Source organism: Schistocerca gregaria, chromosome 2, assembly GCF_023897955.1.
Source record: "Schistocerca gregaria isolate iqSchGreg1 chromosome 2, iqSchGreg1.2, whole genome shotgun sequence".
In the NCBI taxonomy this organism is placed as follows: domain Eukaryota; kingdom Metazoa; phylum Arthropoda; class Insecta; order Orthoptera; family Acrididae; genus Schistocerca; species Schistocerca gregaria.
Window position 1 is genome coordinate 500,139,740 of NC_064921.1, and position 60,948 is coordinate 500,200,687.

Below are 60,948 nucleotides of genomic sequence, written 5' to 3' on the forward strand. Positions count from 1 at the left end.
AGGTGTAACAAAGACAAGAGACAACGTTGTAACCTCTATGGGACAAACTCGGTTGACAACAATGTTCTTAAAATGGCCTGGCATGCCCAGAGTTGGGGTGAGTTAGAAGGTCAGCTTCGCTGCAGACCTCAGCAACCAACATCACTACCTCCTCTAGTTTTGGGTCTTGAGGAACAATGGACTACCATTTCTGTACAGACATTCAGACGACTCATTGAAAGTGTCTCCATCAGACTTCAAGTCGTCATAAAGTCGAAGGGAGGACACACGCCACATTAATATCGACTAATAGGTGTGTGGATATTTTTATCGAATAGTTCATTATTCCTGGCCACATAGATCGGCTCAACATATTCGCTATTATGGAAGCTAGAGCCAGTTTCCTGTGTCTGGGAGAAAGCCTGGCGATGATGTTCCAGTCTATCCCTAATATTTGTAAATGAGCTGCAGTCAAGGGTTACTAGACTGACTTTCCCGAGATGGTAAGTGTTCTCCAGCACCAATGAGAAAGAAGTTTCTGCAAGTGCTGGAAGAAAACAGTACTTCACAGAATCATACCGTTAGTGTGAGCAGGTAATAGCCAACTGAAATGCCGAGTGGCCCTCAAGGATCAATAAAGTTTTTCATCCGTTCCGTAAAGCTTTAAAAGAGTGCAGGAGTATGTTTCCCACTCCCAGTCGTGGCACCGTTCGTAATCTTCCAGTTCTCTAAGCGAGTGTTGTGTTTAATTATTGCATACAGTCAGTATGAAAAGGCCTCAAACGGTAGAAGAATGTAGAGCCTGAGACGGACTGAACGGAGCGGACTTGGTGAGTTGTAACTGAAGCCAGTAAAATACATTTTCTTTCATCGAAATTTTATTGGGGTTTGTGTTTGTGTAACTTTATCCTTTTTGACTTTAAACTGTTGCCCTGGACCCTCTCTGAATGTAATTAGATTGTCATGAGGCATTTATTAGTCATATGGGAGTAGAGTCAATTTTAACGCTGCCTGGTGGGTTGTTGAGTGATTTCTGGCTGCAGCCATGACTGGGACTTTATGCCATGCTACGGCTGAACTAAGGATGGATGACAGGTACTTTTCAAGACGTGTGCTATATTGGAACTGTATATTATTCATTTGTGGATCAATATCTTGAAGTGGAAACATTAATTTGGTTTCCAGACATTTAACACCTAGCAAACTAATAGTTTGTACCTGTGTATATACACAGGTGTGATCAAATGAAGCGTGCATTTGAGCTATTACTTCTATAAAAATTAACTAAATATGTAATTATTACATTTGTAACTTCCTAAATCACATTATTGTAGAACACTATAGCAAAAAAACATTGGAAATGTCATGGGTTTATTGTTTATGGCATACAGTCGTTAAATATTTAGATATTTAAAGACAACACAATGTGGAGAAGGCTTATGCGATGATGGATATGGAAGAAGGAAGAGTCTGAAATATTGGATACTTAAACAAAAGAGAAATTAAATCTGTGCAATCACTATGAAATTTGGTGTACATTGCAAAATTAACTTTAAACGTTCAAAGTAGTTCAAACAATACCTCCCTCGAAAGTTAAATATGAGCACCATATATCAAACATTTGGGACGTGTGTTCCTTCTATCACTATCAGCAGTGATTTGAAGTAGCCGCCGATGGCTTCCAGCACAGTGAAATCAGGAGTAATACCTCTATACCTGTCCAAAATAAACCATCGGTCGAAGACTACCAGCAGCTGGACCAGGGAGCTACTGCCCCACGAATAGGCTGCCGTTACCACCACAATACAAATGGCTGCTTTTGGAGTGGAGCCGTCACTGGGAAGTCGATAGGCGAGCTTTTCCTCTATCTTCATCAGTGTGTCTGATGTAATTAATGCAACAGGTATTGGAAGCCTATGAAGACCTGAGTAGAAACAAGGCCCCGGGAGTAGACAACATTCCACTAGAATTACTGACGGCCTTGGGAGAGCCAGCCCTGACAAAACTCTACAATCTGGTGAGCAAGATGTACGAGACAGGCGAAATACCCTCAGACTTCAAGAAGAATATAATAATTCCAATCCCAAAGAAAGCAGGTGTTGACAAGTGTGAAAATTACCGAACTATCAGTTTAATAACTCACAGCTGCAAAATACTAACGCGAATTCTTTACAGACGAATGGAAAAACTGGTAGAAGCCGACCTCGGGGAAGATGAGTTTGGATTCCGTAGAAATATTGGAACACGTGAGACAATACTGACCTTACGACTTATCTTAGAAGAAAGATTAAGGAAAGGCAAATCTACGTTTCTAGCATTTGTAGACTTAGAGAAAGCTTTTGACAATGTTGACTGGAATACTCTCTTTCAAATTCTAAAGGTGGCAGGGGTAAAATACACGGAGCGAAAGACTATTAACAATTTTTACAGAAACCAGATGGCAGTTATAAGAGTCGAGGGGCATGAAAGGGAAGCAGTGGTTGTGAACGGAGTGAGACAGGGTTGTAGCCTGTCCCCGATGTTATTCAATCTGTATATTGACCAAGCAGAAAAGGAAACAAAAGAAAAGTTCGGAGTAGGTATTAAAATCCATGGAGAAGAAATAAAAACTTTGCGGTTCACCGATGACATTGTAATTATGTCAGAGACAGCAAAGGACCTGGTTCAAAAATGGATGAAATGGCTCTGAGCCCTATGAGACTTAACAGCTATGGTCATCAGTCCCCTAGAACTTGGGAACTACATAAACCTAACTAACCTAAGGACAGCACACAACACCCAGTCATCACGAGGCAGAGAAAATGGACCTGGAAGAGCAGTTGAGCGGAATGGACAATGTCTTGAAAGGAGGATATAAGATGAACATCAACAAAAGCAAAACGAGGATAATGGAATGCAGTCGAATTAAGTAGGGTGATGCTGAGGGAATTAGATTAGGAAATGAGACAATTAAAGTAGTAAAGGAGTTTTGCTATTTGGGGAGCAAAATAACTGATGATGGTCGAAGTAGAGAGCATATAAAATGTAGACTGGCAATGGCAAGGAAAGCGTTTCTGAAGAAGAGAAATTTGTTAACATCGAGTATAGATTTAAGTGTCAGGAAGTCGATTCTGAAAGTATTTGTGTGGAGTGTAGCCATATATGGAAGTGAAACATGGACGATAAATAGTTTGGACAAGAACAGAATAGAAGCTTTCAAAAATGGTGCTACAGAAGAATGCTGAAGATTAGATGGGTAGATCACATGGCTAATGAGGAGGTATTGAATAGAATTGGGGAGAAGAGGAGTTTGTGGCACAACTTGACAAGAAGAAGGGACCGGTTGGTAGGACATGTTCTAAGGCATCAAGAGACCACAAATTTAGCATTGGAGAGCAGTGTGGAGGGTGAAAATCGTAGAATCGTAGAGGTGAATACACTAAACAGATTCAGAAGGATGTAGGTTGCAGTAGGTACTGGGAGATGAAGAAGCTTGCACAGGATAGAGTAGCATGGAGAGTTGCATCAAACCAGTCTCAGGACTGAAGACAACAACAACATGAAATAATGACTCCATCTCGGTTGTTTCATGTTCCTTTAACATTCCATCAACCTCGACATTCGCCGCCTAGCAAGAAAATGTTCTTCAGAGGCACTACCGTTTTACTCCTGGAGTCACGGCATGGGGAACCTTTTAATATGCCTTCAGACCACGGTTGGTATAGACTGAGGGAACACTGACTGCACAACGGCACGCCACAGACATCCTGCATGCGTTACCTCTCATGTCTGAGCATTATGGTGCCATATTTCAACAGGAAAATGCTCTTTCACACGTGGTACATGTCTCCGAGATTGAACATCTGTGGGACCAGCTCGGACGTCAATTCGCTGTAGAGCCAGTATCCGGGATGTCAAGGACCAGTTACAGCGGTAGTAGACTAGCTTGTCTCAGAGGAGATATAACGGCTTTATGACACCCTTTTCATCCGAATCAAGGCATGCATCCAGGCCAGAGGGGTGGTTTTCATGCTGATAAGTGGGCCCATACTGCCAAATTCTTTGTAAATTTCACTCAGTTTTGTAAAAACTGAAATAGCATCACATAACCTCTCCATTTCGTGTCCTCTTCCCCTTGTGAACGCTCACCTTTTTGTCAGGCAGTGTATTTACTCCTCCATCTAGGTGAACCGACTAGTCATCTCTGAATATGAGATGTATCAGCATCTTGCTTGGAGCCGATGTGGTGTCTCAATGGTTAGACACTGGATTCGTATGCCGGAGGACGAGCGGTTCATATCCTCCTTCAGCCATCCAGATTAAGGCGAATGTCGGGATGGTTCCTTCGAAAGGACGCGGCCGATTTCCTTCTCCATCCTGCCCCAAGCAAAACTTTTGCTCCGTCTCTAATGAACTTGTAGTCGACTTATTTACGTCGTGTGAACTTGGATCCCAAACAGTGGTCTACTGGCTTTCGACTGCTTTGGAACATTGTGTAGTATATGGGCACAGTTAGGCTGGCCGCTGTGGCCGAGCGGTTCTAGGCGCTACAGTTTGGAACCGCGTGACCGCTACGATCGCAGGTTCGAATCCTGCCTCGGGCATGGACTTGTGTTGTGTCCATAGGTTAGTTAGGTTTAAGTAGTTCTAAGTTCTAGGGGACTGATGACCTCAGATGTTAAGTCCAATAGTGCTCAGGTGCTCAGAGCCATTTAGGTACAGTTAGAAGCGTTTCTTGAGATCCCACTTCAGAGACATCACTGGAATTGCTAATTCACAGTTAACTTTCCTAAGAGAATTCTGAGGGCTAACCGCAAAGTAGTCTCTCAAGTGTTCAATGTTCAATTCCGACACACTTGATTTTCCCAGTCTCATATCTTTACATAGACAGCTAATACTTTGAACCTCACTAGACTCGCATTCGGGAGGACGACGGTTCAATCCCGTCTCCAGCCATCCTGATTTAGGTTTTCCGTGATTTCCCTAAATCGTTTCAGGCAAATACCGGTATGGTTCCTTTGAAAGGGCACGGCCGATTTCCTTCCCAATCCTTTCCTAACCCGAGCTTGCGCTCCGTCTCTAATGACCTCGTTGTCGACGGGACGTTAAACACTAACCACCACCACCACCTACTTTGAACTGACGATAACATCTGAAGATGATATATCACTTCCGTAGTAACCAGCGAACGTAATATAGAACACGAAACAAACTGCAAAACGCAAAAGCCTGTCTGTTTGGAGCCGGCATCTTTGCTACAGGCACTTTCAAGCGGTAGGCTGAGGTAAGTTAAGAGGAATACTCACAACCACCCCCACAGCTAAGCTGACACCTTTGTTCTTTTTTCTAGTATTACATCATTACTGGGCGTCATATCAAAGGGTTGAGGGTAATAATAAAAATCCCAGTGTTTCTCCTGAAAGCCCCAGCACTACATCATTGCTCTCTAACCCACAAAAATACCCAAATTTTATACCCAAGCAACAATCACAAATGTTTATGTACCCTTCCCGATAGCTGTGCGTATGAAGCGCCGCTTCTGGACGAGGTAGGTGCACCGGCCGCGGATCGCATCCGACCAGTGGATTAACGACGAGAATATGTGTGTCGGCCAGCCCGGATGTGGTTTTTACGTCGTTTCCTACATCCAAATAGGTGAATTCTAGTCAGGTACCCAAGTCCTGCCTCAGTTACACGATTCGCAAACACTCAAGAAACTTTCGCTCACTTCACGTCTATAACACTACACACAGACAGTTGGGGTACGCTTATTCTATCCCGGGGGAGGGGGGAGGGGGTGGGGAGTGGTCGTAGTGGTGGTGGTGGTGGTGGTGGTGGTGGTGGTGGTGGTGAGGAGGGGGGGCGGGGCTAAGGGAGTGGAAGCAGGGAGGGCATCTGACCATTTCTTAAAATTAACTATGAGAAATACGTTAATAAGCAAGCTGATCCATCACTGACGTGGGACACAGGAACTAGAAATAGAAGAACGGCCAGTGTTTATGTGTTCATTCCATGAGATACGCCGCGAATGTTTAATATGTAACGGAGAGCATTGACACACACTCCGGAGAATCGAGGTTGCACGCTGTCATCTCTTCACAACTTTTCAGTTATAGTTTCCCCCCGACAAAACTAGCTTCAATGCCGGAATTCGAACCGGCTGCTCCCGCATCAAGAGGTCGCCCTTGCGAGCGCGTACCTGTGGGTATGAAGTCGCGCGTGGTTGCCAAGTACTGATCTGCATCCAGCGTCAGCAAGTGGTCCTTCAGCGCAGGCTCTCCAGCATCCTGCAACATGATGTTTTGCGGCTTTGACTCTGTAGTGCAATAATCAGGTTAAACCAATGGAACGAACTGACGTGGGTGGGAAAGGAGGCTCACCTATGCTGCACCAGTCTGTTATAATTTTCGGTAAGCGTAACACAGAGACAGGGCAATGAGAGTCGATGTGACTGAAGATGAGTCGTTGTTGGTTTGCATAGCAAATAAAGAGACTGAGCATTATAGCGAAATATGTAATCAGAGTTCCGCTACTACTAGATCGGTGTCCGAATACCAAAAACAGGGCAGCCAAAGCTGAATGTCGTTCTAGTCTGTGTCTGTTTGCTGAGTCGGCCCTATAAAGCCTCGACTGAGTAATTTTCGCCCTGCACCATTCGAATCGTTGCTGAACCGCCGACTGTTTTCTCTTTCTTTTCCTATTCTTTATTCCCTACAATAGGGCGCTGGCCAGGATAATTTTTACTTTATTACTATGGTGGTAAACACAGTACAATAAAAAATGATAAAAATGCATTTCAAACAAACATGGAAAATGCGTTTTTATTCAAAAGCAGGTATTGCAACTAATGTTAAAACACTTAATATAGAGATTATTTGCACAATATAACGTTTTAATTAGGTGATAGCTGTTAAATACGTGGAAAAATTCATGACAACCACCGTATGATTACATACTTTATCGTGACCAGTTTCAGTTTTAAAGCTTAATGACGTTGGCAGTATGTTGTGCGCTCTTATACTTACAATATTTTCCAAGTTCATTCAGTCCCACTGATGACAAGCTAATAAGGGGACCACATGTCAATCGGATTTTTGGGCACTTAAAATTCGCTTTCAGATCGCAGTCTAATTGTCAGCGGTCCCTCTCTACCTGAAAAAGGTGGCATCTGCGAACAACATAACCAGCTGAACCTTCCTTCCACTTCCTGGACTGTGATCATACCTCGAGTAACGATAATATCACGCAAATTGAGTCTGCTCCCAATGCTTGGGAATGTGCTGTAAACACGCTTTGCAGTGCTACTAGTGCTCAGTGAGACTTGCCATTCGTCTAACGTCCAGGCTCGTAAATGTCTTTTATCTGTAATATGCGATTCCGAGATCCCGAGTTCGAGTCTCTGTCCGGCACACAGTTTTAATCTGCCAGGAAGTTTCATATCAGCGCACACTCCGCTGCAGAGTGAAAATCTCATTCTGCGGTCATATTGTTCACGCCCCAACCAAATAGCGCTGCCCTGCAACGTATCTCGATATCCATCGGACATCTCCCGAGAATTTAAAGTTGTTTTGCGAGAGGCACCAGTGAGTCTCAGAGGTACGCTACGCTACACTGAATTCGTTGCAGTATTGTTTTGTACCTGCCTAACCTAAGGCGATGCGCCCAGACTCTGGTAGCGAACCCACAATGGTGTTGGCAGTAGCTTCGTGATGTGATGGCACCACACGCAAATCTAATTTATAATCAGCAGTGCCAGCACGGGCAGTCTTATGTACACTCCTGGAAATGGAAAAAAGAACACATTGACACCGGTGTGTCAGACCCACCATACTTGCTCCGGACACTGCGAGAGGGCTGTACAAGCAATGATCACACGCACGGCACAGCGGACACACCAGGAACCGCGGTGTTGGCCGTCGAATGGCGCTAGCTGCGCAGCATTTGTGCACCGCCGCCGTCAGTGTCAGCCAGTTTGCCGAGGCATACGGAGCTTCATCGCAGTCTTTAACACTGGTAGCATGCCGCGACAGCGTGGACGTGAACCGTATGTGCAGTTGACGGACTTTGAGCGAGGGCGTATAGTGGGCATGCGGGAGGCCGGGTGGACGTACCGCCGAATTGCTCAACACGTGGGGCGTGAGGTCTCCACAGTACATCGATGTTGTCGCCAGTGGTCGGCGGAAGGTGCACGTGCCCGTCGACCTGGGACCGGACCGCAGCGACGCACGGATGCACGCCAAGACCGTAGGATCCTACACAGTGCCGTAGGGGACCGCACCACCACTTCCCAGCAAATTAGGGACACTGTTGCTCCTGGGGTATCGGCGAGGACCATTCGCAACCGTCTCCATGAAGCTGGTCTACGGTTCCGCACACCGTTAGGCCGTCTTCCGCTCACACCCCAACATCGTGCAGCCCGCCTCCAGTGGTGTCGCGACAGGCGTGAATGGAGGGACGAATGGAGACGTGTCGTCTTCAGCGATGAGAGTCGCTTCTGCCTTGGTGCCAATGATGGTCGTATGCGTGTTTGGCGCTGTGCAGGTGAGCGCCACAATCAGGACTGCATACGACCGAGGCACACAGGGCCAACTCCCGGCATCATGGTGTGGGGAGCGATCTCCTACACTGGCCGTACACCTCTGGTGATCGTCGAGGGGACACTGAATAGTGCACGGTACATCCAAACCGTTATCGAACACATCGTTCTACCATTCCTAGACCGGCAAGGGAACTTGCTGTTCCAACAGGACAATGCACGTCCGCATGTATCCCGTGCCACCCAACGTGTTCTAGAAGGTGTAAGTCAACTACCCTGGCCAGCAAGATCTCCGGATCTGTCACCCATTGAGCATGTTTGGGATTGGATGAAGCGTCGTCTCACGCGGTCTGCACGTCCAGCACGAACGCTGGTCCAACTGAGGCGCCAGGTGGAAATGGCATGGCAAGCCGTTCCACAGGACTACATCCAGCATCTCTACGATCGTATCCATGGGAGAATAGCAGCCTGCATTGCTGCGAAAGGTGGATATACACTGTACTAGTGCCGACATTGTGCATGCTCTGTTGCCTGTGTCTATGTGCCTGTGGTTCTGTCAGTGTGATCATGTGATGTATTTGACCCCAGGAATGTGTCAATAAAGTTTCCCCTTCCTGGGACAATGAATTCACAGTGTTCTTATTTCAATTTCCAGGAGTGTATAATTTTGACCGCTTTCTGAATAACAGATTTTACGTGTTCTAGAAAGTTTCTTTGCTCGTCTAAAAGAATGCCTAAATATCTACAAACAGTGTCGCGTTTTACAGGTATCCGTCAAGCCTCACGGAAGGATTTCTGGTAGCAGAAAGTCTTCCTTTCAGAAGTATGTATGTGGTTTTATGAACAGCTATAATCAGTTTGTTGCTTTTGCACCAATGCTGCATCTGTGCAAGCGCAACGTTCTCCTTTTTCTCAAGTCTCGCCCTGGAGTCTGCAGACACTATAGGGTTGTGATCTGTGTATGCACCTTCTGCAGCATCTGCCCCTTCTAAATCATGTAATAGAGGTTCAACACTAAGAAAATGTCCAGAGCAGTGGACTACTTATGGAACCTTGAGGACAGCCCTTAGTAATTTTTCTGATTATGATGATGATGTTTAGTTTGTGGGGCGCTTAACTGCGTGGTCATGAGCGCCCGTACAATGTCCCAGTCTTTACACGGTCCAATTTTAGCCACATTCACGAATGAAGATAATGATGATGATAATGATGATGATGATGAAATGATGAGGACAACACAAACACCAAGTTCCCGGTCAGAGAAAACCCCCAACACGGCCGTGAATTGAATCCGAGACCCCGTGGTCCAGAGGCAGCAAAACCAGCCACTGGACCACGAGCTGCGGGCTTAGTAACCTTTTTGGTTACCTTGCTGTGCCCCGCAAGCCACTAGACGCTACATTAACTACAATACTCTACGAAGCTCTTCTACAGATATCTGGGGACCACGCTGAGCTCTCGAAGGTGTGCGAACAGCGCAAGCCACTAAAGATTGTCAAATGCACCTGCTACGTCAATCATGAGTGCGACTGCATACTTCGTCGTTGAATTTTCTACAATCTTAAGAACGCTATTAACCGCATCATCCCTTTACAGAATCCATTTGGGTTCAGACCCAAGAGCTCCGGGTGCGCCTGCAACCGATCACAGGCCTTGTGGACTACAGTCAACATGATAGCACACCGAATACCTGACAGGCAACTGCTTAACTTTCAGTCTATAAGATCAAGCGGAGTCTCTGAATAATGTCAATACGTCACAGGAAGCGTTTCCTGAGTTATAGATAACGATACGCACACATAAATTTAATTAAGAGGAACTTCAAATAGATACGTATATAAATAAGATAAAAAAGAAAAGAAAGAATGCTATGGCCATCCTCCACGGGTAACTGGAGACGAGGGGATTGAGAAGGTAGGCACATATCAGTGTGGGTGATGTAGAATAGTATTCTCTTGAAACTAGAGTTAATTCCTTTTATTTTGCATTTTTTCAAATGTTCTATTCTATTTCTACATTAATATTACCAATGGTTGCTGTTAACATGATTTGCAGCTACATACATAATATAAAACGTTGTATGTCACCATGATTATTGAATATGTACGACGTTTTCAGAGGTTCCAGATAACAGATCTAAAATTCATAGCAATAAATTGAATTGAAGCGGATTTTTGTAATTTTTTTATGTTTATGGTACGTGAAGTTCGCAGTCAGATGATAATATCCCAAGGCAGTTCAAAGCGGTTCTCGAAAATTCTCCAGCAAAGTGAATTTGAGGTTCTTGAGTGAATTTAATTCACTCGGCGGAAGGCAGTGTTCGACGGTCAGTGTGGCTCTATCGGTTTGCGTGAGATTGGTAAGCTCGCGATCGCTGGTTCGGGTCTTGCTTTGGACATTATTATTATTTTTTTTCTTTTTACCGTTCTGGTCGAATATCTACTTCATATAAATATAAAATTCATCAAATATACAATACTTAACGCATATATATTTATCATTTGTACAAAATTTGCATGTGAGTTTAGTGGAAAATATGAACGACAGAACATTAACATTCAGTAATATAATAAAATAAATACTAAAATCCTCTCAATAAAGCATATTGTAAGCAAGAACTTCATCTAGAAGTGTATGAACACTTTTTACTTAAAAACCAATATAATTTTCAAATGTTAAAGCCCTGCTCTCAATGAAATTTGTAATTTTAAATAAAATGTAAACAAATGTACGTTCTGGTTTTCAGATGCCTATGTAAGAGGCGTATAGTGCTGCAATTATTTGCACTCCTAATTTGTGCCTTACAGTCAGTCACTTGAACTGTGTACTTCAAATAATATTGATCCATGATGCATTTCACACGTCATGTACACGTAAACACGTGCATAAAGGTGCACTGTTATGCATTTCAACATCTAACAAGCGTAAGTGGAATGCTAAGTGTGTGGAGAGCCCTAGTTGCACAGGTGCTTTTCAGCTGTGTTGTTTTTATGCGTGCTACATCTGTTTTTATTTTTAACAAACCTGTGTGGAATGTGCAACATACTATCCACTGTAATGTCAACATGACATAAATGTTACAGCCATAACGGAACAGGATGCACAACAACAAGTTTTGTGAAGGTGTGAAAATGTAGAAATTCCATTTCTCCGTTTGCAATGGCAGATATAAATCATGACTGTACATGTACTTTATGTAAATTCATCACTTTACACAGATCATAAGATGACGCTAGTAACTGTTGAAACCGGTCATCCCGAATAAACAGTGTTGAATGTGACCTTGGCTATTAAAAGTTCCTTCAAAGCAAGTACAGATGGCTCCTTCTAGTCTCTAATTATGAGAAGTTTCTGATAGCATCTGTGGTGTCACCGCCAGACTCCACACTTGCTAGGTGGTAGCCTTTAAATCGGCCGCGGTCCGTTAGTATACGTCGAGACGCGCGTGTCACCACTATCAGTGATTGCAGACAGAGCGCCTCCACACGGCAGGTCTAGAGAGACTTCCTAGCACTCGGCCCCAGTTGTACTGCCGACTTTGCTAGCGGTGGTTCACTGACTTCTACGCTCTCATTTGCCGAGACGATAGTTAGCATAGCCTTCAGCTACGTTATTTGCTACGACCTAGCAAGGCGCCAGTATGCGTACTATTGATATTGTGAATCATGTACCATAAAGAGCGACGTTTTCCATGAATGGATTAAAGTTAAGTATTCCACCAGCTACGTCCGTTTTTCTCAATTCTAATTCCCTTGTCATGTTCCAGACCTCACGCCAGCCTGCGTGAGCGCAGACGCGTGCATTTCAGCCTCCTTTAACTATACTGTTGGCTCTCCTGCCAACCACAACAGCATCCACCCTACATTTTCTATCGGGGTAAGTCTCGATACCTGAGGAATCGATACTGTATATTCGATACCCTTATGGGTACGATACTTTCCTTTGATACCACTCACGAGGGAACTGTCGATACTTCTGGTTGGAAACCATGTTCTATCGTCGTAAATCTCGATATGTCGAGGAATCGATACTGGATACTCGATACCGTTTGAGTACGATACTTTCATTATGATTCCACTCATGAAGGAACTATCGATACTTCTGATTGGGCACCATGTTCTATTTGGGTAGGTCTCTATACCTCGAGAAATCGATACTGTATACTCGATACCGTTATGGGTTCGAAACTTTCCTTATGATACCAGTCATGAGGGAACTATCGATACTTCAGGTTGGACACGGTGTCCCCAGGCGCGGCAGCGGGTGACTCACGTGGCCCGCCAGATTGAAGGGCAGCGCGAGGCTCATGTCGAGCGGTGTGGGCGCGGTGGCGACGGCCGTCATGTCTACCCACAGCTCCGGCAGCACCGAGTCGCGCGGCAGCCGGTAGGAGACCTCGGCCAGCACGGCGCCGGGGAAGCCGCCCGCGCCGTCCCCGCTCACGTGGCTCAGCAGCACGCCGTCCTCCAGCATCTTCGCCTCCCACAGCGCCTGCGTAAAGCACGCCACGTGAACAAACTCACCAGCACACCTGAACGCCTCAAAACAGATCTTGCACCAGTTATATGTCAGCGAACGTGTATGGATTTACACCTACATCCGCATCCATACTCTGCAAAACACTGTAAAATAAATGGCAAAGGAATAAGTTTCCCTTAATTTACGTCTATGGTCACAAACTTTTTGTTATCAGATTACCGGTTTTGGTCTGTAATGACCATCATCAGATCTGTAACAAAAATGGGAAAACACATAAATACAGTCATAAACTGTATATAGGTTAAGAACAATACATAGACCATAATGAAAAGTAGTATTGACAAAATTTACATTTGTGCGCTTTAAAGGCATACCTGTTTCATAAAAACAAAGTCCTAATGTACTTCAGCCATAGTGGCATCGTCAAATGACAAATGCGGAATCAGCACCAGCATCGTCAGATACATACAAATAACATCACATGCACGACTCATGTTGTCAATAGTACTACTGTTTAAAAGAAGCGTACAGTAGCCACACGATGTTTGTGTTGTTAAGTTCACCAGATGTCGCTAATATCGGCATACACTAGTTTTCAATAATTAATTGAAACAGCGAAAATGAAGGGGGATACAATAGTTGAAGTCTGTAATAAGCTTATAACGTATAAAAGGCATTACAGTAATACAAAACAACAAAAAGAAGAACACAACAAAAGTAATATTGTTAAAAAGAGGAAGAGTTAAGAAACAGTGGTTGACATATGCTCTAGTGCCAATATTCTAAACAATGACATAAATATTAAACACCGTTGATAGTGCACCGGGTAATATTAAACAAGCACAAATGAAAGAAAACATGTGCTGCACATTCATTATGGTCTATGTATTGTTCTTAAGCTGTATACAGGTTGCTAGTGTATTTATGTCTTTTCCCATTTTTGCTGCAGATCTGATGATGGTCATTAAAGACCGAAACCGGTAATCTGTTAACAAAGCGTTCGTGACCATAGACGTAAATCAGAGGAAACTTATTACATATACGGGCCTCTGTTTTTTCGCGACGATGTCGCAGCTTGTGAAGGCAGAGAAATACACTCCTGGAAATGGAAAAAAGAACACATTGACACCGGTGTGTCAGACCCACCATACTTGCTCCGGAAACTGCGAGAGGGCTGTACAAGCAATGGTCACACGCACGGCACAGCGGACACACCAGGAACCGCGGTGTTGGCCGTCGAATGGCGCTAGCTGGGGCGTGAGGTCTCCACAGTACATCGATGTTGTCGCCAGTGGTCGGCGGAAGGTGCACGTGCCCGTCGACCTGGGACCGGACCGCAGCGACGGACGGATGCACGCCAAGACCGTAGGATCCTAGGCAGTGCCGTAGGGGACCGCACCGCCACTTCCCAGCAAATTAGGGACACTGTTGCTCCTGGGGTATCGGCGACGACCATTCGCAACCGTCTCCATGAAACTGGGCTACGGTCCCGCAAACCGTTAGGCCGTCTTCCGCTCACGCCCCAACATTATGCAGCCCGCCTCCAGTGGTGTCGCGACAGGCGTAAATGGAGGGACGAATGGAGACGTGTCGTCTTCAGCGATGAGAGTCGCTTCTGCCTTGGTGCCAATGATGGTCGTATGCGTGTTTGGCGACGTGCAGGTGAGCGCCACAATCAGGACTGCATACGACCGAGGCACACAGGGCCAACACCCGGCATCATGGTGTGGGGAGCGATCTCCTACACTGGCCGTACACCTCTGGTGATCGTCGAGGGGACACTGAATAGTGCACGGTACATCCAAACCGTCATCGAACCCATCGTTCTTCCATTCCTAGACCGGCTAGGGAACTTGCTGTTCCAACACGACAATGCACGTCCGCATGTATCCCATGCCACCCAACGTGCTCTAGAAGGTGTAAGTCAACTACCCTGGCCTGCAAGATCTCCGGATCTGTCCCCCATCGAGCATGTTTGGGACTGGATGAAGCGTCGTCTCACGCGGTCTGCACGTCCAGCACGAACGCTGGTCCAACTGAGGCGCCAGGTGGAAATGGCATAGCAAGCCGTTCCACAAGACTACATCCAGCATCTCTACGATCGTCTCCATGGGAGAATAGCAGCCTGCATTGCTGCGAAAGGTGGATATACACTGTACTAGTGCCGACATTGTGCATGCTCTGTTGCCTGTGTCTATGTGCCTGTGGTTCTGTCAGTGTGATCATGTGATGTATCTGACCCCAGGAATGTGACAATAAAGTTTTCCCTTCCTGGGACAATGAATTCACGGTGTTCTTATTTCAATTTCCAGGAGCGTAGTTTTGTCTATCAGGCTTCCAACTCAATTTCTTCATAATCTCTGTTCCACGTATTAAAAAACCTATGACCATTCGTGCTGCCGTTCTCTGCAAATATCTCTAAATGTGAATTGTAGCTTACCGCACCTTAGACCGTAAGGTCTGGGGCGGCACAAGACCGAAGACCACGGCGCACCGTTCCATCTTCCAAGTGATCCTCTGACAACACCCGTCGAGCCGTGCACATCGCTGCTGTGGCGAGACCAGAAGACGGGCTAGAGGTGTGCGTGCCCGTAGTCTCACTGCTAATAACCGGTTCGTAGCATTTAGTGTTGACACATATGGGCTCACAAGTCCTCTCACCTTTAGTGTGGTAGCTGTACAATCTGCCACTGCTGCCCTTACAATACGACGATCCTGGCGGGTGTCTGTGCTCTGTGAAAAACCTCGTCTACTGTTGTGAGAATGTTCACGTGACCACTGATACCAGCTTCGTTGCACAACTAACGCAGCACGTCCGACTTGTGTGGCAATTCTCCGGAAGGACCATTCCGTCACTCGGAAAGCCACAGTTTGACCCCTTTCAAACTCGCTCAGTTGGCTGCAAGGAAGCGCGAGTACGTCTCCGTGGCATGAGTGCCTCCTTACTTCACACTTCTGCACCACACTGAGCCCTCTCGCTGTGAGCATTACATATTAAAGGGTAGACACATATGACGCTCTGGTCGCTATGCCATTACGCTACGTCTTAGCGGACGACGTCAAAACCATTATCAGCACATCTACTATCCTCCAAGTGGCATACGCCGTATCAAGATCGTAGTCTTTCCAGCTGTACCAAGTTTTTGGCGGTCGTCTACTTTTAATATACCCTGCTGGTCCTATTTGGCACAGATATCACACACTTGAGCGATATTACAGCATGAGTCGCAAGCAGTCTCATTTGTAGACTGACTGCACTTCCCTAATATTCTACCAATTAAACGAAGTCTGCCATCTGCTTTACCTACGACAGACCCTATGTGATCAATCCATTTCTTATCAAAACGGCTCAGAGCATTATGGGACTTAATATCTGAGGTCGTCAGTCGCCTAGAACTTAGAACTACTTAAACCTAACTAACCTAAGGACATCACACACATCAATGCCCGAGGCAGGATTCGAACCTGCGACAGTAGCGGTCGCGCGGTTCCAGACTGGAGCGCCTAGAGCCGCTCGTCCACATCGGCCGACCCGTTTATTATACCTACAAAGTGTTACGTCTAGGTATTTCTACGAATTGGTCGATTCTAGTTGTGACTCATTAACAATGTAGTCATAGATTACTACGTTTTTTCATTTTATGAAATGCAACATTTGCATTTTTGAATATTTAAAGCAAGTTGCCGATCTTTGCACCATTCTTAAATCGTATCCAAGACCTGACTGAATATTTCTGCACCTTTTTTCAGACAGTGCCTTATGATATATAAGTTTATCATCTGTGAAAATCCTGAGGTTACTATTAATATTGTCTGCAAGATCATTAATATACAACATGAGCAAGTGTCTCAGCATACTTTCTTGGGGCACACCACAAGTTACGTCTGCCGATGACTCTACGTCCAAGATAACTTGCTGCGGCCGTGCGGTAGCGTTCTCGCTGCCCACGCCCGGGTTCCCGGGTTCGATTCCCGGCGGGGTCAGGGATTTTCTCTGCCTCGTGATGGCTGGGTGTTGTGTGACGTCCTTAGGTTAGTTAGGTTTAAGTAGTTCTAAGTTCTAGGGGACTGATGACCATAGATGTTAAGTCCCATAGTGCTCAGAGCCATTTTAACCATTTTTTTAACTTGCTGCATCCTACCTGTCAAAAAATCCTCTGTACAATCACAAAATCCGCTTTATACCCCGTACGATCGTATATTTAATAATAAGCGTAAATTTGGACTGCCTTGATCCATGGCTTTCAGTATGTCGTGTGAGTGTGACTTGAGACACCCATGATCGTTGTTTTCGGAATTCTTGATGATTGGCTTGGAGGATGTAATTCTGTTCGAGATACATCGTTGCGTTTGAGCTCAGAATGTGTTCTAAGATTCTACAACAAAGCATGTCAATGAAATTTGACATTAAATTTGTGGATCACTTCTGCTACCCTTCTTGTAGACGAATATGATCTGTGCGTTCTCCCAACTGCTAGACACGATTTTTAGTTTAAAGGATATATAGTAGATCGTATTTCAAAGAGGAGCTAACAAAGCTGTAAATTCGCTATAGAATTTGATAGTGATTCATCGCGCCCTGAAGTTTTGTTCAGTTGTAGCGGTTTCATCTCTTTCCGCACACAACTGACACGAATATCCATACTGTTCATCTTTGCAGTGGTGCGGAGTTAAATTGGGGCAGTACCTCTGGATTTTCATTTCTAAAGGAACATTTGAAAATTGAGACCACCGTTATTGCTTTTTCTTTGCTAACCTCAGTTTCAGTCCCTGTCTCCTCCATGAGTGTCTTGATATTAACTTGGGCACCATTTATAGATTTTGTAAATACGTGACTAGAATTCCTTAATGTTTCGTGGAAGATGGATTATATTCTGCTAGGGGAGTCACTGAAAGCTTCATGCGTTGCCGTATTGACAGATAAACGTGTTCCACCCAGCATGTTCCTCTATCCCTATGATTTATGAAGTAATTTCTCTTCCTTTAGAAATTTCTTTATATTGACTGTAGGCTTAGATTGTAGGTGTAGGGGGAATGCATTAACAAACTTATGAAAAAACATTACTTACAAATAAAGAAAGACAATAACCAAAACAAGGTCATGCTTTCCCAAAGTGCACACCTGTGAAATCAAGTACTCAGGTGAGTAGCGCTGAATACCGTGTTGGTCAGCATAGTTGCATCCTCTTTGGCATGTCTTCCACTGAGATCATCCAGTGTGCCAGGAGCTTCCCTGCAACGAGGGACTGGATGCTTCAGTTATCTCCAGACATGCTCGATCTGGTTCACGTCAATATATTGCGATGTTATAAAGTATATATATTATGGGTTTAAAAGACTGCTCAATCGCAATCGATGCCTATCTATACCCTCACGTCTGTACCCTGTCGCACAACGGATACGCCCAACACTCTGCCTACAGCACTTGGGACAATATCAGCAAGAACTAACAGAAATGCCGAAGTCGCCGCCGGGTTCCCAACCCGAAATAAGCAGAACTAAATCAGGATTAGATTGTTACTGATTACAGTTTTCATGCACCCCAGATAATACATTTTTTTACCGTTTCGGAAGCATTATTTATATCTCACCCTAATTATTAGCACTAAATTGGATAGGCCATGAACTTTTCCCGAATAGAGACGTCAGTGGAGGAAGGTAAACGATACACAACACGTCACCAATGTTGTGTACCACTGTAATGAAATATATCCACCATCTCGCGAGTGTCGAGGCAGAAGTCTTGGGCGATCTCTGCCCCAGAATGCCCAAGACGATGTGCTTTCGTGTTTAGTATCGTCTTCTTACCAGCCCGTACAATGAATGTGTGTACATGCCAATCAGGGGCCAGTAAACTCTTCCACGCTACTGCAATTGCCAATGTAATCTATATTAACTGTAATTCTGAAAAAGTGATTAATGCTTCCAGATGACTGTGGGAGGCCCACTGTTTATGCTTATGTTTCTTGAAATTAGGAAGCAGCTGTTTATTAAATGTACATACATAGTTTAAATGCAGGGTTATGATTCGTTGATTCAGTTTTTGGTGGGTTCTGTAGATGCACAAGACCGACTGAAACGATGGCTCCACTCCAGTGCGATCAAAAGCTTTGCTCGGTGTCAGTCTGAGACCGGCTGGGTCACATACAAAGAGCTTTCTCAACCTCTAAACCTTTTCTGTGAGCGTACCTGTCGGCCACCTACTTTCCACTTCTGAACCAGCACTCACACCGTTTCTGCGCGTAACCACAGCACCTAACATTAAAATTTTTGTCTCCTTAGATATATGCCCCGTTCCATTACAATGCACTGTGAACCATTCCTTTCAGTTTATTCCAGAACCCTGGAGAATGGTGATCATGAGGTGGGTGCATTCTTCTTTCACATATCATCTTGAAGAACGAACCTATCACCGAAATATTGACTGTGGAGCTGGAAAACAGGGAGGAGGATCCTGTCTCAACAACAAACAGCCCTCAAATCACCCTCGAGTAGCGAAGAAAGCCGGCCGCTGTGGGCGAGTGGTTCTAGGCGCATCAGTCCGGAGCCGCGCGATTGCTACGGCCGCAGGTTCGAATACTGCCTCGGGCATGGATTGTGTGATGTCCTTAGGTTATTTAGGTTTAAGTAGTTCTAAGTCTAGGGGACTGGTGACCTGAGATGTGAGGTTCCATAGTGCTCAGAGTGATTTTTGTAGCGAAGAAAGGTGTCCGACATTCATACAGGCCTAAGACACGACTGACTCTCGTTCCATCTGGACACATGGTACTACATACCTGGTAACTGCATAATTACTGGACTGTCTCTGCGTTCTTCGACGTCCACCAGCTGTCAGGTTCAAATGGCTCTGAGCACTATGGGACATAACTTCTGAGGTCATGAGTCCCCTAGAACTTAGAACTACTTAAACCTAACTAACCTAAGGACATCACACACATCCATACCCGAGGCAGGATTCTAACCCGCGACCGCAGCAGCTGCGTGGTTCTAGACTGAAGCACCTAGAACCGATCGGCCACCACGGTCGGCCCAGCTATCAGATAAACTCGTCAGAGAAAAGGACCCATTGTCATAAATCCAGGTTCCGATCAAGGTGGTGACTTACACACCTTCTGCTGGGGGGGTTTGTGCTGTTCTTCTTAACCCTAGATACCAAATTCATCATACAGAGATCGTTGCACACTGTCATTGTCGACGTATTCCTCTCAACTTCCTCCAAAAAGGCAGTGCGCAGTTCTGTCGCATTCTCGCGGGGTAGCTAAGAGCTGTAATTTGTAGGTAGTGGTACGCACCAGTCCATTGCCAGAATGGATGTCTCACGTGTAATTCATTATTGATTTAAATTCACTACTGTATGAATTACCGTCCAACAATTAATAAAATAATTAACACTTGTAATTAATAACATAAATGATTGCGAGGATCAAACCATCTGCTTAAACATGAATTTCTTCTCTTTCTGGTTGCTACTCTGCATGTAATTTTCTCTGTAGTTTAACTTGGTATGTGATGAGTCAGGCTGGGTGCAATGACACAGGTGAGTGACTTGGCCTTCGGACCGACCCCCTGCTAGTTTCCGCCCACCTTTCAGAGGAAACCGAAAGGGGATGAGACGAGCTGGCCGCTCAGAGTAAGTAGAGGCCGGCCAGCGTCCCAGCCACTGTCGGTGCTTGTGTCCATGAGACGCATTTCTACAGTGTTTCACATAATGCATTCTGTGCAATATGGGGTCCAAGGCTACATTCACAGAAGTCATATAACCTAAAATGATGAACACTTGCACTCGCGAAGAGTCTTAATTTTTACAAGCAGAAACCTGGCCAGAACACACTGAAAAGGGACCTTGTTTGTGCTGACGAGTTGCTTTCCGGGAATGGTGAATGAAGGGAAATAGATGACAGGTGAAAATCTGGGCATTCCGTGTGAGGTAACAGACCTGCATTGTGGTCAAGAATTCTTTTCTCTTTGTAATCGATGAGCTCATTTCCTGGAGCCGTTTTTTATTCGGTGTGAATATCTCCTGGCATGAAAAGTTGTAAGAAGGTACCTCGTTGGCTAATCTAAAAAAAAATAGCAGAGTAAGAGAAGTCACATTTCCAAGAAATGTGGACGTATTCGCTGAAGTAGCAAATTTATCTGAGGAGTTGGAGCGTAGCTCAGAATTGTTTAAGAACTGTGTGCGGAGGTGTGTAATGATTGGTTAGTGTTTCAAAATTTTGGTAGCACCGAGAGAGTTGTCTTGTTAAAAAAAATCATTAGCCAGCAATTTGCAGAACCTTTTTTATTTGGCGAATAGGAATTAGGTAGACTTATAGAAAGGAGAAAGAACTCTATTTAGAGTGCACTTCGGCTCGGGACACGACGAAGGAGATTCTGTCTGGGGACTGTGATAAGAATATCTGTCTGGAAATTTCTTCTGGAGATCCGATAGAGAGCAGTCTTTGGCAGATCACTCTTCTCCCCCTAGGCTTCACACAGCTGATTGCTGAATGTGGTGAAAAACAATAGCGTGGGCGAGCAGGATATGACAATTACTATGCGTTTATAAGCACATTGTTAGGTTTGACACTTTTCTCAAATCCAATACGTTTCTCGAGTGATTGAAGGTTCATTCATGACTCACAGGGAAACATTCCGAAGTGTCAATAAACGATTTTGGTGAAGTTTGGCAGGTGTGTAAAGGGGACAAAATAATGCAATACGTATTTTTTTGTTTGTGCCCAATTTCACTTTTAAGGAGCAAAACACACCTCAAAGGGTAATTTCGAATTTTATGTTCGTAGGTAACCTCTTCGAAGCAATGCTATATAAAAACGTTTGTAATATTAAAGTTGATATGTAACCTTGGAAACTGTGTAATCGAATTTTTTAATAATCTGAAATTTTTCAAAATACCTTATAACAATTAAGTAATTTTGAAAAATGAAAACAAATTAAAGAAGCTTTCAAACTTCATACATCCATGTGTAATAAAGCTGATTTCTGAAATACCGTTTTTGGAACAATAATCTTTAACCAATGCGCAGTTAGAGTATTTTCGGTATACCTAATTAAAATATCCAAATAATCATCCATAGTCTATTTATTTATTTTACTTATATTTTGTTTTATTTTTAAATTGTTATTTTACGTTCGACATTCCGTATCTTTTTGGCTTATTACTTTACCGTTCGCATGCGCGTATGTTGTTAATTGAAAATGATTAGCAACTCAATATTACCAGACAAAATCATTAAAATAATGATAATCTGTAAATAAATGCTTAAAACATAACTTTTTCTCACACAATGCAGACCGAATGAACGAAATTTCTTCAGATAATATACATGACGGAGAATACAATATACAACAGAGTTTAGCAGGATGTCAAATTGTAGTAGGTGATCTCTAAATATCCTGATTTGTATCAGGCATATATCAGTACACTGCAAAGTCCTGGCGAAAAGGATTGATTATGTGCTAGCGACTGCATCTTAATTATATTTTTTCTCGAGCGCAGATTGATATCAAAATCATTCAACAGAACTATATCTCATAATCTTCTCACAAAGTTCTTCTTCCAACATCGAAAGCCATATACATCTCACGACGGAACCCGTGCCGTCGAGCTCTGTGGGTCACAAGATGAAAAAGTTCCTTGCCTTCAGGTACGATGTTCTACACGGTTCTTTTGTACTAACAGCCCTAAGAATCTAACTATAATACCGATTTTTCTCCCTCACTGGGAAAGAAAACATGTTTCAAATATCTTCTGACCCATTCAGACGAATGTTTACCAGATTTCGATGCTGACACAAGGACATTTGGGGCTTCGAATTCTCGGTCCAAACTCTGTATTAGTTTCTTTTAAAACTATGAATAGACGGGTTGTCAAAGTGAAAAAAACCGTTTTTACCATCGTACCCGAGGACAATAAAAGAAATTTGTTCATCTGGTGATCCCAGAGGACTCGCTGCCACAGGTACGTATGTGGAACATACACGGATTCTGAATTTGGAAGAACTTTGTGAGGAACTTTTCAAATCTAGTTCAGTTGAATGATTTTGATGCCAACCTCCACTTGAGAAAAAATATAATTAGGCTACAGTCATTAGTAATCCTTTTCATAAAAGCTTATCAGTGTATTGGTATATGCTTGATACAAATCAGGATATTTAGAGAATCATCCGGCACAATTTGAAGTGCTGTTGAATTTGTTGTACACTTTGCTCTTTGTCATGTGTATTATGAGAAGAAATTTCGTTCATTTTATGTGGGTTGTGTAAGAAAACGTTATGTTTTAAGCATTTATTCATAGGTTATCATTATTGTAATGATTTTGTATTATAAGGATGAGTTACTTACTATTCTCAATTAGCAAAATTCATAGATGTGAACAGTAAACAAAAAAATACGTTTAAAACGTGAAATAACAATTTAAAACATAAAACAAATGCAAGTGAAATAAATAACTACACTAATCATGATTGTTTAGAAATTTTCATTAGGTACGTTGAAAATACTCTGACAACATATTGTGTACAGATTATTTTCCCAAATATGGTATTTCAGAACCCAGCTTTATTACACATGGACGTACGTAGCTTCAAAGCTTTTTTTTAAATTTATGTTATAACAGAACTTTTATCGTGTTGATGTATGGCTACTGTGATCAAAATGCCCAAAGGCCGTGTGCTATGTATGCTGCTCAGTATCCTGGACGACATTATTCAAGTGTCCGGAGGTCGCCGGATAGCTACAATATTTAAGGAAGCAGGAAGCGTTCAGCCACATGTGAAACGTGAAACGTCAACCACGACCTGCAACAAATGATGATTCCCAAGTAGGTGCTTTAGCTGCTGTCGCGGCTAATCCGCACATCACTAGCAGACAAATTGCGCGAGAATCGGGAATCTCAAAAACGTCGTTGTTGAGAATGCTACATCAAAATCGGTTGCACCCGTACCATATTTCTACGCACCAGGAATTGCATGGCAACGACTTTGAACGTCGTGCACAGTTCTGCCACTGGGCACAAGAGAAATAACGGGACGATGACAGATTTTTTGCACGCGTTCTATTTAGCGATGAAGCGTCACTCACCAACAGCGGTAACGTAAACTGGCATAATATGCACTACTGGGCAACGGAAAATCCACGATGGCTGCCACAAGTGGAACATCAGCGACCTTGGCGGCTTAATGTATGGTGCGGCATTATGGGAGGAAGGATAATTGGCCCCCATTTTATAGATGGCAATCTGAATGGTGCAATGTATGTTGATTTCCTATGTAACTTCTATCGATGTTACTACAAGTCGTTTCACTGCATGACAGAATGGCGATGTACTTCCAACATGATGGATGTCCGGCACATAACTCACACCATACCATGGCCCCGCATGTTCACCGGATCTGACGTCCCCGGATTTCTTTCTGTGGGGAAAGTTGAAGGATATTTGCTGTCGTGATCCACCGACAACGCCTGACAACATGCGGCAGTCCATTGGCAATGCATGTGCGAACATTACGGAAGCCGAATTACTCGCTGTTGAGAGGAATGTCGTTTCACTTATTTCCAAATGCACTGAGGTTGACTGACATCATTTTGAGCATTTATTGCAAATGGTTCAAATGGCTCTGAGCACTATGGGACTTAACTTCTGAGCTCATCGGTCCTCTAGAACTTAGAACTACTTAAACCTCACTAACCTAAGGACATCAAACACATCGATGCCAGAAGCAGGATTCGAACCTGCGACTGTAGCGGTCGGGCGGTTCCAGATTGTAGCGCCTAGAACCGCTCGGCCACTCCGGCCGGCCATCACGGAACAACTTCGATAGTATTAGAGGAAGCTGTAGAGGTAAAAACTGTCGAAGAAGACAGAGTTTGGAATACATCCAACAAACAACTGAGGACGTAGTTTGCAAGTGTCATTCTGATATGAAGATATTGGCACAGAAGAGGGATTCGTAGCGAGCTGCATCAAGCAGATCAGAAGACTGATGATAAAAAAATTCCACTAAATGCTTTTTCCGAATTTTATTTCAGGGAATTAGTTCAGGGGCCAACGTTTGCGAAAACATTCAGTGACCATTTGTGACTACTAATTCTGAGCAAATTGGGAGCATCATGACAGCTACAAGGATTGTTGTAGCGAGACTGAAAAACCTAACACCCAGATTGACTGAGAATCATAGAAAAAATATCTGTTTTAAAAAGGGAGGCAACACTTCGCTTCACGACTTCATAATACATAATCTTTCCAAACTATGTAAGTTTAGACCAGATGTCACTTCAATTAAAAAAATAGTATCGACAGTAATCGAGAGATTATAACAACAGATGAATAACAGACGAAACTGCTATCAAAAAGGTTCAAATGGCTCTGAGCACTATGGGACTTAACATCTGAGGTCATCATTCCCCTAGAACTTAGAACTACTTAAACGTAACTAACCTAAGGACATCACACACATCCATGCCCGAGGCAGGATTCGAACCTGCGACCGCAGCAGCAGCGTGGTTCCGGACTGTAGCGCCTAGAACCGCTCCGCCACTCCGACCGGCGAAACTGCTATCCCATGGTGCGCAAAACAGGTCACTCTTGAAGTGAAACGAAAGAAAGCCACGTGAAATTTAATACAATACCATATCTTCAAGACTGGTGATGTTTTGTGAAAACTCAAAATTTAGCGTACGTGGACAAACCCATGAGTAAGAAGCTCCTGCCAAACCACTAAACATGTTGCACATTTCACACCCTATCTGGAAAGAAATATTGTGGGGGGGGGGGGGGGGTAAGAACCAGCTAACTCCTATTCGGTTGGGTGTGATAACGTGGAGACAGAAGGAGGAGATTAAGATGGACAGACAGAGTGGGTGCACGTTGAGATAGATACCGATAGGGAGCTCTAGGAGATTGTCAGAGAGAGGGGGAGAGGGAACTGGATAGAAAAGGAAGAGGAGAATATGAGAGGAGAGAGGAAAGAGGAGTACATGGTTAGAGAGAAAGTGGAGAAACGGGTGGAGATGGAGAGGGGGAGGAAGAAACTGGCAGAGAAAAGGGAGATGGACAGAGAGGGGAGAGGAGGAGATAGAGACAGAAAGAGAATAGGAGGAGATGGAGAGAGTCAGGGAGGAGGAAGAGATGGACAGCGAGAGGGGACAGGACGAGATGGACAGAGAGAGGTGTAAGGAGGAGATGCACTGATAGAAGACTGAAATAAATGCCTACCAGGGCAACGCGGAGTACTCAGCTAGAGTTAAACAATTCAGTGGAGTGGTTTGGAACGCGCAAAATCTAGGAGTCCGCCGGCAGCTCTCGTTGGGTTGAGGAGCCAATTCGTGGCCCTATGGGACGGAGATGGTATTTTAAAGCTGTTACCATTTCGGCAGTCTGACGTTACTGATCCTTCGTAATTAAGCATGTGTCTTATCCGGTACGGACAACCTACAAACCATTCGGAAGTGCCATCTCGAGCACGGACGTTGAACTCTGCTAAGATACTTCCCCGTTTTTCTCAGTAGGTATCGCGGATTAGTGAGGGACCTATTAATCAGTGAAAAGAGGCTCCAGAGAATAGGTGCGAATCCTTAGTTAGCTGGAGATGGTTTTGAATAAAAGAAAGTCCGCCCTGTGTGGCCATGCGGTTCGAGGCGCTTCTGTTTGGAACCACGTGATCACTACGGTCGCAGGTTCGAATCCTGCCTCGGGCATGGATGTGTGTGATGCCCTTAGGTTAGTTAGGTTTAAGTAGTTCTAAATTCTAGGGGACTGATGACCTCAGAAGTTAAGTCCCATAGTGCTCAGAGCCATTTGAACCATTTTGAATAAAAGAAATGGAACTGAAAAGGTAAACACCAATTTATTTCATTTGTTGCCTTGCAAGTTTGAGAGTTAAATGTTTGTGTGGCTTTTTCCCTATTGATTAAAAATGTATTCCTGTTTTGTTGTGGTGGTGATTATCGGCGGGAGATGCTAGTAACCATTTAGAAGCGGTGTACAGAACTATTAACAATGAACACATTCCAGTCCAGTGGTTAGCTCTTGGAATCTTGCTAGAAAGTAAGTACCTACACAGCTGTTATTTATTGGCTTTGGAGAGTTGAGAAGTTTAACACTAGTAGGACCGAGGGGCCTAATTGGCCCCTTTTCGATCTTTTCACTTGTTTTCTGAGCAAATCGTAAGTTCGACTGACTTGATATTTTGTGACTTTTCATCAGTCATATGAAATATTAACCACCGCGTTTTGGAGTGTCCTATTTTTATTAGGTTGTGAAATATGAAGCTTACCACCTAGAAGGAGGGCAGGGCCAATTTGGCCCCTCCAACATTTCTCTGTATTTAGAGGCTAGTTCTTTGCAATACTGCGAATGAAATCACATCAACTATTGTCCCTTTGTTGTTCAAATATGCGACAACAATGTCATTCAATCCAGCGCTGATTGTTGGTTAGTTGACGCAAGGATTTCAGATATTGTCTGTTGTGACGGTATCTCAGAGTCGTCCCTGCAGTCATGAGCTACGAATACAAGAAGCGGCAGACAGACTCTGAAATACTAGCAGAACTGAGAAAAATAGAAGGTGAAAGTTCAGGTGAAGAATTTGAGTTTTCCGACAGCGAACAGGACAATGAAAAAAGTGTATTAGTTCCAGTGTGTGCAGATAAAGAATATGATTCATGCAACGAATGTGATGATGTAAACACAGCCCAGGACAGTTTTCCACTAAATTTAGGGGAAAGTGAAGCTTCTACATCCAGCATGCCTTCTGATGTTCCAAATTCTAGCTCTAAAAGGTCAACAACCAGGACAACATTTCCTTCCCCCAGAGGTCAGTCAAACAATGATACTGGGCCACCTACTGGAGAAAAAGATACAGCAAAAGATGGGACTTTGTGGGAAATTGTACCAGTGGGATCTAATGCAGGTCAGTAATATTTCTGCTCTTTGTGTAGAGTTTTACTTAGTAAAATTACAAGAACAGGTATTCTCATATAATATCAGTACATAACACGTTATAAAAATACTGTTCTTTTTTCATATGTTTTCAGGTGGTCTACAAAGTCATAACATTTTGCGGGAGAGCTCAGGACCAACATCATATGCTAAAAGGAAAATTCAAAGTGGGAAACTTGGCGATTAATTTTCAGTGCTTCCATGATGCGCGACGTTAAGCACTGTACTAAAGCTGAGGCTCGTCACCGAACACAAGACGATCCCTGGACAGTAGACACAAGAACTCGATGCTTTTGTCGCCATAATGTATGCAAGAGGAGTGTATGGGGCAAAGAATTTTCCTCTCAAAAGTCTATGGTCAACAGTATGGGATCCGCCGTTTTTCGGACAAACTATGGGACGTAACAGAGTTATCGAAATAATGAAGTATATGAGGTCTGACACAAAGTCCACTAGATCTGAACGCCTCAAGGCTGACAAATTTGCTCTTGTCGCAGATACTTGGAATGGTTTAATAGAAAACAGTGTGTCATGCTATTAAGCAGAACCTTATCTTACAGTTGATGAACAACTTTTGCCGTCTAAAACAAGATGCCCATTCACACAATATATTGCAAACAAGCCAGATAAGTTAGCATAAAATTCTGGTTACTTGTAGGTATTTGTAGTAAATACATACTGAATGGATTCCCATACACTGGTGCCTTCGACCATCTGACCAAGGCGTAGGTGAAAATGTTGTTCTTAGGTTCATGGGACCATACGTAGGCAAAAGTTTAAATGTCACTTCTGACAATTACTTTACTTCGTTAAGCCTTGCAAACCGTCTGAGGGCAGCATCCACAACTTTAGTAGGTACTTTCAACCGTAATCAAAGTGAGGTGCCTACTGCTGCAGAGACCAGAAAACAACCACTCCACTCGACTATTGTGTATAAGACTGATGATGGATCAACACTAACAGTTTATCAAGGGAAAACAAAGGAGAATGCTTTGTTACTGAGTTCACTTCACTCTCATGTATCCCTGTCCGATAGTCAGAAGAAGACTCCTGAAATAGTGCAATTCTACAATGAAACAAAATTTGGGGTCGACGTTGTCGATCAAATTACAAAGATGTACTCCACAAAAGCCGGTACAAGACGTTGGCCAATGCATGTATTTTACACTATTCTTGATTTGGCTGCCATAAATTCCTGGGTGTTGTATAAGGAAGTGACTGGTACGCGACCTAGCAGGCGGAAGAATATTTTTGATTTGTGTGAAGAGCTACGAGCGCAGTATGTATCATCAAGAAATAAAGAGCAAGACCAGAATCACGCAGACACTAAAGGCGGACCACAGAGGGCAACTAAGAGAGAGAAGTGTAAAATTCGTACCTCGTGTAAAGGAAACCATACTGCTACTGTTTGTTCAGCTTGTGAGACAGCAGTATGTAGCAAATATGAGAATCGAAGGCGAGTGTGGTGCGACAAGTGCAGCAGTAAACAGCAGTGAACTACGGTGGAGTGTTTGTGTTTGTTTGTGTGTGTGTGTGTGTGTGTGGGTGGGTGGGTGGGTGGGTGGGTGGGTGTGGGTGTGTGTGTGTAATGTATATTTTATTAATTAATAAAAATCAACAAAAACTACACTCCTGGAAATTGAAATAAGAACACCGTGAATTCATTGTCCCAGGAAGGGGAAACTTTATTGACACATTCCTGGGGTCAGATACATCACATGATCACACTGACAGAACCACAGGCACATAGATACAGGCAACAGAGCATGCACAATGTCGGCACTAGTACAGTGTATATACACCTTTCGCAGCAATGCAGGCTGTTATTCTCCCATGGAGACGATCGTAGAGATGCTGGATGTAGTCCTGTGGAACGGCTTGCCATGCCATTTCCACCTGGCGCCTCAGTTGGACCAGCGTTCGTGCTGGACGTGCAGACCGCGTGAGACGACGCTTCATCCAGTCCCAAACATGCTCAATGGGGGACAGATCCGGAGATCTTGCTGGCCAGGGTAGTTGACTTACACCTTCTAGAGCACGTTGGGTGGCACGGGATACATGCGGACGTGCATTGTCCTGTTGGAACTGCAAGTTCCCTTGCCGGTCTAGGAATGGTAGAACGATGGGTTCGATGACGGTTTGGATGTACCGTGCACTATTCAGTGTCCCCTCGACGATCACCAGAGGTGTACGGCCAGTGTAGGAGATCGCTCCCCACACCATGATGCCGGGTGTTGGCCCTGTGTGCCTCGGTCGTATGCAGTCCTGATTGTGGCGCTCACCTGCACGGCGCCAAACACGCATACGACCATCATTGGCACCAAGGCAGAAGGGAATCTCATCGCTGAAGACGACACATCTCCATTCGTCCCTCCATTCACGCCTGTCGCGACACCACTGGAGGCAGGCTGCACGATGTTGGGGCGTGAGCGGAAGACGGCCTAACGGTGTGCGGGACCGTAGCCCAGCTTCATGGAGACGGTTGCGAATGGACCTCGCCGATACCCCAGGAGCAACAGTGTCCCTAATTTGCTGGGAAGTGGAGGTGCGGTCCCCTACGGCACTGTGTAGGATCCTACGGTCTTGGCGTGCATCCGTGCGTCGCTGCGGTACGGTCCCAGGTCGACGGGCACGTGCACCTTCCGCCGACCACTGGCGACAACATCGATGTACTGTGGAGACCTCACGCCCCACGTGTTGAGCAATTCGGCGGTACGTCCACCCGGCCTCCCGCATGCCCACTATACGCCCTCGCTCAAAGTCCGTCAGCTGCACATGCGGTTCACGTCCACGCTGTCGCGGCATGCTACCAGTGTTAAAGACTGCGATGGAGCTCCGTATGCCACGGCAAACTGGCTGACACTGACGGCGGCGGTGCACAAATGCTGCGCAGCTAGCGCCATTCGACGGCCAACACCGCGGTTCCTGGTGTGTCCGCTGTGCCGTGCGTGTGATCATTGCTTGTGCAGCCCTCTCGCAGTGTCCGGAGCAAGTATGGTGGGTCTGACACACCGGTGTCAATGTGTTCTTTTTTCCATTTCCAGGAGTGTATATATGTGTGTTACATTCCATTACCTATCACAATCTGATCAAATAAACAAAAATAAACATGGGGCCAATTTGTCCCTGTCGGTCCTTGTAGGTAGTAGCCTGCTTGCGGTCCTCCTAGCGTTAATCGTGTCTCGTAGGCCATTTTGAGGCTGGCGATCATTAATTAGACTGACTTCCGTGCGTAACAGAGCAGGGAATTAATCCGGGACCGCCAAGAAACGTTCAGGAGGCGTAATTTGCGTCCCACGCCGCTCATCACTGGTAGGGCATGGAGTTAGTGTGGTTTCGCACGAGGGCACGGAAGCTGCGAGCCACGGACGAAAGAAACGTTTCAATCTGTATAGTCTCTGATCACGTCTAAAATCTGTTCTTAGTTTTAATAGGATTACTATTTTTCTAGAAACAGGCGAATCTTTTGTGTCCGTTAAAGTTTCCAACTTGAGCACTGCCGTGTGCAGTGCTTTGCGGAACAGAAGTGCCAAGACAGTGGGTGCTGACATTGCCAGATTCCCACTGGCGTATTGCCGCTAGAAGCAGCCTAGTCCGCTTGCTGTCAGACGTCAATTAATGTAAGACTTTCTGAAGGCACAAGGCTTACTGGTGTGGTTGAAAGCGGGGTGCTGCCTTAAGCAAACAGTTTAACTTATCCCGAATAAAACTATCTTGCCCTGTGCCTTATAACGTAGTAATAACTCAAATAACACACCTATTAATACAGTCTGATTTCGATAAGAGAAAAGAGATTTACATGAGAGTTAAATTCGTTATGAAAGGTATCAGATGCGGTAGTTACAACAGATATGAAACACAAATTAACACTGGCAGTATGGATTAAAATCGGTTCAATGACGACATAGCTCGAAAGACTTGAATAAGCATTGTTTGCCGTGTCGTACTAAACACATCGAGATATGGGGGCGGGGGGGGGGGGGACAAAAATATGGAAACACCAAAAACACAGAACATTACCATGACTAATACTGTGTAGGAAAAACTGTCAGCATTCAAAACAGCTTCCAGTCGTCTCAGGACGGATACATGCAGGTCCTGTATTGTTTTCAAGGGTATCTTATACGATTTTTTTCTGCAAAATAAAGGTAAATTCATGTAATGATGATTGAAGTGGATATTGATCATACACCCATATCTCCAAAGTATACCACCAAGGCTCAATAATATAGTGATCTTGTGACGGTGATGGTCAGGGGAGATGCGACAATTCATCCTCGTACTCACAAAACCACAGCTGTACGATGCTGGCTGTGTGAACAGGAACCCCGTCGTCTTGGAACACAGCCTCACCATTTAATATTGTACCATGAAATGGACCTCACCAGCCAAACTGGTCACATTCCCTTGGCAGTAGTGCGACCTTACAGGGTACCGAAGGGGTCCATGGAACACCGCGATAAGGCTCCCCAATGTACCATCGAACCCCCTCCATGTTTCACTATTGGGACGCAAGCTCGGCCAGAAGTTGTAAACAGTGTGAAACAAGGCTCACCGACTAAATGACTTCCTTCCATTGCTCCACTGTCCAGGTTTTATAGCTTGGCACACCGTTTTCCTGTTTCGGGCAGTTGTATCACTGATGATTGGTTTTGGAACTTCAGCTGGCCCTACAAGTTCCTGCTTATGTGGCAACTTTTTTGTGTTGTTTTGGTACTGGTAGCTCCCACAAGGGCGATATTCAGTTCTCCAGTGACTTTTGCACCTGTCGTCCTCTTATTTACAATCACAATTCTCGTCAATGGCCGTCGCCCACGATCACTCAAAATACATATTCGTCCACATTGTGAGTTAGCGGATGATGTGGGGATACACCGGTTCCCGTGAGATCACCGCAGTTAAGCGCTGTCGGGCGTGGTCGGCACTTGGATGGGTGACCATCCGGGCCACCATGCGCTGTTGCCATTTTTCGGGGCACACTCAGCCTCGTGATGCCAAATGAGGAGCTACTCTACCGAACAGTAGCGGCTTCGGTCAAGAACACCATCATAACGACCGGGAGAGCGGTAAATGAAATGTCGTGTGACGAGGGCCTCCCGTCGAGTAGACCGTTTGCCTGGTGCAAGTCTTTCCATTTGACGCTACTTCGGCGACTTGCGCGTCGATGGGGATGAAATGATGATGATTAGGACAACACAACACCCAGTCCCTGAGTGGAGAAAATCTCCGACCCAGCCGGGAATCGAACCCGGGCCCTTTGGATTGACAGTCTGTCGCGCTGACCACTCAGCTACCGGGGCGGACGGGAGAGCGGTGTGCTGACCCCACGCCCCTCCTATCCGCATCCTCCACTGAGGATGACACGGCGGTCGGATGGTCCCGGTAGGCCACTCGTGGCCTAACGACGGAGTGCTTCAGTGCTTGAGTGGTATAGGCATGCGTGTTGAAATACTTAGATACGCAAACAGGCAGAATAGGGCGCTGCGGTCGGCAACTCCTAAATGAGACAAGTGTCGGGCGCAGTTGTTAGACCGGGTACTGCTGCTACAATGACAGGTTATCAAAATTTAAACGAGTTTGAACGTGGTGGTCTAGTCGGCGCACGAGTGATGGGGCACACCATTTATGAGGTAGGGATATAGTGGGGATTTTCCCGTATGACCATCAGACGAGTGTACCGTGAATATCAGGAATCCGGTGAAACATCAAATCTCGGACATCGCTACGGCCGTAAAAAGATCCTGCAAGAACGGGACCGACGACGACTGAAGGCAATCGTTCAACGTGACAGAAGTGCGGCCCTTCCCGAAACATCAACAAGTGTCAACGTGCGAAGCATTCAACAAAATATCATCGATATGGCCTTCCGGAGCCGAAGGCCCTCTCATGCACCCTTGATGATTGCACGACACAAAGTTCTACGGCTCGCCTGAACGCGTCAACACTGACATTGGACTGTTGATGGATGGAAATATGGTGCCTAGTCGGAAGATTCTCGTTGCAAATTCTATAAAGGGGATGGACGTTTACGGCTATGGAGACAACCTCACTAACCCATGGAACGTGCGTGCCAGCAGGGGACTGTTCATGCTGTTGGATGCTCTATAATGGTGTGAGGTGTGTGCAGTAGGAGTGGTATGGAACCCCTTATACGTCTCGGTACGACTCTGGTAGGTGGCACTTATATAAGCATCCTGTCTGATCTCTTGCATCCATTGATGTCTTTTGTGAATTGCGCATTCCGACGGAAATTCGAGTAGGACAATGCGACATCCCACACGTCTAGAATTGTTATACAGTGGCTCCAAGAACACTCTTCCGAGTTTAAACACTTCCGCTGGCCACCAAATTCCCCAGTCATGAACATTATTGAGCATATTTTGGATGCCTTACAACGTGCTGCTCAGCAGAGATGTCCAACCCCTGGTACTCTTACGGATTTCTTGTCAGCCCTGTAGGATATATGGTGTCAGTTCCCTACAGCACTACTTCAGACGTAAGTCGAGTCCATGCCATATCGTGTTGCAGCATTTCTGCATGCTCACGAGGGTACTGCAGGATATTAGGCAGTTGTACCAGTTTCTTTGGCTCTTCAGTGTACAACAGTACAAACTGCAGACTTGGCTAGCATCTGCATGTATTTCTAAGAGCCATTTCTCGCAATGTTTTCATTTTTTTCCATCCCCTGTAGTACTCTTCTTGAAGTAGTTTCTGAGACGCGAACAAAAAAACACTTTTGTGAAACCAGTCTTATCTTTACTCCAACCAGCATTCGTCGTCAGTATCCGAAACTGTGTGCAACAGAACGGAACATTTATTGGTGAAAGTATGAGGTACCATTTCAAAAGTGAAATATTTAATGAGATTCATCTAATGCGATAGTGACTTGAGGGGAAGGTTGCGTCTAATAACTCGCGATCACGAAATGTCGGAGGTCAAAAGTTTGTTCCAATTCACACTTAAATACTCAATAAATGAAGCAGGAAAGTAGAATGGAGAAGCAGTAGTTAAAGTGTTGACCAAAGCAGTCAGAATATTGAAACACATGAATCCTTGGCATCACAAAGACACTGGATCAGACAAATCGAACGTAATACCTTCACATGAAATCAATTCCATAGGGCACTCAAAGTAAATCATTCAGCGACCTAAACTTATGGAAAGAACGGCTGAAATGATTGTACAATATTCAGGATTTGGTGACAAAGGTCCGATTCCGTAAGCAGGTTCGAATCTACTGACGTCACAAAGACACGCGATCCGTATCGAATTTAGCAGGACGAAACCAATGTAAATCTAGCCGTAGCATATAGCACCTCACGAACGATTTAACAGTGTGTCTTTGCGTACGAACAGTCTCTTCGCAAATCGAAATAAGTGGAACAATCTCGTGAAGAAACTGCATGTTCGCGGCAACTCCAGTTAACACCAACTAGCTGTCTCTACGAAACTAGGGCGTCGATGACCTCGCTGTTTAACGCCCTATCTCAAAAACCACCACCACCATCACCGCCATCACCACCACCACTATCATTATTATCATCACCATCATCCAGGAAGCTCCTGGAACAAGACTATTTGAAAGCAATTTGGCAGCGTTCGTTCCAATTGCCCGATTGCCGATTGGCCGGCTCCCCCCAAAACACGTGAGCAACAGTTCCTCTACTAACACAGAGAGAGACACCCCTCAGATCATGATTGTCTGTTGTCGATGAAGGCTGTAGAAACATATCTGGAAAGCATTTGCAAAGACGTCCCCCCCGAGATAAAGGAAAATTGAAAGTACCAGGTTAACAGGCATCCTTAAAGAGTTCACCTTAAGAAGAAGCAGTTACGGCGCACCTTGTGGAAGGCGGCGACCCCTCCGTCGCGGTGGTGGTGGCCGTCGTTCTCGGTGACGAAGTGGATGTTCTCCCCGAGGCGGAAGCTGGCGCCGCCCACGCGCCCCGACACGCGGCCCATCACGCCGCTCAGCGACAGCGTCGAGTGCTCCACATAGTCTGCGCAACCACAACACCCCCAACACCCGCGTCTCATAGCGATTGGGACTGCGTGGGGAATCACTGGGAGGTTCACTGGCGTTAATCTGCTACTACTTCATATCCTTGCAGCTCTCAGTGAGAAACGAATAAATAAATTACGTGCTATTTGGCCAAAAAACTCTCTGGCCATCCCTCTTGGCGCACCCTAAAGGATCTCCCAAAACTTTTGCATCATAATTATGCATCAGTGCCAATTGACAAATACTGAAGTATGAAGCTAACTTTCGCCTGACATGTCACGGCCAAGTAGAAATCTGTCATACGCAGAAAGAGAAGCTACATTATACTACATGAGGTAACTGAGAGAAATATGCAACGAGACGGACGAAAGTGACACTTTTATTCTAAGACAACAAAAGACCAAAATGTTTCGCCGGTCGGTGTGTTCGAGCGGTTCTAGGCGCTACAGTCTGAAACGGCGCGACCGCTAGGGTCGCAGGTTCGAATCCTGCCTCGGGCAAGGATGTGTGTGATGTCCTTAGGTTAGTTAAGTTTAAGTAGTTCTAAGTTCTAGGGGACTGATGACCTCAGATGTTAAGTCCCATAGTGCTTAGACCCGTTTGAACCATTTTGATAAGTGATCAAAGAGGAGGACCACCAGAACAATCACGTTCGACAGTAGTGGGAGTACTCCCACATGACGGGAAGCCTAAACATGTAATACACCCAGGAACATTGTCCAGCACGACTGTCCGCAGTGATCACGCTTCCTTTTAAGAACAATTTCCCGTCTCTCGTAACGTCCAGGGTACCACCAGGCATCGTAGTAACTTCAGCTGTATACTGTTTCAGAATAAATGACAATATGTGCTGGAGTGGGACTCGAAACCGGATTTCCCAATTCTACGTCTTCATCTACATCCATACTCCTCAAGCCACCTGACGGTGTGTGGCGGTGGGTACCTTGAGTACCCCTATCGTTTCTCCCTTCTATTCCAGTCTCGTATTGTTCGTGGATAAATAGATTGTCGGTATGCCTCTGTGTGGGCTCTAATCTCTATGATTTATCCTCACGATCTCTTCGCGAGATATTCGTAGGAGGGAGCAATATACTGCTTGACTCCTCAGTGAAAGTATGTTCTCAAAACTTCAACAAAAGCCCGTACTGAGCTACTGAGCGTCTCTCCTGCAGAGTTTTCCACTGGAATTTATCTGTCATCTCCATAACGCTTTCGCGATCACTAAATGATACTGTACCGAAGCGCGCTGCTCTCCATTGGATCTTCTCTATCTCTTCTATCAGTCCTATCTGGTACGGATCCCACACCGGTGAGCAGTATTCAGGCAGTGGGTGAACAAGTGTACTGTAACCTACTTCCTTTGTTTTCGGACTGCATTTCCTTTGGATTCTTCCAGTGAATCTCAGTCGGGCATCTGCTTTACCAATGATTAATTTTATATGGTCTTCCCATTTTAATCACTCCTAATGCCTACTCCCATATAATTTATGAAATTAACTGCTTCCAGTTGCTGACCTGATATATTGTAGCTAAATGATAAGGGATCTTTCTTTCTATGTATTCGCAGTACATTACACTTGTCTACACTGAGATTCAGTTGCCATTCCCTGCACCATGAGTCAATTCGTTGCAGATCCTCCTGCATTTGAGTGCAATTTTCCATTGTTTCAACCTCTAGATATACTACAGCATCATCCGCAAAAAGCCTCAGTGAACTTCCGATGTTATCCACAAGGTCATTTATATATATTGTGAATAGCAACGGTCCTACGACACTCCCCTGCGGCACACCTGAAATCACTCTTACTTCGAAAGACTTCTCTCCATTGAGAATGACATGCTGCGTTCTGTTATCTAGGAACTCTTCAATCCAATCACACAATTGATCTGATAGTCCAGATGCTCTTACTTTGTTCATTAAACGACTTTGGGCATCTGTATCAAACGCCTTGCGGAAGTCGAGATACACGGCCCACTAAGTCTCGTGGATGAATAGCGCGAGCTGGGTTTCACACGATCGTCTTTTTCGAAACTAATGCTGATACCTACAGAGTATATTTCTAGTCTCCAGAAAAGTAACTATATTCGAACATAAAACGTGTTCCATAGTTCTACAACTGGTTGAAATTAGAGATATAGTTCTATAGTTCTGAACATCTGTCCGACGTCCCTTCTCGAAAACGGGTATGATCTGTGCCCTTTTCCAATCTTTTGGAACGCTACGCTCTTCTAGAGGTTTACGGTACACCGCTGCAAGAAGGAGACAAGTTCCTTCGCGTACTCTGTGTAAAATCGAAGTGGTGTCTCATCAGGTCCAGCGGCCTTTCCTCTTTTGAGTGCTTTTAATTGTTTTTCTATCCCTCTGTCATCTGTTTCGATATCTACCATTTTGTCATAACGACACTACAAATAGTTAGCTCAGATTCCACCCCGCGAGCGAGGCTTTCCGTCTTCACCAACTCCGCCAACAGCCTGTAATCACAGTGGTTAGGACGACCTCTCGCGACAAGTGGGAAATCCGTTTTCGAGTCTCACTCCAGCACAAATTGTCATTGGTTCTGAAATGTTCTACAGCTGATGCGGAACCATAATCGCAGTTTGCGAGTTCATTCATAACTGAATGATGCTGCAGTGTCAACTCACTGTCTCGGACACTGTACTGCAGTAAATTGCAGCGTTTGTATGAAACGTAAGCAGTCGAAATGTGGGAAAAACGTTTGAAGATTTCGGAAGGAACAATTAAAATTCATTAAAATGTCAGTCTTGGTTGGCGACACACTTGGAAGGCGTCCTGGAGGTCCTTTTCCGGAATGTCTTCCGTCATATCTTCGATGCTGCTTTGACCTCTGCTTCTATCTCATGAAGTTCTACACTGGGGGCACAGGAAATCGTCCGCTACGCCACACAGGCACTGTAGGCAGACAGAGAAAGCTGCTCCAGCTCGGTGTGTCGCCATGATGCAACTTCCAATTGGGCACAACGCCCTGCGTGAATCTCTTGATTGTCCCCTTCAATTATTTTATCATTTGAATACTTCGAGAATGAAATTTTCACTCTGTAGTGGAGTGTACGCTAATATGAAACTTCCTGCCAGATTAAAACTGTGTGCCGGACCGAGACTCGAAGTCAGGACCTTTGCCTTTCGCGGGCAAGTGCTTATGTTAAGTTTGGGAGGCAGGAGACGAAATGCTGGCGGAAGCAAAGCTGTGAGGACAGGTCGTGAGTCGTGCTTTGGTAGGTCAGATGGTAGAGCACTTGCCCGCGAAATGCAAAGGTCCTGAGTTCGAGTCTCGGTCCCGCACACGGTTTTAATCTGCCAGGAAGTTTCATGTGAATACTTAACTGCCAGTGTGAGTTCAACACTTCACGTACACACTGCACATTGTCCTGTGCGGGGTTCGTCTTCCATACGCTCTCAACCGCATTTGAAGCAGTTGTGCCCTCTCAAAACAACAGTTTTCTATGGGCTTTCACTTTCAAGCACATGCTGGATCATGGCCAGCGTCGCCATAGACGATTTTCGGAGATCTCGTTCAGAATATGATAGCATTTCACTGTTCGATTGGGACATTTCATTTGGAGCTTTGACTGTGCCTACAGACAGGGTAAATTAAAGCAACGATATGAACGACACTGAAGGTCGAAGCTTGTAGGCGAATGATGACGAGTGTTTTTTGAAAGTGACTTCTCCCTCCAATGCCTGAGTTCTTGCCACATAAAGCTGCAGCAGAAAAAAGTAGGGGTCATTACGTTTCAGACAAATTCTGTAGGTACATAATTTTACTTTTCCAGTGCTTTATTGCACAGCAGAATAGTAATTAAGTGTAATTTTGTTAGAGCCCCCTGGAATGACGATAAGTGTGGAACACGTACGCCGGGTACGCAACGGCGGCGTAACTAATGTCAACACTAGCAAGAATTGAAGTACAAAGAGGCAGAAGGCTTATTATCTCGTAGTTTGTGCGAGAGAAGATCAGGAACACATGATTCAGCACTTAGACGACAGTTCAGAGCGGACACAATGCTCTTCTGTAATGGGGGTGCATGCAGTAACTTCACGAAGGATTCACATAACGATATCTTTCAGGGTGCAAACCTTGACCTGAAGTTCAACATTAGGTCAGCCAAGAACGCTGATAGGTTTAGAAAACGGGGGCACATTCGGTCACCATTACAGGGGGAATCACCTCATTGACTGCTGTAAAACCTTCGCCTTCCTTCCACTCACACTCAGATTTAGGCCATTCCATCTGCATCACTTATACCGATGGTAGGTGAGCTCTATTAGTTGCAGATTTCTCTGGTGAATACAACCAACAGTCTACAGCCAACACCGTCTTGGAATCAACTGCCATGAATCCTCAGCCGTCTGTCTGTGGAAGGAACTTCAACTCTACGAGCTGCACTCCTGCTGGTCATAACGGCATCTGAATGATGATGTGCGATTGGACCAATTTTCCATGAATGAAGAACCGATCTGCCCATCTGCGAGCCGTTCACCATGGGAGCAGGGAGCCTGTGCTGTCATACGCCCTTACCTGCTGTATGCTGGAACCGCCTCTCGGGCTGTCCTTCACGTGACTGTGAGTTTTCCGCTCACTCATCATCTTGACATCTGGCAACAGGGGTATGCAGATTTTTGTGGCTGAGCCTAAATGCAGCTTCATTCAAAGACAGCACTGAGGCCCCAAGAGACGTCTACAGGCACGTCAGGCTGTAATAACGCGCTGGTTCCCGGACTCTCCAACGACTAGATCGCGGTACTGACCTCAAACAATGCCAGAGCTATAACTGCAAATACCTTATCGGGTGCTGACGTGCTACATTGCGCCTTCGTAATATAGGGGTCAAGGAGGATTTGTGATTGTAACTGTCGGCTTTGACCACTGACGTAATGGTCATGGATGTTGTGACAGGACTTCTGGTTCTCATTTTGAACTGGATTTCTTTATATATCACTGTTTGTCGTTATATTTTAGTTGGTTGCAATATTGTATTTTTAAAGTCTGCTGTGCATGGGAAACAAAAGCTGTCTCTTGTATTTCGGCCCAAATTACAATATTTAGTCGATTTATCAGTCTTCCTTCCATTGTGATATTTTACATATTCATATTGTTTATCGTGGTCTCCTTCCTACTAGAATTGTAATCACTTTGAAACGATAATTAAATCAAGCCGTTAAGCTGTCGACAGGTGTTGATATACCTCAACAGGGACAGCTGAAAATGTGTGCCCTGACCGGGATTAGAACCCGGGATGCCGGCCGCGGTGGTCACGCGGTTCTAGGCGCGCAGTCCGGAACCGTGCGACTGCTACGGTCGCAGGTTCGAATCCTGCCTCGGGCGTGGATGTGTGTGATGTCCTTAGGTTAGTTAGGTTTAAGTAGTTCTAAGTTCTAGGGGACTAATGACCACAGCAGTTGAGTCCCATAGTTCTCAGAGCCATTTGAACCATTTGAACCCGGGATACTCTGCTTACATGGCAGGCGCTCTATCCATCTGAGCCACCGAGGGCACAGAGGACAGTGCGACTGCTGGGATTTATCCCTTGCATGCTCCCCGTGAGACCCACATTCCCAACTTCATGTCCACACAGTACATTCGTAGTTGATGTATATCAACTCGTGTCGACAGCTTAGGGTCTTGATTTAATTATCATTTCATTCTAAGAGAGCTGCATGGTCATTGATGGTATTTGTTTTTCCGGACATGTCCGAAAGAACAAATACCATCTTCATATAGCTAAGGCTTACCGGCCATTGACCTTCTTCTGTGCTGGATGCACTCGCATTGCCCGAAATCTTACGGGACTCGGCAAGATTGTCTGCCGCGAGTAATGAGTGGTAATGGACAGTGGCACTACGAATGTAGTGCATGGACATAAGTTGGGAATGTGGCGTCTCACGGGGAGCGTGCAAGAGTCAATTCCCTGAAGTCGCACTACCTTTCTGCACTTAGTGGCTCAGATGGATAGAGTGTCTGCCATGTAAGCAAGAGATCTCCGGTTCGAGTCCCGCTAGGAGCACACATTTTCAACTGTCCTCGTTGATGTATATCAACGCCTGTCGACAGCTTAGAGTCTTGATTTAATTATCATTTCATTCTAAGAGAGCTGCATGGTCACCGACGGTATCTGTTCTTTCAGACATGTCCGAAAGAAAAAAATGCCATTTTCATATACGTAAACACTTTTTCAGTTTCTTTTTCGATTAGTAGTTTATTTCTCATGAGTACATATATTCGGAAATGAGTATCAGAACCGCCACTTGAGCTATATGGCTAAAGTCTATTTTTCTGTATTAACTTCGATTTATTTACATGAAGAAGTTTTTTTCAGTTTGTATTATTTATCGTGAATCCCACTAGCACTATAGTCTGTTTTTAGGATGCTCGATTCGACTTCTTTCCGCCATACTCTTTTCGACATGCTACTGGAAATTCTGTATCTTCGACCTGCGTATGGAATTTTCCATTTGCCTTAAATAACTGAAGTGTATTTCCCGATACTAGCCACGATTTATCTAGAGGGAATATTTTTTTGTGCGTTACTCTGTCCCGTTAGTCCAAAAAGTTTCGAGAATGGATTAATAAAAAATATATGAAAGTTAAAATGGTCGTTTTAATTCTTCAGGTGTTCTACATAGACCCCCCCCCCCCCCCCCCACTTGAGGACGACATGCAGAAAGTTCATACAACCGTGTCAGATTGTCAGAAGAGACTTTCTACTTCCTTTGGGATCTTGTTCAACTCACATGTCACATTGTCTTGGACGTCGGTTGTGACGTCAAAGGATTGACCCTTCATATGAATTTCGGCACTTTACCGTTCTGTGGTAGTTTCGTTTTTATAACAACAAGTGTCGTCACCAGCGATGATCTTTTTTCAGAAAAGTATTGTCTGCGTTTTTCAATCAAGTCGCAACAGGTGTCGACATATCAGTGTTTTTGTTCGGGAGTCAAGGTGTGTGGGACAAACTTTGCACGCACTTTTCTCTTCCTCAAAACTTTCTAGAGAACGTCTTGCACACTTAATTTAGAGAAGTTTCCTCACTGCGATTTGTGACACAACAACGTTGACACACTATGGTCACGCGACCACCCTTTCACAGTGTCTCCACACAACTGGTTGGTCAGATTTGTATCTCCAGCCATAGTTACTGCACACACGTCGCTTACTCCCCAGGAATAAAATCATTCTAGGATCTTTTTGGACGGATGCTTGTAAGACAGCAGGTCTCAATGTCGCCTTATACGACAGTTTTGACAGCGACGGCGTTGTGTCGTCAGCTGTTGAGTCGTAAATATAGAAGGCAAGTTGCGAGGTAACTGTCGGGTCACACAGATAAGCGCGAGCTGAGTGGATGCTGAGTGGAATTTGCGACGAGGGGAGAGAAGAGGAACTGAGAAACCGAATGGCCAAAGTACGCTAAAATAGTGAGTTTTGGCTGTACTTCAGAGTAAAATATAGACCCAATAAAAGTACTAAAATTGCGTCCACAGGACTACAATAAATCTGAGAACGGTGTCAAAATTGCTAGACACGTAGAATTCCTGGAAAATTATTACCGTGTTTATACCACTTCTACAGAATAAATTATTAATAATTGTATGTTAATAGTTCAGCTATAACAACAGATACCAGTATATTGCCTGTGCATGACATCCGTTAACAAATGAATATGTTCGGCATAAGGATAAATTAAACTACCTGTTTATTATAAACAGAATTCTTCGATTACTACTGCTGTGCGCCCAAAGCAAAGTTCTCCACGGATACACCAACTAGTTAGCCTCTGCAGGGAGAGTTTATACTAGTGTTAGTATTTGTAAGAAGCATTTGAATGACGTAGTGCGGAACTGGCGAGAAAGAATAAAGGAGCACTTTTGACTAGCGCTGGCGGTTCCGATTTCTGCAACGTTAAAAGTGTAATAAGAAAATGAGTTACATGGCACTGTGTAAATTTAAATGCATGTGTACAAAATTACATGCTGTATTTACTTGAAATATTTAGAGCTTGTGAAGTTCAAATGATTCAAATGCCTCTAAGCACTGTGGGACTTAACATCTGAGATCATGAGTCCCCTTAACTTAGAACTACTTAAACCTACCTAACCTAAGGACATCACACACAGCCATGTCCGAGGCAGGATTCGAACCTGCGACCGTAGCAGCAGCATGGTTCCAGACTGAAGCACCTAGAACCTCTCGGCCACAGCGGCCGGCGCTTGTGAAGTAACTGCGTAAACGAATGATGGTCAGGCATACAGATCTTCATTTGAGCAAGGTGGTATGTCGCGTGACAGCGTGTAGGGCTGGTATCTTCGTCAGCTGGTCTTTTGCTGCTGGGTTAAGGTCGATTGAGTAGCGAAGGCGCAGCTCGTATTGATGGTGTTCTGAGTCGTGCATGGTCCTAAATACGTTTAGTCAGTCATTTTTCGTACATTGGTTGGTGATTTTGAGACTTAGAAACTGCGAACGTTAAGAAAGTTAAATGACCAACATTCGAGTCAAGAACTGTTTATTGCAAGGAGCTTTGGTTGAATTGGTAAAGTGCTAGGAATTTTGTGGTTTTAATTGAATTTAAGTGCACTGCACAACGCTTTTGGTTTACGGTAGGCATTGCCTTCAACTGCTCTATTCACTCTGCTAGAACAATTATTTCTGATTTCATTTATACTAGTGTGAATAGTGTTACCCTGCGCAGGGCCATCATTCAAAGCAAATTTGTCTTTTGTGAATAAATCAGCTGTGAAATTCAAGCTTGTGGTCAGCGTACATTATTATCTTGAGGGATTATTACCTTAATTCCCTGTTATTTAATCATTTATATTTTATTTTTGTCATTCAGTTACAACATTCACACTGACTGCTTTCACAGACACCTTGATGCTCTTTAGACACTTGCACCTGGGCATAATGCAACAGTATACAACCGAACTTCTGTGTAGACAAGCCATCTAACAGTTTCTTAGGTTGTGCAGTCACCATAAGCAGGATGCAGCTGTATAAGTTAGGTTGGTACTTAAGTTCGTAGCGTTTTTGTTTTGCATGTTGGAATTCCGGTTCATATAGGTTTATTTATCAATTGTCATTTTTTCGTTTTAGCTGACTGTCGCTGTTTGAACTTATACACCATCATTTTGGAGATAGCGAGTGGAGCTGTGGACGCTAGACAATGGAGTGCCAGGTGGAGGCGTGACAGCAGCGGAGGCAGTCAGAAGCGTGTGTAGGGTAATGCCACCGGGCGGAATACTGCAAGGAAATGGTCTTCTTGTTTGTAGGAGGATCGTTTTGGCATTAGCGACTCTCCAAGTTCATGAAGACCTTCGGAGTTTGATGAGGACTGCTGAAACCACAGCAAGCCACGGCATACCGAACTGAACGTGTGCTGCGCGCGCGGACCGTGGGCAAGCCAAGGCCCGGCCTCTCACGCGTCTTTGCTCGGTCCTTCTCGGAAGTACACGGAATAGCGACAAATTTCATTTAGCGCTAAGGAGTGGCATTTCTCGGTCGCCACATCTCTCTGAGAATCGTAATTTCGGCGCTGTTTACACTTCGCTATTTGTTCGTGGTATGAACGACGTCCACAGGTCCGGCGGCTGCTTGCAGGAAAAGAGACAGTCTAGCAATCAATCGTCACAATGAATTAAAATGAATGAGAATGGCAGAACAGGGAGGAGAATTCTAAAATTGCGTAAGCGACGGGTACTATACAGGGTGAAGCGAAATTCGCGCACTGGGGCTTCGCAGCGCGACTCCTCACATGCAAGCGATAAAAAAAATGTCTGTCACAAAATTTCGTCTGTCGAGTACATCCGGCAGAAAAAGGACGTTAAAGAGTGGCAATCTGGTAGCACTATAACTACATGTATCGTAACTATCTCTGTCAACAAGGAGGCTTGTGCTGTACAGTTCGCATGCAGGAGGTCAAGGGTTCGATCCGGGGTTCAAGAATATGTTTTTTATTTGGTAAATGTAGTCCAAGTGGTACGGTATCTGCCATCTTAATCGTCAACAGCGATTGCAGCGGGTCCTCTGGAAGACATTTGCACTTACATACGACAATCATAGAAATGGACCATTGGTCAGCTTTGAAAGATGCCCTTTCCACGTCGTGGGCTCGAATTTATTCGCACCACTTCCACTACTAGAAGAGGAACCTGTTTTCCTTGTACCCTCCTCTAATGGTCACATAGATTAGTACCAACTAATATTCTAGCCTTGTTTAGGTCCATTACATTTTGTTAGGACCTTACGTTACCAGTAGGACTAGCAACGTGCTGTGAGAATAATGTCCAACCTCGGTTACTATTTGTATGTGTTATCACCATGATCCCATTAATTGTATCAACTATCTATTTCTTATTTGCCTAACCACGTATTTGTTGTATTCGGCGTTACAAAATGTTGTAAATTTAGGGTACATGTGACATAAAACGGTGTCTATTACAGTATGAAATGTCATAATAAAATTAACAAATAAAAAAAATGCACCCCAACCCAGGATAGAACCCTCGACCTCCTGCATGATAACCCAAAACTCTATCAACTGCGACAACTGTGTAGCGCAAGTAGAAAGAGGTAGTTACCGTTTGTGTTGTTACAGTGTTGCCAGATTGCCACACACTAACGTCTTTTTTCTGCCGGATATACTCGCCAGACGAAATGTTGTGACAGACATTTTTTTATCGATGACAGGTGAGGAGTCGCGCTGGGAAGCCCGAGTGCGCGAAATTAGCTTCACCCTGTAAATTTGCCACGAAACGACTTTATAATGCAATGCAGAAAGAAATTAAAGATTTAGTTGTCAATGAAAGAGCAAAAAATTGCCAAACAGGATTCATTATTCTGTACAGCAAGAAGCGCCATGTGCCAAATTCACAGGCATTGAACACGTGATGAAATTGGTGTTATGAACAATAAAATTTCTGAAGTCGCACACATTATTCCATTGCAGTTTTCAATGGAACTGAGTGGAGAGTACATAGACCTTACAAATCACTGCACAGTACGGCAAAGTACGTTGGTTAAGTCAGGCAGCACACCGCGAACGATTTTTCGACTTATAACTAGCTATTGTTGAATTTATTAGAACATCTGGAATGGATTGCAGACTTGGCATTTTCAGTAGACTTCACTGCACACTGCCCACAGCATGAAATTGCGAAATAACTAGTTTCTGATTTGATGGGAATGCATTTAAAAAGAAAATCGCGTTGTAGGAGGGACACGTTTACACAAAGGCAGTCTTGTTCCCTAAGCTCACTGGCATTAAACAAAACGCAAGGTCTCAATAATTAATTGTGGCCTTGAAAGAATTAGAAGGGTAGTTGTACGTATAAAGGTCTTGCAGACGCAGTCAAAACACAGTGACCGGCAGGAATGCGTGAAGCCATACTACTCCACGATACCGGCTGCACACACTTCTGCTAGACTGACAAAAAACACTATGCAGGAGTTCGGTTAGGAGGTCGTTCCACATCGACCTTATTCACCTGACTTTGCGTTTTCAGATTTTTACCCTTTCCACTCTCTATCGGAAAATCGTAAAGGAACTTCATTTTCGGAATAAAATGCTCTCCGAACATGGCTCGACGAGTTTTTCGCTTCAGAACCACGTGATTTCCACAGTAGCGGAATCGAAAACTTACGGAAGGGTTGGCAGACTGCCGTAAACAGCGAAGAAGAATATATTATTGATGACTAAGTCTGTGTTACGTATATCTGTGGTGATTATTAAACTTATGGAAAAAGGCTACGAACTTATGCACCAGCTTTCCAAGAAATATTTCTCTCTCTCTCTCTCTCTCTCTCTCTCTCTCTCTCTATATATATATATATATATATATATATATATATATATATATATATATATATATATATATATGAGTGATCGTAATAGCAGAAATTCGAACTATCTGTTTTCCCAGTGTAATAAATCCTCGTACGAAAACTTTCTCTGTTGTTGTGTTTCAGAATATCGGCGGTGGTCTGATTTTATAGTAGCCAAGTTATTTACTCGTTTGTCACACGTTCAGTCTGTCACTGGTCAAAGCCGACAGCTGTTAATCGTAGTATGGTAGACCGTGTTATTTGCTCTGTAATAAACCGCTGTTGTAGTTGTGTGGGATGGACATTGAGGCGGTGGTAATTTCCAAGAATGATTGCTTATCGAGGTCGAGGAATCTAAACGATACATATCGAACGTGCGACTGTAAATCGATCGTGCGACTCTGGTGGCGGGCCTTATGATCGTCATTTTTATCTGTTTTCCGTCGCTCCCTTAGTTGCTCTAAGCTGCATACCTCCGCGAGTTATTTGTGAGTCGCTAGGGAAACCCAGACGATGTATGTCGATAGTGAGTGGGACGTCTGGTGTTCTTGACGTTTTTTCGGCGGATTCTCTCACATGGAAAAATCTAATTCCATGCGTATCCAGAGTAGAAAGTTGTTTCACTTTATGTCGGAAATATGGAGTACTATTGGACGAGGAAAGAAGGGACTGTGAAGACTGTGGTGGTGCGAAGTGTGTAAAACTTCGTGTGTGTAAAACTTAGTTAAGAAGGGTTTTGATGCTGAAATACCGTTGAAGTTTCATTGCGGACAGTGCGGAAAACCTTGTACCAGGAAGAATACATGGTTAAAATCTTCCAAGTTAACGATCCAGACCAGCGTAATTCTTCTATCTTGCTGGATTCGAGATTACATCTTTCAAGGAACAGTATCGGAAACTGACTTACCTGCTACTGCTGTGTGCGACTATTTCGGATGTTGCAGAGAAGTATGTTATGTGGTGGTGGCGAACGACAGTGAACCTATTGGTGGACCGAGTAAAGTTATTGAAGTGGGCGAATCTCACATAGCAAGAAGGAAGAACCATAGAGGACGACCTTCAAAGAGTGAATTCGAACATATTACGCTATTCTGTGGAATAGAACGACAGTGCCGGAAGTGTTTCGTTGTCACAGTATTGTCCAGAGACAAGGTCACTTTAGGGCGTCTGGTAAAGGACTTCATACTGCCTGGCAGTAAAGTCATTACAGACGGGTTTCAGTCCTGCAACACACTCAAAGCAGAAGGATTCGACCACGAGTTCGTCAACCACTCTGTAGAGTTCGTGTCTTCCCCAGTGTGCACAAGCAGAACATCGAGCGGCTATGGAAATCCGTGAAGTCTTCCATTAAAAGAGAAGGGCGTTCAGGACAAAGAGACGAACTACACTTGTTTCAGTATCTCTATTTCCACAACTTGCGTTTGCAAGATATTGGCAGAGTTAACTCAGGCTATGGCAAACAGAGATTTGTTCCCCTAGCGTACACATCACACGGACTTTCACATGACAACACTGATGACGAGTAAGGTAAGTCGTCTTCTTTGTAACTAGAAGTATTTTTGTAACGCTCTTCTTTTGTCGTTGCTGCAGTGACCACCGTAAACATACTCATAACGCCCGCCACCAGAGTCGCACGATCGATTTACAACCGCACTTTCGATATGTATCGTTTGGACTCTGAGACTTCGATAGGCAATCATTCTTGGAAATTACCGAGGCACGGTGGAGAGCAGTGTCGGTGAGACCTTGCAGGCTGTCAAAGCCGAGCACGATGTCCTCGACGGCGCCGCGGCGGTCGGGCAGCGAGAGCGCGGTCACGGCGGCGCCGAGAGTGACCACCTGGAAGGAGAGGCCGCGGCCGCTGTCCAGCGCGAAGCGGCGCACGGCGTGCCGCTCGCCGGTCTTCTCGTCCTCCAGCACGCCGAACCGGTCCTCCGTCACCGTCAGGCTCGTCGCTCCCGGGCACCGCCTCGACGTCATCATGCCTGCCCCACGCCTATCGCTTCCAACGAGCTCTGCTGTTGCCGGGCGACTTCACTTCCAGTGCACACTGATTATTACGCGAATCCAGCGAAGCAGCACCACTGACCCTATGTCTTTATCCTCGGAGATATAAGACACAGTCAACTGTAAAAGGGACAGATGGAAAAAAAGTAACTAATCTGTTTCAAAACTCATCGCCGTAATTGTCAATACATTTATCCTACTGTAAGACGGTCTATGCCTTCATGGGAAAATGATTGCGCTTAACACAGGACACTGCACGACATCCCACGTCCAAGGCCAGCGCCGAACGCAGTTATGAACGGCGTAACGTTTGCCAAATGAGGCGTAGCGCCGTATACCGATCCCGCCTTGGAGGCGGTTAAGTGGGAGATGTGTCTCAGAGGTGAGTGGTGACAGACGGTGACGCGAGACTGGACGCGCACGTAGTTTATGTATCAGCCGATAGAGGACAATATTGGATAGGGGTCTGATTTAGTTTCGATTGTGCTTACTAGAGTGCACTAAAGTAATAGAATGTTTTTCATAAACTTTTCTTGTATTTTCATTATTATGTCTTTTTGTGTATGTAAAATGTTATAAATGTGTTTTAGCAGTATGAATGATGCGTGAGTGTTGTTTAAGGTTAATATGAAGATAATTGTTTAACGAGTTGTGTAGTAGGATTTAGTATGGGAAAATTTCAAAGAAGTATGAATATGAACAAAGGGGATTTTTGTAGAACAGATTTGTAAAGTAAGTTTATCGTAAAGGGAAAGTTAATTCAGGTATAAATAACAATAGTAAATAACTTTATGCATAAGAAAAACTACAGCATATTAGATAATTACGTCGGTAAAAAGTGCAGTCGTTAGGTTTAATATTTTGCGATTGGTTATGAATGAAAAACGCGGACTGCCGCGGGAGAAAGTTGTTTTGCTATTGGCTGTTAAGTAAACTGACCAATGGTAAAGCAATATTCTTCGCGCGCCTTTCTCTGCTGGTAGAAAAGAGAGGAGTCGAAGGCTAGCCATGAAACAGATCGGACGTGTGTAGTAGTAGTTCCGATGGAAACAATAAGTTGCCGGATCTAGCAGTGTTTCATGCATCAAAAGTGTTGGAAAGTGACGGCATAATTATTCCGATGTGTGTGTAGAAATTTCGGAATTTTTAAGTGAATTTTGTGACGAGAAAAGACATATATTCCGCGTGGCGTACTGAGCAGGTCGGTGGTTAAAAACTGTGAGTGCATTTGGTACCGACAGACTTAATATTTGGCGAGCATTATCAATCAAAAACAATCAGTATTTTTGTAGCTATTACGTTTTCGGGAAATGCAACACCATGAACTTGCTAACGTGAGTGAAAGGGAATGTGAGTGACTGTGTTAAGACTAGCACGGGCTTGGCAGTGATACTTGTTCACCTAAGTTTCAGAATATATTAATTGAGGGCAAAATTTCCAACCTTTCATGTAGTGACAAAACTTTCTTCCGAAACGTAGATTAGAGACTTTAATTGCAGCCTGGTTCACGTCGAAGTACAGTAGGTTTCACTCGGCTTCCCTACTGATGAAATGCTGAGACAATGTTCACAGGTAGGTCAAGGTCCGTCGTAAAGTGACGGAAAGAGCCGCGTCGCTGCCCAAGGTTGTTAGCCCTGGCGGAACGGAACAGGCTGCGGAACCTCACCGCCCTTCACAAACACCCGAAACAACCGCTCCAACAACCACACAACAGCCACAGACAACACCAGAAAACCAACAAGCAACGGTGCCAACACCTGTGCCCCCAAACAACACCAACACACTCCCGGAAGTTACGTGCTGCGAAGAAACGCACACTACACAGGAAAACGCACCAACACAAGAACCACCAGAATCCCAAGTGCAGAGGAAGAATAGACGCATACGAAGCCACAAAGCGGGGAACACCAAAGCACCATAACAAGCCACCCAGCAACAACAGACCAGTAACACACAGGCAAACAGTCAACAAGACACCGAGACTGTAGCCCACATCACCATCCCCCTCACTACAGAAGTAACACAGGCGCCACAACTTCTGCCACAAAACATGAACACAAATGCCATCCCGAACAACACACCAATATCCGCACAAGCGGACGCTAACTCTGCAATATCACCACAGACAGCCACATCCAACACCAACACATCACCTGAGGGAATATCGGAAACACTATTCCCTCGACACACGACCACTCAAATCCTTACCAAGACGCTGACGGCCGTCACTACACTTATCAAACAGCGCACGAGTGCCGAACTCGGGCAGTACTGGGCTGTCATACAATCTGCCATCACGACACTTTTTCACACCTCTACATGAATAATACACCACACCCGGCCTGTAACGCAAACCCGTGCACACTATCACAGATCCTGTTCTGGAATGGAGACTCGATCTACAACAAAAGGGCAGAATTTGCCGCGTTCTTAGAGCGCAAGGCCATCCTTGTTGCACTACTGAGCGGGACTAAGCTTAAACCACACAAACAAACTTTCCCGGCTACTGCGTCTATCGTACCGACCGACCGGGCAGGTGGAACTGCAATCGTCATACACAAAGACATTGAGCACACAAACATAGAGCTCCCTGAACTGGAATAATCTAGGTCACGGTGTAAGTAGGCTGTTTAGGTTTTCTTATTGGTAACGCCACGTAGCGCTCTGTATGAAAATCACTGGCTGTGCTGTGTGCAGTCTGTGGCTGGTTGGCATTGCTGTAATACTCGCCATTGTAGCGTTGGGCAGTTGGCTGTTAGCGGCGCGTAGCGTTGCTCAGTTGGAGGTGAGACACCAGCAGTGGTGGATGTGGGGAGAGAGATGGCGGAGTTTTGAAATTTGTAAGAATGGATGTCATGAACTGCTATATATATTATGACTATTAAGGTAAATACATTGTTTTTTCTCTATTAAAATCTTTCATTTGCTAACTATACCTATCTGAAGTTAGTGCCTTCCGTAGTTTGAATCTTTTATTTAGCTGGCAGTAGTGGCGCTCGCTGTATTGCAGTAGTTCGAGTAACGAAGATTTTTGTGAGGTAAGTGATTTGTGAAACGTATAGGTTAATGTTAGTCAGGGCCATTCTTTAGTAGGGATTACTGAAAGTCAGATTGCGTTGCGCCAAAAATACTGTGTGTCAGTTTAAGCACAGTCTTGTATAAGTTTTCTAAGGGGACGTTTCAACGGCCGTCAGGGTCAAGTTCTACGGAGCCTACACTACACTGATATCTGTATACAACAGTCCTAAAGGCATTTCAACACGTGATATCAGCACGCTACTCAACATATCAACGCGAGTAATAGCCGCTGGAGATCTCAACGCCAAACATTCGGAATGGAATTCAAGCATACGAAATCCCAACGGCAAACAACTATACGAACATTCACTAGGCAGAAACTACATTACACTAGCGCCGACTGAACCGACGCAAATTCCCTATCAGACGGGACACAGGCCAGACGTGATAGACATGGTCATCATCAGGGGCAGTACATCGACACTCAACGTTGCCGTTGAAAACGATCTGCCCTCAAATCACCAACCTGTAATACTATACATTGAGGAAACACTGCAGCACATGGAACAAAGCAGGATGTTGGACTACGGGCGTGTGAATTGGACCTTGTTCAAGGAAACGCTCGATAGCCACATTCCACCCATACACGAAATTAACGAAACAGCACAAATCGACGAGGCAGTAGAAACCCTCACTAACGCCGTCCAGGACGCACTGGCGGGCACCAAACCTGATCGCACCTCACAACAACACAGTGCGGCCTTGCCCCAGGAAATACTGGGCTTAATCTCAATGAGGAATCACCTCAGGAGACAATGGTAGCGTACCAGGCGTCAATACTTCAAACGGCACATTAACAGGCTACAGGGCATCATAAACGACAAAATACAAACACATAGAACACAACAGTGGAACCAAAAACTTGAAGGGCTGGACACCGTAGGACCTGGCGTGTGGCTTCTAGCCCGACACTTCACCAGGCGCTACGGTCGCAGGTTAGAATCCTGCCTCGGGCATGCATGTGTGTGATGTACTTAGGTTAGTTAGGTTTAAGTAGTTCTAAGTTCTATGGGACTGTTGATCTCGGATGTTAAGTCCTATAGTGCTCACAGTCATTTTGAGCCCTTACACATCCTCCACACAGTCCCGATGTCTCCTCATGCGATTTCCATGTTTTTGGAGCTCTGATGAAAAACGTTCGCCGACGTCGATTTGATTCGGACGATGAGTTGCACACGTAGGTAGATAATGATTCCTCAGGCGACTGCAAACGTTTTTCCATGAAGGCACTGACCGTCTTGTCTCACTGCGGAATAAATATATTAGTGTTACGACGATTAGTTTCGAAATAATAAACAATTTACTTACCTTTTTACGTCTGTCTCATTTTCATTCATGAGAAGTTCTTTGACGAAGAAGAACAGTATCGTACAGTTTGGGGACATGAGTTCTCGGAGCACTGTAACCCAGGGGGCCATCATGATGTCACGGAAGATCCGACAAAACTCGACTGGTAGTCCATCGGGCCCTGGAGACTTACTGACTGTATCCTTGTCCAAGGAGTTCCCCACCTCCTCAGACGAGACTTCCTTCATTAGTGCCATCGCCGTTGCCCTGTCGATAGTGTGTGTCAGCTGTCGTCTACGACTCTTTCTTCGTGAAAATGACGAAAGTGATCTTCCGGGGCTTTTACTACGGTTGCTTGGTCCGTACGGGAGCGACCTTCTTGCGTCGTAAGGATTGCAATAAACTATCGGCGGTGTCGGTGCGTGTCCGCCACAATGTGGCACATGGTGGGGACCTCTGCAGCTGTTCGATCTTGTCGTTGCAAGTGGACTACGGCTCCTTCTAAGCGGCGCTCTATCAACGATAATATGTGAGTTTGATTCAGTGTCGTTGTCATTCTCTGTCAGCGATGGAGGTGGAGCGTCGAGGTCCCTGTGCGCTGCATAGTTGAAGTCCAGGGTCTGCGGTGCCATGCAGCTGTGTCCTTGCTGAACTAAGTAAGTGTTTTGTAGATTGTCTATTTAGCGCAGTGGAGCCACCATATCAGAGTCGAGTGGTACCGGGAGTAATGTCATTCACATTTAGCCCAAGTTGCGACGACTTGCCGACGGCAGTCTGCGTCCTGGATGTGTGTTACATTCATCTTCCAGAGGCTGTTACCATGCCAGATTTGTTGAGGGTGCTGATGTATCGTTCATATGCGGCCATTGTGATCAGAAAAGGCCAGAGGCCATTGTTCGGCGGCCACCACTCCCTGTGTAAGACCTTGTGATACCTGTATACGATATGTTCGGCTCACCGAATGGGGACTCAATAAATTTGTGCCACAACATGACCAAGAGAAGGGATCAGTTGATAGGACACATTTTGAAACATCAAGGCTCAAATGGCTCTGAGCCCTATGGGACTTAACTTCTGAGGCCATCAGTCGCCTAGAACTTAGAACTACTTAAACCTAACTAACCTAAGGGCATCACACACATCAATGCCTGAGGAAGGATTCGATCCTGCGACCGTAGCGGTTGCGCGGTTCCAGACTGAAGCGCCTAGAACCGCTCGGCCGCCCTGGCCGGCTAACAAAATATAAATTTAAGCGTATTTGGCTAGTGTGTAGCCCGGAACTATTCAGACAAGAGTAGAACAGTACCTTTCGAAACAGCATGTTACAGAAGAAAATTGAAGATGAGTTGTGTAGATCGGATAACAAACGAAAATCTACTGGAAAGATCTGGCAACAAAAAAAAAAGCACAAGGTGAATAAAAGAAGTGATTGGTTGACAGGACACATCCTAAAGCAACAAGTAAGGGTCAAATTTCTAATAGAGGGAAGACTGCGAAGTAAAAATTGTAGAGGAAGATCACGATTTGACACCGTAAGCAGATTCAAATGGATATAGATCGCAACAGTTATGAACCATGGACCTTGCCGTTGGTGGGGAGGCTTGCGTGCCTCAGCGATACAGATAGCCGTACCGTAGGTTAAACCACAACGGAGGGATATCTGTTGAGAGACCAGACAAACATGTGGTTCCTGAAGAGGGGCAGCAGCCTTTTCAGTAGTTGCAGGGGCAACAGTCTGGATGATTGACTGATCTGGCCTTGTAACAATACCCAAAACGGTCTTGCTGTGCTGGTACTGCGAACGGCTAAAAGCAAGGGGAAACTACGGCCGTAATTTTTCCCGGGGGGCATGCAGCTTTACTGTATGATTAAATGATGATGGCGTCCTCTTGGGTAAAATATTCCGGAGGTAAAATAGTCCCCCATTCGGATCTCCGGGCGGGGACTACTCAAGAGGATGTCGTTATCAGGAGAAAGAAAACTGTCATTCTACGGATCGTAGCGTGGAATGTCAGATCCCTTAATCGGGCAGGTAAGTTAGAAAATTTAAAAAGGGAAATGGATAAGTTAAAGTTAGATATAGTGGGAATTAGTGAAGTTCGGTGGCAGGAGGAACAAGACTTCTGGTCAGGTGACTACAGGGTTATAAACACAAAATCAAATAGGGGTAATGCAGGAGTAGATTTAATAATGAATAGGAAAATAGGAATGCGGGTAAGCTACTACAAACAGCATAGTGAACGCATTATTGTGGCCAAGATAGATACAAAGCCCACAACTACTACAGTAGTACAAATTTATATGCCAACTAGCTCTGCAGGTGACGAAGAAATTGATGAAATGTATGATCAAATCAAAGAAATTATTCAGATAGTGAAGGGAGGCGAAAATTTAATAGTCATGGGTGACTGGAATTCGGTAGTAGGAAAAGGGAGAGAAGGAAACATAGTAGGTGAATATGAACTGAGGCAAAGAAATGAAAGAGGAAGCCGCCTGGTAGAATTTTGCACAGAGCACAACTTAATCATAGCTAACACTTGGTTCAAGAATCATAAAAGAAGGCTGTATACATGGAAGAAGCCTGGAGATACTGACAGGTTTCAGATAGATTATATAATGGTAAGACAGAGATTTAGGAATCTATTGGTTACGAACTGTAGATTAAAACTGAAGAAACTGCAAAAAGCTGGGAATTTAAGGAGATGGGACCTGGATAAACTGAAAGAACCAGAGATTGTACAGAGTTTCACGGAGAGCATAAGGGAGCAATTGACAGGAATTGGGGAAAGAAATACAGTAGAAGAAGAATGGGTAGTTTGAGGGATGAAGTAGTGAAGGCAGCAGAGGATCAAGTAGGTAAAAAGACGAGGGCTAGTAGAAATCCTTGGGTAACAGAAGAAATATTGAATTTAATTGATGAAAGGAGAAAATATAAAAATGCAGTAAATGAAGCAGGCAAAAAGGAATACAGACGTCTCAAAAATGAGATCGACAGGAAGTGCAAAATGGCTAAGCAGGGATGGCTAGAGGACAAATGTAAGGATGTAGAGGCTTATCTCATTAGGGGTAAGATAGATACTGCCTACAGGAAAATTAAAGAGACCTTTGGAGATAAGAGAACCACTTGCACGAACATCAAGAGCTCAGATGGAAACCCAGTTCTAAGCAAAGAAGGGAAAGCAGAAAGGTGGAAGGAGTATATAGAGGATCTATACAATGGCGATGTACTTCAGGACAATATTATGGAAATGGAAGAGGATGTAGATGAAGATGAAATGGGAGATACGATACTGCGTGAAGAGTTTGACAGAGCACTGAAAGACCTAAGTCGAAACAAGGCCCCCAGAGTAGACAACATTCCATTGGAACTACTGACGGCCTTGGGAGAGCCTGTCCTGACAAAACTCTACCATCTGGTGAGCAAGATGTATGAGACAGGTGAAATACCGTCAGACTTCAAGAAGAATATAATAATTCCAATCCCAAAGAAAGCAGGTGTTGGCAGATGTGAAAATTACCGAACTGTCAGCTTAATAAGTCACAGCTGCAAAATACTAAACCGAATTCTTTACAGACGAATGGAAAAACTAGTAGAATCCGACCTCGTGGAAGATCAGTTTGGATTCCGTAGAAATATTGGAACACGTGAGGCAATACTGAACCTACGACTTAAATTAGAAGCTAGATTAAGGAAGGGCAAACCTACGTTTCTAGCATTTGTAGACTTAGAGAAAGCTTTTGACAATGTTGACTGGAATACTCTCTTTCAAATTCTGAAGGTGGCAGGGGTAAAATACAGGGGGCGAAAGGCTATTTACAATTTGTGCAGAAACCAGATGGCAGTTATAAGAGTCGAGGGGTATGAAAGGGAAGCAGTGGTTGGGAAGGGAGTGAGACAGGGTTGTAGCCTCTCCCCGATGTTATTCAATCTGAATATTGAGCAAGCAGTGAAGGAAACAAAAGAAAAGTTCGGAGAAGGTATTAAAATCCATGGAGAAGAAATAAAAACTTTGAAGTTCGCCGATGACATTGTAATTCCGTCAGAGACAGCAAAGGACTTGGAAGAGCATTTGAACGGAATGGATAGTGTCTTGGAAGGAGGATATAAGATGAACATCAACAAAAGCAAAACGAGGATAATGGAATGTAGTCTAATTAAGTCGGGTGATGCTGAGGGAATTAGATTAGGAAATGAGACACTTAAAGTAGTAAAGGAGTGTTGCTATTTGGGGAGCAAAATAACTGATGATGGTCGAAGTAGAGAGGATATAAAATGTAGACTGGCAATGGCAAGGAAAGCGTTTCTGAAGAAGAGAAATTTGTTAACATCGAATATAGATTTATGTATCAGGAAGTCGTTTCTGAAAGTATTTGTATTTAGTGTAGCAATGTATGGAAGTGAAACATGGACGATAAATAGTTTGGACAAGAAGATTAGATTAGGTTAGATTAGATTAATACTTGTTCCATAGATCATGAATACGACACTTCGTAATGATGTGGAACGTGTCAGGTTAATAAAAGATGTCTGTACAAGAAATTACATTACACAAAATATTGCATGACACTAATGATTAAGTTTTTTTTTTACTTAGTTTATATCTAAAAATTCAGCCAATGAGTAGAAGGAGTTGTCATCTAGAAATTCTTTTAATTTATTTTTAAATGTTAGTCGGCTATCTGTCAGGCTTTTGATGCTGTTTGGTAGGTGCCCAAAGACTTTTGTGGCAGCATAATTTACCCCTTTCTGTGCCAAAGTCAGATTTAATCCTGCATAGTGAAGATCATCCTTTCTCCTGGTGTTATAGGTATGCACACTGCTATTACTTTTGAATTGGGTTGGATTATTATCAACAAATTTCATAAGGCAATATATATACTGTGAGGTTACTGTGAGGATCCCTAGATCCTTAAATAGATGTCTGCAGGATGACCGTGGGTGGGCTCCAGCAATTATTCTGATTACACGTTTTTGTGCAATGAATACTTTTCTACTCAACGATGAATTACCCCAGAATATGATGCCATACGAAAGCAGTGAATGAAAGTAGGCATAGTAAGCTAATTTACTGAGATTCTTATCACCAAAATTTGCAATAACCCTAATAGCATACGTAGCTGAACTCAGACGTTTCAGCAGACCAGTTGCTTCCAGTTTAACCTCTCATCAATGGACACACCTAAAAATTTTGAAAATTCTACCTTAGCTACAGACTTCTGTTCAAATTCTATATTTATTACTGGAGTTGTGCCATTTACTGTACGGAACTGTATATACTGTGTTTTATCAAAATTTAAAGAGAGTCCGTTTGCTGAGAACCACTTAATAATTTTGTGAAAAACATCATTTACAATTACATCACTTAGTTCTTGGTTTTTGGATGTTATTACTATATTTGTATCATCAGCAAAAAGAACTAACTTTGCATCTTCATCAATGTGGAATGGTAAGTCATTAATGTATATCAAGAACAGTAAAGGACCTAAGATCGAACCCTGTGGGACCCCGTGCTTGATAGCACCCCAGTTTGAGGAATCAGCTGTTGTTTTAACATTACACGAACCACTTATTTCAACTTTCTGCATTCTTCAATAGAAGCTTCAATAGAAGCTTTCGAAATGTGGTGCTACAGAAGAATGCTGAAGATTAGATGGGTAGATCACATAACTAATGAGCAAGTATTGAATAGGATTGGGGAGAAGAGAAGTTTGTGGCACAACTTGACCAGAAGAAGGGATCGGTTGGTAGGACATGTTCTGAGGCATCAAGCGATCACCAGTTTAGTATTGGAGGGCAGCGTGTAGGGTAAAAATCGTAGAGGGAGACCAAGAGATGACTACACTACACAGATTCAGAAGGATGTAGGTTGCAGTGGGTAGTGGGAGATGAAGAGGCTTGCACAGGATAGAGTAGCATGGAGAGCTGCATCAAACCAGTCTCAGGACTGAAGACCACAACAACAACAACAGTTATGTAGAAATGAAGACGCTGGTACAGGATAGACTAGCGAGGAGACGGGAATGTAGCAACATTCGGAGTGAATCCAAATTAAAAGCTACGCGAAGTTCTTACAATAATCAACAGACGCTATATTTAAATGGAGCAAACTTATAAAAGTTATCCTGGAAAACAATGAAAATGTGATCAATATTCTTGGCGGCACGTCTGGGTTGAAACGAGGAGTCTGCTGAGTAACACTTACTATGCTATATAGAGGAATAGTTGACTGTAGATGTGCATACTGCTAACCAACGGGAAAAAACCATTCGCACAAACTGATGAAACGCAATATAACGTACTATGCGAACTGAGCTCCTGGAAGCCAGGCTAACAGGAATTTATGGAAGGACAAGACCCCAGGTTGTGACATCATTCATTAATTGCCGAATGATTCACATTTACTAAACAATTTTCTTTAAAAGGCAGCAGTAGTAAAACACAATTAAATAATCTTTTAGAGATCAGTAGTTTTTAAAACAGTGAGTGGAATGCTCTAAATTCAAGGAAGCACAATAACTTAACCAAATTAACAATGACAGAAAAATGTTTAAGCAAATGTGATACTTTATACGTCCCAAGCTAATACGGCGGTTTTAAATTACAGACACAGTCTTTTCAGTGACCTGAAAAATTCAAACCAAAATTTTGAAGGTCAAATGATACAAATTTAGTAACAGGCAATATGTTTAAACGAATTTAAAGGTCCCAAGCTAACAGAATGGTTTTAAATTTCAGACCTAAATTTAACAACCTGACGAATTTAAAGCAAGGTTTTTAAAAGTCAAATATAACGACTAGCACAAACTTAATAAAAATGTTTAAAAAGTT

At 44.3% G+C, this 60,948-nt stretch overlaps 1 protein-coding gene across 1 annotated transcript; it reads right to left on the bottom strand.

The window, feature by feature from the left end:
• Nucleotides 1–12,721: 12,721 nt before the first annotated feature.
• Nucleotides 12,722–49,727, bottom strand: LOC126335855 (galactose mutarotase-like). Its single transcript, XM_049999327.1, has 3 exons — nucleotides 49,493–49,727; nucleotides 35,757–35,914; nucleotides 12,722–12,985 (listed from the first exon to the last, which is right to left on the bottom strand). Exons 1-3 carry the CDS (start codon nucleotides 49,725–49,727, stop codon nucleotides 12,722–12,724), a joined length of 657 nt encoding a protein of 218 aa, XP_049855284.1.
• Between the last annotated feature and the right edge of the window lie 11,221 nt (nucleotides 49,728–60,948).

Coding starts and splice junctions, on each gene's coding strand:
- LOC126335855 (XM_049999327.1), bottom strand. CDS start 49,727: ATGACGTCGAGGCGGTGCCCGGGAGCGACGAGCCTGACGGTGACGGAG. Junction 35,915..49,492: donor CGGCTTTGACAGCCTGCAAG/GTCTCACCGACA, acceptor GTGGTTGCGCAG/ACTATGTGGAGCACTCGACG. Junction 12,986..35,756: donor GGGTCGCCGCCTTCCACAAG/GTGCGCCGTAAC, acceptor TGCTTTACGCAG/GCGCTGTGGGAGGCGAAGAT.